General features: G+C 44.6%; 1 protein-coding gene across 3 annotated transcripts; it reads right to left on the bottom strand.

Moving 5' to 3' along the window:
- Positions 1-24,717: 24,717 nt before the first annotated feature.
- Positions 24,718-37,385, bottom strand: LOC123061247 (uncharacterized). 3 transcript variants are annotated; one of them, XM_044484251.1, is made up of 7 exons: positions 37,116-37,385; positions 27,018-27,066; positions 26,627-26,935; positions 25,927-25,975; positions 25,748-25,842; positions 25,530-25,657; positions 24,718-25,089 (listed from the first exon to the last, which is right to left on the bottom strand). In XM_044484251.1, exons 1-7 carry the CDS (start codon positions 37,268-37,270, stop codon positions 25,032-25,034), a joined length of 843 nt encoding a protein of 280 aa, XP_044340186.1. In that variant the 5' UTR covers positions 37,271-37,385; the 3' UTR covers positions 24,718-25,031. The 3 variants fall into 3 exon arrangements, with proteins under 3 accessions (XP_044340186.1, XP_044340187.1, XP_044340188.1); XM_044484252.1 differs by having other exon boundaries at positions 25,530-25,654; XM_044484253.1 differs by lacking the exon at positions 25,530-25,657.
- Between the last annotated feature and the right edge of the window lie 34,704 nt (positions 37,386-72,089).

Genomic DNA, 72,089 nt, shown 5'->3' with positions numbered 1-72,089 from the left:
GTATCTCTTACTGCATCCGGCAATATTTTTATATATCATTTTTCCCACTATGTCAATTCTGTTTTGATGTGAACTTTGTTTTTTCTTTCCTCTAATTTACTTGTAGGTCATGTTCCCCATGTTCCAGGAGCTTGCACCACACAACCCAAATGACAAGTGTGGTTACCACTGCGCAATTTGCCTTGACCTGAAGAACCAACGATTTGAGGTGCTTGATCCAATCCGTTCAGAAGATGATGAAGACCTTACTACACATGCTGAATTCTTTATCAACAACCTGAAAGAGACATGGAACCATCACTACGAAAACTCAAAGGTCCAGATCAGTCATTTTCCAATCGAGTATGTCACAACTTCAAAGCAAGGAAACGGGTAATTACTATATTTTTCATGTGTCCTCCACATCAATCATAAACCTTGTCACCTTTGCATTGAAGTTTATCATTTTTTCTATTGTCATGAGTTCACCTAATTCTTTTCCTTATAGGCGTGATTGTGGCTTTCACATGTTGGAATACCTTGCAAATTGGGAAGGTCGATGGGTCCCTACGATCACAGCTACAATGGTCGTCGAGCTCCGCAAAATATACACATGGAACTGGTTGATGAATAAAGATTTCAACATGCGGGCTAATGCACGAGAGTTCATAGAGGGAGCTATCAAAACCGCCAATAAGAAGTACAAGTGATCACGTGATGCTCCATGCCGCATGCCTACCTTACATTCTGTGGCTGAGGAATGTAAGGTATCACCTTGTTCTTTAAAACTATGTCCGTGTGCTATGTTATGACTGCATCCCCCGTAGTCTAGTATATAGTGGTGGTGTGTGAGTGCCATTGAATATTTGTAATATATGTGTGGATCTGAACCTGCTTAGATGTGACAACAACTATGTTTATGTTCACCACTATTATGTGTTTGTGATTGTGATTGTGAGTACGAGTTGGGTGTTTGAATGCGTCTATGATGCCTGAAACATGGCAAATATAGTTGATCAGGCACGGTTAGTGAAAGCAATCATTCCATTTTTTGTTTTTGGGTTTTTTGCATTGATAACTGTATCAGTTAGCATGATAGTTCATAAGCAACCATTCTCTCATGTTTTTGCACGTGATCGTCTCAACTAGTTCGTTTAGAGTATGTATACAATACAATATGTGTGAAAAAAATGCATGGACTGGAAACGAAAATCTACGCGACGGCAGATCCAGTAGCAATTACATGGCAGATTTGGAAGCTGCATAGCAGATTTAGTAGCACCTACATGGCAATTTTAGTCATGCATACATGGCATTTTCTTCAAATTTTGTTATCCACCAATAGTCATTCTCGCATTTTTAAAATCTTGCCCATCTGCTTTACAAAATTGTCACCAACACCTAAGTTACAATCCTCCACAGTTGCTTATGGATTGCCCGTCCCTTTCTTTGTTTTCTTATGCTTTGCTTGAATTCCCAACCCCGATTTGTATCTCACCTCTTTTGGACGCCATTTTGTGATGGAACAGGGCGGGTTCCTGACCTGGGTTTGCGTGCTTGCTGTTCCAGACCCTACCTCCGAATTTTCAGATGATGGACCCGTGGACGAAGGCACACTTGAGGTGCGGGGGGACCTGTGTAAGGCTTCTTCAGCCTTCCTCTTTTTGATCTCATCAAGCTCTCTTTTTCATGGCCTTCCTATATTTTTCTGCCACCCTCGCTGTCTCATCACTCTTGCATGCTTCATCTATTAGTTTAGCATAGGTCTTGGTCAACACAACGTGCCTCACGGCGTCCATGGTTGCCTCTGATATGTCATCATGCACAGCCAAAACACATCATTAGCGTCCCAAGTCCATCGCCGTCCCATGAAATGACAGGGCAATCGCGTGACTGTGTGCATGTCTATTATTTTGAGTATGTGGCACACAATCCCGTCCCGTTCAAATTTGCAGCATTGGCAGTAGTATTCGCCTTCGTTTATCGAGGCCTTGACAAAGTAGTTTCTTCCCTTGTCCGGGTCTTCAGGTTCTGAATCGTACATGCCCATTAGTGATGGGGACATCAATACCATTGTTACACCCACAGCCCCTTCTGTTATACATACTGGACCAATTACTAGAGCTCGTGCACGCCAATTGAATTATCAGGTACTTCCGTTTCTTGGTAACGATTCTAATGTTCATAAGAATATGATGCTGCCTAAATTGGATGCATTTGTTTTGCTTACAAATGAAGGGCCTAGCTTGGACAAGAAAGATGAACCTTGGACCAAGTTCAATCATGGAGATGATGGCATGCGCAAGGGGAACAAGAACGGAGTTACAAGTGATGATTCCGGGACTTTGAAGCTACCATAATGAGTGCATGAAGCCTTGGACAAAATATACAAGATGCCACTTCATAAATTTCGTCCATAGGCTATTCTAGGTGCTGCGTCACCTTATTATTGGGCCAGGCCCATGTATTTTTGAAGTACTTAAGTATAGGTTGTTTTTAGAGTCTGTACGTGTGGGGAAACAAGAGTTAGGGTTGGTTTCGGACCCCTCCACCAAAGGCCACGAAATTCCCCCTCTCTCCTCCATATATACAACCCTTAGGGCATCGTTTAGACTTTGGGTTTTGTTTAGATTAAAAGTTCGCCATAGCTGCAACTTCGCGTACTTCGTTTGTGTCCAACGACCAGACCAAGACATCACAGAACCCCACCTTGATCAATAAAGCTTTCATCTTATATTCGCAATATCCAGATTGCAATCTCAGTTTCTTGCTTGTTTTTCGTTTGCTCGCAGGAAACAAACCCTCGTGGTCAGGTTGATCGTGCTCCGGCGTGGTCAATAACCCCTCAGAAGTTGGTTTAGCGATTGCTAAGGCGCAACGTCTCGCACATTCGTAGTCGGATCGTCAAGGTCGACTCCCACAGAAACGATAGCCACCACCTCATCGAAACATCAGGACACCTTCGCCTCTATCAAGTGGTATCAGATTTCCAGGTTGCTCGGTGAGATTTTACAGTTTTTCGTAGTTTAGATCGAGTCTGTTCTTCATACCTACAATCCACGAAAAGAAAAGCCAAAAAATTAGGGTTAGTTCATCCTATCCGAACCAATCTGAGCCTTTGCATAATTGTTTCCATATTTGCTGTGTTGAATTTGCGGTTGCATTGTCGTGTATGGTTGCTGGTCTTAGTGTCTAGTCCTTTAGAGTTTCGAGTTCTGTTCACAAGTAGTCACGCCGCCGCCGCATCATCATCAGCACCGCTTATCCGCCATCGATCCGTCTCCATATACCATCACCAATCAGTATCCATATACCACCACCAACCCATCTCTATATACCATCACCAATCCGTATCCATATACGACCACCAATCCATATCCATATACCACCACCAATCCATATCCATATACCACCACCGCTGCCATATCCTACCATCATATATCCACCACCAATCCGAGTTCCTTTCATATTACGTTTGTTTTCGAGGTCCGTCTAATTTCTGATTCGTGTTTCCTTGCCTGAGTAGGTTTCGAAAAAAAAATCACAGGCCCCCGGGCAGTTTTTAGGCCAAAATTTTCACACGCAAAAATTTTTTAGGCCAAAATTTTTAGGCCAAATTAGGGTTTGTTTTCTGGATACCCCGGGCAGTTTTTAGGCCAAAATTTTCACAGGCAATTTTTTTCCCTATCCTATTTTTAGGCTTTTCTGAGTCTTTTGAGCCACGTGCCATCATAGTGATTTTTTGTCGCACTTTTTCGTCGTCGTTGCCCTGATTTCGGAAAAAAAAAGTCTCCACCAAGGGCCACGAAATTCCCCCTCTCTCCTCCATATATACAGCCCTTAGGGCATCGTTTAGACTTTGGGTTTTGTTTAGATTAAAAGTTCGCCATGGCTGCAACTTCGCGTACTTCGTTTGTGTCCAACGACCAGACCAAGACGTCACAGAACCCCACCTTGATCAATAAAGCTTTCATCTTATATTCGTAATATCCAGATTGCAATCTCAGTTTCTTGCTTGTTCTTTGTTTGCTCGCAGGAAACAAACCCTCATGGTCAGGTTGATCGTGCTCCGACGTGGTCAATAACCCCTCGGAAGTTGGTCAATAACCCCTCGGAAGTTGGTTTAGCGATTGCTAAGGCGCAACGTCTCGCACGTTCGTAGTCGGATCATCAAGGTCGACTCCCACAGAAACGATAGCCACCATCTCATCAAAACATCGGGACACCTTTGCCTCTATCAAGTGGTATTAGAGCGAATAGTTTTGAGACACTCGCCATTATAGTGATTTTTTGCAAAAAAAAGAGGAGCGCAAAAAAAGAGGAGTGCCAAAAAAAGAGCGAAAAAAAAGTTCCAGAGTGTGCTTTTCCCTTGTTTACGTGCAACACCGTGATTTTTGTTAGTGTTCTAGGCTCGCGTCTCTAGCACGGTCTAGCCTAGGACCAGCACAGTACCGTCGTTGAGCGTTTATTCAACGTTGCATCTCTGAATTGATTATTGCTGACCCTTTTTGCTACCATATTATAAGCCATCCAGCTCCACATACATCTATGTCGTGCGTTTGACTCTCCCTGGTAATTGCTCTATCCAAGCTTTGAGAATTTTGACTACGATGGTTGTCGATCACCGCCTGCTGCTGGGTAAGAACTGGTAAGAATTTGAGATTTGCTTGACGGATTTGTGACATCCACCACCACCTCTTGTTAGTAGTATGTAGGATCATATTCTTGTGTGTTCCTATTGCTGCTAACCATGGCAGGATCACAAGCCGACGAGACTGACTGGGAGAACATGACGAATAAGGAGTTGCATGATAAATTTCAGCAAATGATGAGTGGACAGGTGCAAGATGTGCTAAACAGATTTGAAGAGGCCATGGAGAAGATAGATGGCATGGAGAAGACGTTCGAAACAAAGCTCGATAACAAGTTTAATGAATTTCTCGCGCGTCTTCCACCACCACCACCGGCTGCCCCTAACACACCTCTACAACAACAACAACAACAACAACAACAACAACAACAACAACAACAACAACAACAACAACAACAACAACAACAACAACAACAACAACAACAACAACAACAACAACAACAACAACAACAACAACAATAACGTCGCTTTCCAAACCACGTGGGACGAGCACAGTGCATTCCCATTGACCCTGGGAAAAATTCTGGTGCCGCTGTTGATACTTCTGCCGCTCCTGCTGCTACTGCAGAGGTGGAGGACCATTACGAGGATGAGGTTGACCAAAATCAGAACTACGTGCAACCACCAGCACCACCACCAGGTCATCCTCATGCATATCATCGCAACGGTAGGGCTGCACCACCACCTGAGGTACATGACCATCTTCCTAAACAAAAATTGAATATTCCACCATTTGAGGGTAGATATGTTCCTAATATATATCTTACTTGGGAGTTAGAAACTGAACAATGATTTACATGTTTACAATATCCTGAGGAGAGACGTGTTCCCGCTGCTGTTTGTGCTTTCACTAGCTTTGCATGTGTTTGGTGGTCTGAACATTGTAGATTATATCCTATTCCAGCTACTTGGGCTGCTTTAAAAACTGCTATGCGTACTCGTTGGGTTCCACCATATTATCAGCGTGAATTACTTCAAAAATTGCAGCGTTTAAGACAAGGAAAAAATTCTGTAGAAGAATATTATCAGGAATTACAAACTGGCATGATTAGATGTGGTATTGTTGAGGAGACTGAAGCTATGCTTGCACGTTTTATGGGTGGATTAAATAGAGAGATTCAGACCATTCTAGAGTATAAGGAGTATATTAATATCACTCGTTTATTCCATCTTGCTTGTAAAGTTGAATGTGAAGTGCAGGATCGACATGCATTGGCGCGAACTAACTTTTCTGTAGGTCGATCTTCATCATGGACACCATGTGCATCCTCTACTTCCACTCCACCAGCACCTCCATCAGGTACCACCTCCAGCCGTGATACAAGAAAGCAGGCACAACCACCACTATCTTCCAAGAGCACACCTGTCGGACCTGCGCAGAGCTCTTCTTCTTCCATGGCATCAACAGGGCACACAAGTGATATTATTTGTCGTCGTTGTAAGGGAAGAGGACATTTTGCGAGAGAATGCCAATCTCAGCGTGTGATGATTACTACTAAGGATGGTGGGTATGAGTCCGCTAGTGACTATGATGAGGAGACTTTGGCTCTTATTACACATGAAGAACACGGCAGAGAGGATTCTGATCATGAGACACAATACATGGTTGCTGAACATGCTAACAAGTATGAATATTTAGCTGTTCAACGTGTTTTGAGTGTGCAGGTTATACAAGCTGAGCAAAATCAGCGGCATAATCTGTTCCATAAAAGGGAGTTGTGAAGGAACATTCTGTTCGCATCATCATAGATGGAGGGAGCTGCAATAACTTGGCTAGCATGGAGATGGTGGAGAAGCTATCTCTCACCACAAGACCACATCCACATCCTTACTACATCCAATGGTTCAACAACAACGGCAAGATTAAGGTAACACATACTGTTCGTGTGCATTTTAGTATCTCTACATATGCTGATTATGTTGATTGTGATGTGGTACCTATGCAAGCATGTTCCTTATTACTTGGTAGACCATGGCAATTTGATAAAATTCTGTACACCATGGTAGAAACAATCAGTATACTCTTGTTCATAAGGATAAAAATATTACTTTGCTTCCTATGACTCCTGATTCCATTTTGAAAGATGATATTGATAGAGCTAATAAAGAAAAATAGGAGAAAAATAAAAGTGAAAATTAGATTGTGGCAAAAGAATTTGAGCAACAAATGCAGCCTAATAATAAACCATCTAGTGTTGCTTCTGAAATTAAATTGAAAAGTGCATGTTTACTTGCCACCAAATCTGATATTGATGATTTAGATTTTTAGCAAATATGTTTGCTACGCTTTTGTGTGCAAAGAGGCATTATTTTCATTCGAGGACGTGCCTTCCTCTTTGCCTCCTGCTGTCACTAACATTTCGCAGGAGTTCGCTGACGTCTTTCCACAAGACGTGCAACCGGGATTACCACCTATTCGAGGGATTGAGCATCAAATTGACTTAATTCCCGGTGCATCATTACCCAACCGTGCACCATACCGTACCAATCCAGAGGAGACGAAGGAGATTATGCGTCAAGTACAAGAACTGCTCGACAAACGTTATATACGCGAATCCCGTAGTCCTTGTGTTGTTCCTATCATTTTAGTGCCGAAAAAGGATGGTACATCGCGTATGTGCGTTGATTGTAGAGGCATTAATAATATTACTATTTGTTATCGTCATCCTATTCCTAGGCTAGATGATATGCTTGATGAATTGAGTGGCTCTACAATATTCTCCAAAGTTGATTTGCGTAGTGGATACCATCAAATTCCTATGAAATTGGGAGATGAATGGAAAACAGCATTTAAAATTAAGTTTGGATTATACGAGTGGTTAGTCATGCCTTTTGGGTTAACTAATGCACCTAGTACTTTCATGAGGTTAATGAACGAAGTTTTACGTGCTTTCATTGGACGATTTGTGGCAGTTTACTTTGATGACATATTGATTTATAACAATCTTTGGAGGAAAATTTGGAACATTTACGTGTTGTTTTTATTGCTCTACGTGATGCACGTTTGTTTGGTAACCTTGGAAAGTGCACCTTTTACGCCGACCGAGTATCTTTTATTGGCTATGTTGTTACTCCACAGGGAATTGAAGTTGATAAAGCCAAGATTAAAGCTATTGAGAGTTGGTCGCAGCCCAAAACAGTCACACAAGTGAGGAGTTTCCTTGGCCATGCTGGTTTCTATAGGCGTTTTGTGAGAGATTTCAGCACCATTGCTGCACCTCTCAATGAGCTTACAAAGAAGGATGTGCCTTTTGTTTGGGGTACCGCATAGGAAGAAGCCTTCACGGTATTGAAAGATAAGTTGACACATTCTCCTTTACTCCAACTTCTTGATTTTAATAAGATTTTTGAGCTTGAATGTGATGCTAGTGGAATTGGATTAGGAGGTGTGTTATTACAAGATGTCAAACCTGTTGCATACTTTTCTGAAAAATTGAGTGGGCCTAGTCTGAACTATTCTACTTACGATAAAGAATTATATGCTCCTGTTCGGACCTTAGAAACATGGCAACATTATTTATGGCCAAAGGAATTTGTTATACATTCTGATCATGAATCTTTGAAACGCATTAAAAGTCAAGCAAAACTGAACCGTAGACATGCTAAATGGGTTAAATTCATTGAGACTTTCCCTTATGTCATTAAACACAAGAAGGGTAAAGAAAATGTTATTGTTGATGCATTGTCTCGTCGTTATACTATGCTTTCACAACTTGACTTTAAAATATTTGGTTTGGAGACCATCAAAGATCAATATGTGCATGATACTAAATTTAAAGATGTATTGCAGAATTGTAAGGAAGGGAGAACTTGGAACAAGTTCGTCCTTAACGATGGATTTGTGTTTCGTGCTAACAAGCTATGCTTTCCAGCTAGCTCCGTTTGTCTTTTGTTGTTGCAGGAGGCGCATGGAGGAGGATTAATGGGACACTTTGGCATCAAGAAGACAGAGGATATACTTGCTACACATTTCTTTTGGCCAAAGATGAGACGGGATGTTGAGCGTTTTGTTGCTCACTGCACTACATGTCAAAAAGCTAAGTCACGACTCAATCCTCATGGTTTATATATGCCTTTGCCTATACCTAGTGTTCCTTGGGAGGATATATCTATGGACTTTGTTTTAGGTTTACCTCGAACAAAGAAGGGGAGGGAAAGCATATTTGTTGTCGTGGATAGGTTCTCGAAAATGGCACACATTATACCATGTCATAAAAGCGATGATGTTGTTAATGTTGTTGATTTGTTCTTTCGTGAAATTATTCGCTTGCATGGTGTGCCAAATACTATTGTTTCAGATCGTGATACTAGATTTCTTAGCCACTTTTGGAGATGTTTATGGGCTAAGTTGGGGACTAAACTGCTTTTTAGTACTACTTGTCACCCCCAAACCAATGGACACACTGAAGTAGTCAATAGAACATTGTCTACTATGCTTAGGGCTGTTTTGAAGAATAATAAGAAAATGTGGGAAGAATGCTTGCCTCATATTGAATTTGCTTATAATCATTCTTTGCATTCTACTACTAAGATGTGCCCTTTTGAAATTGTGTATGGTTTCCTACCTCGTGCACCTATTGATTTGTTGCCTCTTCCATCTTCGGAGAAGGTTAATTTTGATGCTAAAGAACGTGTTGAATTGATTTTAAAAATGCATGAGTTAACTAAGGAAAACATTGAGCGTATGAATGCTAAATATAAACTTGCTGGAGATAAGGGTAGAAAACATGTTGTGTTTGCACCTGGAGATCTTGTTTGGTTACATTTGTGTAAGGATAGATTTCCTAATTTTCGCAAATCAAAGCTAATGCCACGTGCTGATGGTCCTTTTAAGGTGTTAGAGAAAATAAATGATAATGCATATAAACTTGAGCTGCCTGCAGATTTTGGGGTTACTCCCACTTTTAACATTGCAGATTTGAAGCCTTATTTGGGTGAGCAAGATGAGCTGTCGTCGAGGACGACTTCATTTCAAGAAGGGGAGGATGATGAGGACATCAATACCATTGTTACACCAATAGCCCCTGCTGTTATACATACTGAACCAATTACTAGAGCTCGCGCACGCCAATTGAATTATCAGGTACTTTCGTTTCTTGGTAACGATTCTAATGTTCATAAGAATATGATGCTGCCTAAATTGGATACATTTGTTTTGCTTACAAATGAAGGGCCTAGCTTGGACAAGAAAGATGAGCCTTGGAGCAAGTTCAAGCATGGAGATGATGGCATGCGCAAGGGGAACAAGAACGGAGTTACAAGTGATGATTCCGGGACTTTGAAGCCACCATAATGAGTGCATGAAGGCTTGGACAAAATATACAAGATGCCACTTCATAAATTTTGTCTAGAGCCTATTCTAGGTGCTGCGTCACCTTATTATTGGGCCAGGCCCATGTATTTTCGAAGTACTTAAGTATAGGCTGTTTTTAGAGTCCGTATGTGTGGGGAAATAAGAGTTAGGGTTGGTTTCGGACCCCTCCACCAAGGGCCACGAAATTCCCCCTCTATCCTCCATATATACAGCCCTTAGGGCATCGTTAGACTTTGGGTTTTGTTTAGATTAAAAGTTCGCCATAGCTGCAACTTCGCGTACTTCGTTTGTGTCCAACGACCAGACCAAGACGTCACAAAACCCCACCTTGATCAATAAAGCTTTCATCTTATATTCGCAATATCCAGATTGCAATCTCAGTTTCTTGCTTGTTCTTCGTTTGCTCGTAGGAAACAGACCCTCGTGGCCAGGTTGATCGTGCTCCGGCGTGGTCAATAACCCCTCGGAAGTTGGTTTAGCGATTGCTAAGGCGCGGCGTCTCGCACGTTCGTAGTCGGGTCGTCAAGGTCGACTCCTACAGAAACGATAGCCACCATCTCATCGAAACATCAGGACACCTTCGCCTCTATCAATTAGAGAACACACCTTGAACATATGTTCGTCAACCTGGTAAGCTGTGTACATGCTGGCACGCTTTATTTCTTCCTGGAATCTTCATGTTTTTGTGCTCGTTAAACTCTTATATGATGTTTTTGCACCTTATGTTGAGGTAGGTCACAACATAGCAAACATATTTACAATCAATGATGACATGGAAAGCCTTCTTTTTCCCACATTTTTTTGGATTGTTTGTTTCCATAGGGCAACTGCATGATATTTAACATGGCAACTGCATAACATTTAACATGGCAATTGCGGTTTAATTAACATGGGAAATGTAGTTCATATAACATAGCAAATGCAGTTTATTTAACATGGCAACTGCAGTTTATTTAACATGGCACCTGTAGTTCATTACACATGGCAACTACAGATCAATACACATGGCAACTATAGTTTATGCTTGTAATGTAATCAGTGGCTATTTTCAATAGATCAGCATGTCAAAAAGTTGGCAACTACATTGCATTCTACATGGCAACTACTATCTTCATGGTAGTGCAAATAAGATGATAAGATAATCCACTTGTTAAAAATCTTGTTGGTGTATATCTTGCTCGTCTGCCTCTCCATCGGTAAATATGTTAGCAATTTAGGCTGCTTGAGCGCGGTGTTTGCTTCTTGCTGTAGCTCAGATCCTAGTATTTTCTGTTGCAAAGCTGTGTATTGCTTGGCAAACTGCAGCAATGAGTTGCCAGGGCTGATGTATCACTTTGAAACAGCATTGAACCCCTCGATGCGCTGAGTAGTCTGCAGAAATGGAAAGAAGCATTGCATGAAGTAGGCCGGCACCTAGTACATTCGCTTCTCCCACAGGCTAGTAAGTGTCTCGTTGTCTTGGACTTGGTATGTTTCAATCATAGCCATCCAGCTCCGTTCAAACTCCTCCACCATCAAGTTGTGGTCCACGCACAACTCGAATGCCTTGTGTAGCTCTGGACGGTTAGCAAAGAATGGTCCTAGCGTCTCCTCGGCCTTCTTAATAATATGCCACCTGAAGTGCCTATGCACTGCCAACGGAAAGACCTCCTCTATGCCTACACGCATGCTAAAATCCTGGTTTGTTATTATGTTCATCGGAGCAAGTCCACCCATGCACTCCAGGAAGGTTTTGAACAGCCAAGTGTAACCATCTGTATCTTCGTTCTGAACGAGTCCGCAACCGAACTGCAATGACTGATTGTGGCTATTTATTCCTATGAATGGAGCGCAAGGCATCTTGTACATATTAGTGAGATATGTCGCGTCGAACGAAATGCAATCACGGAAATGTTTGTAGGCTCTTCTTGCAGCACCATCCACCCAATACATGTTTCTGACACGGTCCTCATCGTCCAATCTTATCATGTAGAAGAAATCAACATCTGCTTTTGCTTTCTCTTCGAAGTAGGCTATTGTGTCTTCTATGTCAGCCAACCTGCTCTCTCTACGGTACTTTGCCTTTAGGTTTGTGACGTCTGCTAGTATGTAGGGCATGCTACTCAGACTACCATCTCCGTTGTGGATCAGGAACAGTATTTGGACCATTCTCGATGGACCGATGTTACAATCATGTAGCAACTTTATGAATTTCTTCTCGAGGGGGTTGAATCCTCTGTGGGCGCTTAGAAATTTTACCAGGTCAAACTTCTTTATGAGTTCGTGGTTATGTTCATCGAAATATTCGGTGACCACCCACCGTGCTCCATCTGCGTTTAGCTTCAACCGGACAGGGCATTCCATCTTGATAATGATATCTCTCTTTCGTTCTGGTACGACAGGCACAACACCTTTACCCTTCTTGTTCCTTCGTGCCTTGTAGCACCTTATCTCACCTCTGTTGTACTCGTTAGTTTTTTATTTTTCTATGGTATTCGGTGTTCACCACAAACCCTTGAAACATTGCATATCTCTGGTAGAATTCCTTGGCATCTTCAAAAGAACCAAATCTCTGCCCAACATATGGGGGTTGAGGTACCATGATTATCAATTTCCCATCTTCTTCTTCCCCTTGCGCTTTGTCATCAGTTTCATCATTCACTGCAGTATTTGCGGTTGTTTCATCTGCCTGAGTGTTGCTTGTGCTGGTGTGCACAGGTGTGCTTGTCGTCATTGCTGCAACGATTGCTAGTTCCGACACTGATTCTGCATTGTTTGTGGCAGCATTGGTGACTTGCTCATGAAAGCTACTTCCGTGTGTTCCGAGGTTCCAGCGGTAGATGTCCCTGCGCCGCTGTTGGTTGTAGTTGAAGCTCCTGCGAAAAAATAAAAAAAAGGTATGTGTGTAAGCAGTATTGCTGGAATGGCAGGTTTATCATAATGGAATATAGCAACTACATCTGATTTGGCATGATATCATTCATACAGAAAGCCATGGCATCTGCATCTGGCCATGCATGGCAACTGCATTTTTTTAGCCATGACAGCTACAGTTCAAAAAACATGGCAGCTACTGTTGCCAGGACATGACAACCAGCATCTTTAACATCAAAACCTGCATTCTAAGTACGAGCCCACTAGGAAAATGAAGTTAATCACGAATGGCATACACACGCAGTCAGTAATTGACAAATCCTGAAGACCATAGACGATCATTGCACATATCCACTTGGCAGCAGTTTGTTGTTTGCCGTCACCACCGTGACAAATCCACTTTCCCCCATGCTTTTCCACAAAAGCAAATGCACTATTGTTTTGTTGGTTCACATATTTTACCTTGTTCTGGCGCATGTGCTAATCGAAGCTGGTATGTCACTTCAATTTGTTGTGCTCTATCTGCAATAGCGATGGCCTGCAGCGGTGAAGCTTGCCACGATACCTCTGCGGTTGTTATTCCACCATAACAACCTGCGATCATGAGCAGTTGGTCAATGCATGCAACCGTAGTTTCTACAACATGGCACATGTAGTGGTTCAAACATGGCAAGCATATGTGTTCACACTTGGCATCCAGAGTTGTTTAGACATGGCAACCACAGTTGATTAGACATGGCAACTACAGTTGTCCAGACATGGCAACTGTGATAGAGGCGAGGGTCCCGATGTTTCGATGAGATGGTGGCTATCGTTTTCTGTGGGAGTCGACTTTGACGATCCGACTACGATCGTGCGAGACGTCGCGCCTTAGCAATCGCTAAACCAACTTCCGAGGGTTATTGACCACGCCGGAGCACGATCAACCTGACCACGAGGGTTTGTTTCCTGCGAGCAAACGAAGAACAAGCAAGAAACGGAGATTGCAATCTGGATATTGCGAATATAAGATGAAAACTTTATTGATCAAGGTGGGGTTCTGTGACGTCTTGGTCTGGTCGTTGGACACAAACGAAGTACGCGAAGTTGCAGCTATAGCGAACTTTTGATCTAAACAAAACCCAAAGTCTAAACGACGCCCTAAGGGCTGTATATATGGAGGAAGAGGGGGGAATTTCGTGGCCCTTGAGGGTGGGGTCCGAAACCAACCCTAACTCTTGTTTCCCCACACATACGGACTCTAAAAATAGCCTATACTTAAGTATTTTGAAATTACATGGGCCTGGCCCATTAATAAGGTGACGCAGCACCTAGAATAGCCTATGGACGAATATTATGAAGTGGCATCTTGTATATTTCGTCCAAGGCTTCATGCACTCCTTATGGCGGCTTTAAAGTCCTGAAATCATCACTTGTAACTCCGTTCTTGATCCCCTTGCGCATGCCATCAACTCCATGTGTGTTCTTGCTCCAATGTTCATCCTTCTCCAAGCTAGGCCCTTCATTTGTAAGCAAAACAAATGTATCCAATTTAGGCAGCATCATAATCTCATGAACATTAGAATCATTACCAAGAAACGAAAGTACCTGGTAATTTAATTGGCGTGCGCGAGCTCTAGTAATTGGTCCAGTATATGTAACAGTAGGGGCTGTGGGTGTAACAATGGTATTGATGTCCTCATCATCCTCCCCTTCTTGAAATGAAGTCGTCCTCGACGGAAGCGCATCTTCCTCACCCAAATAAGGCTTCAAATCTGCAATGTTAAAAGTGGGACTAACCCCAAAATCTACAGGTAGCTCAAGTTTATATGCATTATCATTTATTTTCTCTAACACCTTAAAAGGACCATCAGCACGTGGCATTAGCTTTGATTTGCGCAGATTAGGAAATCTATCTTTACGCAAATGTAACCAAACAAGATCTCCAGGTGCAAACACAACATGTTTTCTACCCTTATCTCCAGCAAGTTTATATTTAGCATTCATACGCTCAATGTTTTCCTTAGTTAACTCATGCATTTTTAAAATCAATTCAGAACGTTCTTTAGCATCAAAATTAACCTTCTCTGAAGATGGAAGAGGCAACAAATCAATAGGTGCACGAGGTAGGAAACCATACACAATTTCAAAAGGGCACATCTTAGTAGTAGAATGCAATGAACGATTATAAGCAAATTCAATATGAGGCAAGCATTCTTCCCACATTTTCTTGTTATTCTTCAAAACAGCCCTAAGCATAGTAGACAATGTTCTATTGACTACTTCAGTTTGTCCATCAGTTTGGGGGTGACAAGTAGTACTAAAAAGCAGCTTAGTCCCCAACTTAGCCCATAAACATCTCCAAAAGTGGCTAAGAAATTTAGTATCACGATCTGAAACAATAGTATTTGGCACACCATGTAAGCGAATAATTTCACGAAAGAACAAATCAGCAACATTAACAGCATCATCGCTTTTATGACATGGTATAAAGTGTGCCATTTTCGAGAACCTATCCACGACAACAAATATGCTATCCCTCCCCTTCTTTGTTCGAGGTAAACCTAAAACAAAGTCCATAGATATATCCTCCCAAGGAACACTAGGTACAGGCAAAGGCATATATAAACCATGAGGATTGAGTCGTGACTTAGCTCTTTGACATGTAGTGCAGCGAGCAACAAAACGCTCAACATCCCGTCTCATCTTTGGCCAAAAGAAATGTGTAGCAAGTATATCCTCCGTCTTCTTGACGCCAAAGTGTCCCATTAATCCTCCTCCATGCGCCTCCTGCAACAACAAAAGACGAACGGAGCTAGCTGGAATGCATAGCTTGTTAGCACGAAACACAAATCCATCGTTAAGAACGAACTTGTTCCAAGTTCTCCCTTCCTTACAATTCTGCAATACATCTTTAAATTCAGCATCATGAACATATTGATCTTTGATGGTCTCCAAACCAAATATTTTAAAGTCAAGTTGTGAAAGCATAGTATAACGACGAGACAAGGCATCAGCAATAACATTTTCTTTACCCTTCTTGTGTTTAATGACATAAGGGAAAGTCTCAATGAATTCAACCCATTTAGCATGTCTACGGTTCAGTTTTGCTTGACTTTTAATGTGTTTCAAAGATTCATGATCAGAATGTATAACAAATTCCTTGGGCCATAAATAATGTTGCCATGTTTCTAAGGTCCGAACAAGAGCATATAATTCTTTATCATAAGTAGAATAGTTCAGACTAGGCCCACTCAATTTTTCAGAAAAGTATGCAACAGGTTTTCCATCTTGTAATAACACACCTCCTAATCCAATTCCACTAGCATCACATTCAAGCTCAAAAGTCTTATTGAAATTAGGAAGTTGGAGTAAAGGAGCATGTGTCAACTTATCTTTCAATACCGTGAAGGCTTCTTCCTGTGCGGTACCCCAAACAAAAGGCACATCCTTCTTTGTAAGCTCGTTGAGAGGTGCAGCAATGGTGCTGAAATCTCTCACAAAACGCCTATAGAAACCAGCGAGGCCAAGGAAACTCCTCACTTGTGTGACCGTTTTGGGCTGCGGCCAACTCTCAATAGCTTCAATCTTGGCTTTATCAACTTCAATTCCCTGTGGAGTAACAACATAGCCAAGAAAAGATACTCGGTCGGTGCAAAAGGTGCACTTTCCAAGGTTTCCAAACAAACGTGCATCACGTAGAGCAATAAAAACAGCACGTAAATGTTCCAAATGTTCCTCCAAAGATTTGCTATAAATCAATATGTCATCAAAGTAAACTACCACAAATCGTCCAATGAAAGCACGTAAAACTTCGTTCATTAACCTCATGAAAGTACTAGGTGCATTAGTTAACCCAAAAGGCATGACTAACCACTCATATAATCCAAACTTAGTTTTAAATGCTGTTTTCCATTCATCTCCCAATTTCATACGAATTTGATGGTATCCACTACGCAAATCAACTTTGGAGAATATTGTAGAGCCACTCAATTCATCAAGCATATCATCTAGCCTAGGAATAGGATGACGATAACGAATAGTAATATTATTATGCCTCTACAATCAACGCACATACGCGACGTACCATCCTTTTTCGGCACTAAAATGATAGGAACAGCACAAGGACTAAGGGATTCGCGTATATAACCTTTGTCGAGCAGTTCTTGTACTTGACGCATAATCTCCTTCGTCTCCTCTGGATTGGTACGGTATGGTGCACGGTTGGGTAGCGAAGCACCGGGAATTAAGTCAATTTGATGCTCAATCCCTCGAATAGGTGGTAATCCCGGTGGCACGTCTTGTGGAAAGACGTCAGCGAACTCCTGCAAAATGTTAGTGACAGCAGGGGGCAAAGAGGAAGGCACGTCCTCGAATGAAAATAATGCCTCTTTGCACACAAAGCATAGCAAACAGATTTGCTGAAATCTAGCTCATCAATATCAGATTTGGTGGCAAGTAAACATGCACTTTTCAATTTAATTTCAGAAACAACAGTAGATGGTTTATTATTAGGCTTCATTTGGTGCTCAAATTCTTTTGCCACAATCTGATTTTCACTCTTATTTGTCTCCTGTTTTGCTTTATTAGCTCTATTAATATCATCTTTCAAAATGGAATCAGGAGTCATAGGAAGCAAAGTAATATTTTTATCGTTATGAACAAGAGTATACTGATTGTTTCTACCATGGTGTACAGAATTTTTATCAAATTGCCATGGTCTACCAAGTAATAAGGAACATGCTTGCATAGGTACCACATCACAATCAACATAATCAGCATATGTAGAGATACTAAAATGCACACGAACAGTACGTGTTACCTTAACCTTGCCGCTGTTGTTGAACCATTGGATGTAGTAAGGATGTGGATGTGGTCTTGTGGTGAGAGATAGCTTCTCCACCATCTCCATGCTAGCCAAGTTATTGCAGCTCCCTCCATCTATGATCACGCGAACAGAACGTTCCTTCACAACTCCCTTTGTATGGAACAAATTATGCCTCTGATTTTGCTCAGCTTGTGTAACCTGCACACTCAAAACACGTTGAGCAACTAAACATTCATACCTGTCAGCATCTTCAGGAGCCATGTATTGCGTCTCATGATCAGAATCGTCTCCACCGTGTTCGTCACGTGTAATAAGAGCCAAAGTCTCCTCATCATAGTCACTAGCAGACTCATACCCACCATCCTCAGTAACAATCATCACACGCTTAGATGGGCATTCTCTCGCATAATGACCTCCACCCTTGCAACGTCGACAAATAATATCATGTGTTTGCCCTGTTGATGCCATGGATGAAGAAGAGCTCTTTGCAGGCCCAGAAGGTGTGCTCTTGGCAGATAGTGGTGATTGTGCCTGCTTTATTGTATCACGGTTGGAGGTGGCAGCCGACGGAGGCGCCGGTGTAGCAGAACGTGTGGAAGTAGATGATGCACGTGGTGTCCATGATGAAGGTCGACCTGCAGAAAAGTTAGTCCGCGCCAATGCCTGTCGATCCTGCACTTCACGTTCAGCTTTACAAGCAAGATGGAATAAACGAGTGATATTAGTATACTCCTTATACTCTAGAATCGTCTGAATCTCCTATTTAATCCACCCATAAAACGTGCAAGCATAGCTTCATTCTCCTCAACAATACCACATCTAATCATGCCAGTTTGTAATTCCTGATAATATTCTTCTACAGAATTTTTTCCCTGTCTTAAGCGCTGCAATTTTTGAAGTAATTCACGTTGATAATATGGTGGAACCCAACGAGTACGCATAGCAGTTTTCAAAGCAGCCCAAGTAGCCGGAATAGGAAATAATCTACAATGCTCAGACCACCAAACACATGCAAAACTAGTGAATGCACAAACAGCAGCAGGAACACGTCTCTCCTCGGGATATTGTAAACATGTAAATCGTTGTTCAGTTTCTAACTCCCAAGTAAGATATATATCAGGAACATATCTACCCTCAAATGGTGGAATATTCAATTTTAGTTTAGGGAGATGGTCATGATCTCGTACCTGAGGGTGAGCCCTACCATTGCCATTATTTGCATGTGGACGACCTGGTGGTTGCTGTGCTGGTGGTGGCACGTAGTTCTGATTTTGATCAACCTCATCCTCATAATCTCCCACATAATCATCCTCCTCCACATCAGCAGTAGGAGCCACAGAAGTATCAACAGCAGCACCAGCAGTTTGGCCCGACTGAAGAGGGACACGGCTCGCTCGGCGGAGGGCTGTTTCCCGACGTGGAGGTAGTCGGTGTTGTTGCTGTTGTTGCAGAGGTGCGGCAGGAGCAGCCGGTGGTGGTGGTGGAAAACGCGAAAGCAATTCAGCAAACTTGTTATCGAGCTTTGTTTCAAACGTCTTCTCCATGCCATCTATCTTCTCCATGGCCTCTTCAAATCTGTTTATCACATCTTGCACCTGTCCACTCATCATTTGCTAAAACGTATCATGAAGCTCCTTGTTTGTCAAGTTCTCCCAGTCAGTCTCGTCGGATTGTGATCCTGGCATGGTTAGCAGCAATAGAAACACACAAGAATATGATCCTACAGACTACTAACAAGTGGTGGTGGTGGCGGGTGTCACAAATCCGTCAAGCAAATCTCAAATTCTTACCAGTTCTTACCCAGCAGTAGGCGGTGATCGGCAACCGTTATAGTCAAAACTCTCAAAAGCTTGGATAGAGCGATTGCCAGGGAGAGTCAAACGCACGACGTAGATGTATGTGGAGCTGGGAAGGCTTATAGTATGGTAGCAAAAAGGGTCAGCAATAATCAATTCAGAGATGCAAAGTTGAATAAACGCTCAACGACGGTACTGTGCTGGTCCTAGGCTAGACCGTGCTAGAGACGCGAGCCTAGAACACTAACAAAATCACGGCGCTGCACGTAAATAAGGGAAAAGCACACTCTGGAACGATTTTTTTTCGCTCTTTTTTTTTGCGCTCCTTTTTTTTTGCGCTCCTCTTTTTTTTTGCGAAAAATCACTATAATGGCGAGTGTCTCAAAACTCTTCCCTCGTCAAACTGATAGGATGGGCACGAAAAAAAATTCACTTTTTTTTCAGAAATCAGGGCAGCGACAACGAAAAAGTGCGACAAAAAATCACTATGATGGCACGTGGCTCAAAAGACTCAGAAAAGCCTAACAATAGGATAGAGAAAAAAAAATTGCCCGTGAAAATTTTGGCCTAAAAACTGCCCGGGGGTCTCCAGACTCTTTTTTTTTTTTTTTTCTGAGACCTCCGCAGGCAAGGAAACACGAATCGGAATTTAGATTGATCTCAAGAACAAACCTAATATGAGAAGAACTCGGATTGGTGGTGGATATATGGTTGTGGTATATGGCAGCGGTGGTGGTATATGGTAGCGGTGGTGGTATATGGATACAGATTGGTGGTGGTATATGGATACGGATTGGTGGTGGTATATGGATATGGATTCAGAGCGGTGGCGGATAAGCAAAAGTGGTAGATGGGCGATGATGATGGTGCGGCGGCGGCGTGACAACTTATGACCAGAACTCGAAACTCTAAAAGACTAGACTCTAAGACCAGCAACTTGACACGACGATGCAACCGCAAATTCAACAAAGCAAAAACCCTAAAAAGATTATGCAAAGGCTCAGATTGGTTCGGATATGATGAACTAACCCTAAAATTTTTTTGTGGCTTTTTCGTGGACTGTAGGTATGAAGAACAGACTCGATCTAATCTACAAACAACTGTAAAATCTCACCGAGCAACCTGGAAATCTGATACCACTTGATAGAGGCGAGGGTCCCGATGTTTTGATGAGATGGTGGCTATCGTTTTCTATGGGAGTCGACTTTGACGATCCGACTACGATCGTGCGAGACGCCGCGCCTTAGCAATCGCTAAACCAACTTCCGAGGGTTATTGACCACGCCGGAGCACGATCAACCTGACCACGAGGGTCTGTTTCCTACGAGCAAACAAAGAACAAGCAAGAAACTGAGATTGCAATCTGGATATTGCGAATATAAGATGAAAGCTTTATTGATCAAGGTGGGGTTCTGTGACGTCTTGGTCTGGTCGTTGGACACAAACGAAGTACGCGAAGTTGCAGCTATGGCGAACTTTTGATCTAAATAAAACCCAAAGTCTAAACGACGCCCTAAGGGCTGTATATATGGAGGAAGAGGGGGGAATTTCGTGGCCCTTGAGGGTGGGGTCCGAAACCAACCCTAACTCTTGTTTCCCCATACATACGGACTCTAAAAATAGCCTATACTTAAGTATTTCGAAATTACATGGGCCTGGCCCATTAATAAGGTGACGCAGCACCTAGAATAGCCTATGGATGAATATTATGAAGTGGCATCTTGTATATTTCGTCCAAGGCTTCATGCACTCCTTATGGCGGCTTTAAAGTCCTGAAATCATCACTTGTAACTCTGTTCTTAATCCCCTTGCGCATGCCATCAACTCCATGTGTGTTCTTGCTCCAATGTTCATCCTTCTCCAAGCTAGGCCCTTCATTTGTAAGCAAAACAAATGTATCCAATTTAGGCAGCATCATAATCTCATGAACATTAGAATCATTACCAAGAAATGAAAGTACCTGGTAATTTAATTGGCGTGCGCGAGCTCTAGTAATTGGTCCAGTATATGTAACAATAGGGGCTGTGGGTGTAACAATGGTATTGATGTCCTCATCAAACTGTGTTTTGTCTTGACACCGCGTAAACACCAATGTCACATGTGTTCCTTTTTGTGATTCACTATCCACAAAATCACTTCATACGACTCACCTGTGTACGACGTTGATGGCAAGTACCCGGTTGCCGCCTGTTGCCACGTGCTGCATGATGGTCCTGCGTTTTTTCAAAAAACTCGTAAGTCCTTGCCATCCTTGCAAGTTTTCTTTCTTGGCCACATCAGTATGCTTTTTTCATATGTGTTACCTTGATTTGCCACATTGGCTACTATAAGTTGGTCTCCCGTACATCTATCAGCGTTAGCGCCCTGTGTTGGAACTTGCCGTGGTATCCATGTGTGTGCGGTTGTGTTATAAGAACCTGCGAACAAGGGCATTGTAGCACATAAGTAGAATGCCATTTTTCCTCCCTACAAACATGTCAACTGCTCCTTTTTTGATCATGCATCGTACTGATGTTCGCATACTACTCTAGTAGTGGCAGCAACGGCCCTGCAAAAATGAGTTGATTGTACTCTGCTGCATCCCAAGGGGGCGCTTGTGGCCTTTGAGAAAACCAAGGATCAGTGTCGTCTTGATGATTCATTTTTTCCGCTTTTCTCCCACTGTGTTTTCAGTCACTGCATGAACAAGAACGCATGAATATTCGAAATGCATTCTTGTTGTTTGCACATAAAAGAAAACACGGCAATCTTATCAGATTTCTTGCATAAACAACCAATACATCATGGCAAGTAGGACATGCACATTTCATTCTCTTTTCTAAAATCTAGATGCCAACTATCATTTTGAACCGATGGCAACAACCAACATAATATGATGGCAAGTAACAACATAACATGGTGGCAGCTAACGGCAAAGATAGGTGGCAACTAACGACAAATATAGGTGGCAATTAATTTTCTCCCTCCCTATGTACCACCCAAATTCCTTCTTTCTTCACCTGATTTTTAGTGAATCCTACACACCCTTCTTGAGCAACTACTCGCAACAACCCAACCTAGAAGCTTAGTTCAAATCTAGGATAGAATATGGCAAATCTTGCGTATGTTGGTGGGCAAAGGGGAATAAACACAAATCCATGGTGTGTTTGCCATGACAGTGTGGATCTAGTCGCCATCTTAGTGGGCAATCTGGAAGTGCAATTATTTGGAACAGAAGAAGGAGCGGAAAGAGGAGGAGATCGGAGATCGACCTGTTAGCTCATCGTCGCATTTTCCATCGATCGGGAGGGGGGTGGGGTGGTGCTAGAGATCTGGTCTAGTTGCCATGGCAACTAGAGAAGTAAGACGATAGAGGTAGGGGATCGAGATGTAGGAGACGACGGCGGCAGGTCGCACTAGGGTTCGAAGGCAGGTAGGGATGACGGGCACGTTAGGTTGTGCGGGCAGCGGGGTCCTTCGCCCGGACGTGTGGGCGATTGTGCCACACACCGGACGTGCGAGCTGTGGCTGGGTGCGCCTGGATGCCGTCGTGCGTGTGGGGTTATCTTCGTGCCACACAGGGTGTGCAGCACAACCCCTTAGGGTGTGTTTGGTTCAGGAACGAAGTATAATGGAATGTCATGGTTCCGTTCCACTAGAATGGGTCGGTTTTGCCCTTATGTTTGGTAGCGTCAATTTGAAGGAATGAAATGGTTACATTCTAGTGTTCAATTAGAGATATGTGGAATGGAATGGATTTATTCATCTCACCATAAATTGGATTGAATTTCAGTCAAACAAAAGCAGATAAATATTGTTGTTCAATCGAAGGCTTGAGCACGCTCTGTCAAAAACAAATTGTAGAGAAACAGAAAGAATAAGAATCGGACTGAAACACAAGATCAACAACGGGTCAACAGCCACCCAAATACCAAAGTCTGAATCTGAACTAATTGCTACAAGAAAAAATTGCAGCTTGCGATTCTAGGCTTGCTCGTAGACTTGCTCCTCCGATCACAATATCTACAGCAGCCACCCAAATACCAAAATCTGGATCAACAATAGCCACCCAAATTCAGCCATGCTCCTTCGGTTCTTTTTTAGCCATGTAGTCGACGGCGGGCTGAAGTGCACTTGCTCCTCCAGTTCTCTTTCCGGCACCGATGTCGTCCAGCCACTCGAGCTCGGCACCACGTATGCACATAGTGCTCGCCTCCTTCCACCAGATCCTTGGGTTCGAGGAGGGGAGAAAAGGGGCAGGAAACGCCGACGAGGCTGCAGTTTCGACAGGGACAGAAGATGGTGCCGCTGAGGGGAAGGTGCTACGGCCGCCCGCAGCCGGTATGGCCATCGAGGGAGAGAGGAGAGCAGAGGCCGTGGGTGGTTGGGGCACGGGGTGAGTGAGTCGTGGAGGAAGGGGAGAGAGTCGCCAGTGAGGCGTTCCGCGTGGTCCGTGAGGCGTTCCGCGTGGTCCGGCTGATTTGGAGGAACGCCTAGATTCAGTATAATCAGGGAATATGTCGTTCCCTAGAATCGGTAGGTTCCGATTCCTTCGGCGATCTAAACACAAAAACGGGATCTAGGAATGGAACCAAACCATGCCATTTCGATGCGTGACAGAAACCAAATACACCCTTAAATGTCACATATGTGGCAATTATCGTCGTCCAATATTTATACAGACAAATGCATTTAAGAGGCATCCGTTCAGGAGGAACCGACGCAACAGTTGCCTTGGCAACTACCTCCGGTTGGTACAAGGGGAGATTCCCTTCATAATTAACACATGTTAATTAAGCTTTAACAATTTGCACTCAATATTCAAGCAATAAAATTACAACGTCGGAGATTAATCATCTGACACAACAAATATAAAATGCATCTCATGTCGATGGCATCGCCTCCACACACACACACTCATCCAGACACATATACACGCAAATGGACCCACGCACCGACATATGCATCCACACACACATAGATCCAGTTCACACACGTCAGCTTACATAGGCGCACAAGAAGAAGCGAACCAACCTATGATTGGATGGTTAGAGGGACTGTGGTAATGCTCGCATTTATTTCTGAATTTATTTCAGGATTTCCGACGATGCGCATTCAATGAAAGGAGACGTTCCCGTTGACAACGAGGCGCTTATGACAACTTCGTAAATCTCAAAATGATATGCTGGCTCGGTCTTTCCAAGGTGCTCATAGGGGTAGGGTGTGCGTGTGTGCGTTCATAGGAGTGAATGTATGCGCGTATATATGATCGCTGTCTGTACTGATATTCAATTAAAAAAATAGACGCACAGGAAGAAAAAAACTAACACTAAAAATGGGGGAAAACGGATTAAACGCAAGTATAAAAAGGGTAACCTGCATGATTTTTTTTAAGACAGCTCATAGATAGCCCACACGGGAAACAAAATATTTTCGTTGAGCACCAAACCATTCCAGTGCAAACGAACATAAGGGGGGAGGGGGGCGGGATATAAGATTGAAGAATGCTGATCCTTGGTGAACACTTACAGAAAAGGGGGGAAGACCAATTTAGGATTGAAGATTGCTGAGGTCAGGGTCGGTGTTCACCTCACTACAGCATTTTCCAGTTGTAACATACATGATTGTAGGATAATGAAAATGAGCTGATCATCATCCTTCTAATGACGCCTTGCATGGTAACCCTCTTATCGTGTGCTTGCACTGGAACCTATAACAGATGATACGGATTTACTCAGTTAGAAAGAATAAGTTCTGTAGATTGCAGCTCAAGCACCAATACAGGTTTCAGCACTTTGATAACAATTTAACAGCATAACAAAACAATATATACATTCAAGGTTCACTGCCCAGATGTCTGTAGTGTTTCGACTTCAAAGGATTTACCTCTGCACAAGTGCAATCACTAAGAATGCATGCAGTTTATTAACATAGCCTGAGTTGTGAGTAGCACATTATTATGCAGTAAAAGAAAGGCAATAGATAGATAGATAGATAGATAGATAGATAGATAGATAGATAGATAGATAGATAGATAGATACACTCCATACTAACTCTCACATAATTATCGGTCCCAAATATAGAAGGTGCAAAATAACAGCAGAAGCTAACGATACTGATCGATGGCAGCAGATGATCAGAAATAATACCAGATAACATCTGACGGAGAAGATTCTGAAGTACAACATGACGGATCCACGATTGATGCAACATGCTTATTATTCTTTTGGTAGTATGCTGTATTGCATTTTATAGACATTTGCTGGGGTACAACCTGCTGGTAAAAGTTTTAGTTCATGTGTTTTATCTTCAAAATATTGGACGTTATAAAAAACAGAGTAAGTTAGCCTTCATAAAAGTACAACACCTTCTTACTGTAACGGAATTCCCGTTTTGGCGCGAAATCCAGGGGTATGTTCAATGTACAGGGACATCTAACCAGCAGAAACAGCTTGGTAGGGCCTTCCAAAACAATGGGTAAAGAAGCAGTAAGCTAAAAGTTGAATGCATCGTCAGCCAAGTCTAGTAAAACAGAATAACTAATACCTGTGTAAGATAAACTCCCTGCACCACATGATATAAGAGCTCGGACGGCCTAGAAAAATATATGTGCAAGTCAGTATTCCAAGAGCACAATGTTTCCACCATATGAGGATATAAGGCAATAACTTGTGATAAATGAAGAGAATAAAACAATATTCCATCATAAACTACTCAGTCATCTTCAATATCTAAACAGCTAGCTCCCCACTAACTCATTTCTCTCAGCATGCACACATGCCACCTCATAAGGCAAACATGCATGGAAAAAACCCACCTCAACATGCAAACATGCAGGGGAAAATGCCCACCTCAACATGCAAACATGCATGGGAAAATGCCCACCTCAATAATTACATACAATAAATTAATGTATTTTTAGTTTTCGTTCTCATATTATTGATCCAAATAATCAAATATCATTAAGAAAAATGTTGCAACCAATTCACAGCACAATGTGTCGGGAATCATCTAGTATGACAAACGGCAGAGCAATAATCCAACGTTCTGGTATATGACAAACAGTTGTGAGTAGCAATTATTCATTTTGACCATCTGATGTACAAAGTAATGATGTACATACAAAGAAACGTCAAATCTTTATCTTAATTAAATGCTGCTTTCAAAAAACTAAGACATATACTAGTAATTGTCCTAGCCTCTACGCAAATGATAATCATGTAGTATTTAAAAAAGGGAAGCTCACCTTTCGAGAAACAGACTGAGCTAACTTTGTTGTACCATGCCCTTTGGCACTTCCAGAATCAAATCTACCATGAGTAACTGTAATGTCATAGACAAACAAAGGTCGCACAAGACTCCCTCCCAGGATCAGGGCAACTCCTTCAATGGTAGAAACTTTATCAAGTGCTTGCTGAAAAGCAGAAAGTACCGTAGAGATGCCTTTCATTAACTTTTCCTGCTTCTTGATTCTGCATCTAACCTCCCTTTTTCGTGTGTTGTACTTTCTCTGATCAGAAGGTTTCAGTTCTGCCAATGGTGCTGTCATTTTTGACTAGAGATACCCATAAATTAATAAAAGGGTCATTGAGAAAATAGATGACAACATAAACATGCTTACTGCATACTGAACATACCATTTCCTCCTTTAAACCTGCAAATTCAGTTTCAAGACTCTGCAATACCCTGAAAGTAGGAAAAAATAAAATAAACTTGAAACAATCTGACAATTATATAGAAACAATGTAAATAACTGTGCTGCCTAGTATGCTCTGCTAAATGGATATACTCTGTAAGCCAGACTACATGTTGTCTTCTAGTTTATTCATGATTCCAACACAAAATTTAAACAGCACATTACCATCAGATTTGTTCAAGGTTCAATCGCCATTGATGCGTGCATTTTCGGGGTGCATAACATTATGACCTTCGCTGCGGACATAGTTGTCCCAGCAAAATAGGACTCTGGGATGCACAATTTAGTACTCCCTCCATCCCAAAATAAGTGTCTCAACCTTAGTACAACTTTGTATTAAACTTAGTACAAAGTTGAGACACTTATTTTGGGACGGAGGGAGTAATATATTGGCAACTTGTCAAAATGCTGGTATCCAATTCACCCTTGAAACAAGAACCGTTAGTGACTGATGTACGAGTATCATATTTTTTTTAAACCAGGCCGGTGACCAAACCAGTCAGGCTGCTGCTACATTGATTAACTGGTCTGGCCAAGTGGCCAATCTTTCTGGACACTTCCGAATTTTTGGTCAAAATTTCATGTCACTAACTTCGCATGACATGAAGGGGATGAGCAGCATCTTCTAGATTGCTTGACAAAGGGATTGGGAATAAAGGACTGTAACTTGGCATGTGACAAGACGGGGATGATCGATATTTACCACCCTTCTTGAGGGGGAGTGTTGAACCGGTATGGGCCTGGCCCATCACCACTCTGGCCCATAGACCCCAAGCCCATGTGGTGGCTGACCTAGAACTAGAAGAGGGAAGGCAAGACACTGTCTGGTGAGGTGCGCCGCAATACACAAGCCTGAGTTACATCAAGGTGAGGACTCGCAACTCAACACTCGGTCATGGCCGCTACCAATGAACATGTCACCAAGATCGACTACACCTTTATCCCCATCACGAAGCACCTACACGACGTCTGGACTGCATCTCCAATGATCTACACAACACCAGCCAGCAAGTTTGTGCCTGCAATCTGGCCATCAGCAGAGAACAGCATGCAGCCAGAATCCAACACCCACGCTGATGACAAGGGGCACAGCAGGCTACTTTCCCCACCTACAACCAACCCCAAGGCAATGGATGACCATCCCACACGCTTCTATAAGATGGAGTTCCCACCTATGATGGGGAAGTTGACCTGTTGGTCTGGCTGAGCCGGTGCAACCAATTCTTCAAGACGTAGCGCACGGCCTTCACAGAGAAGGTGAGCATCGTCTTCTTCCACCCAAGGTCATCCCCATGGACCTACCATCGTCTCATGAAGTGCCTAGTGGACCCATGACTCGATCACGTGCAAGAGCTCTTGAAACCGAGGTGACATCTCTCCTCTCACAATTCCACTTCGATGAACATGAAGCATGGCTACTACCTCATATGGACACTTTGTGCATACTCAGGCACCATGGCGAAGCTAAGGAGTAAGGACAAAAAGAAGAGGAAGATGGACGAGAATACGGAGAAGGAGGGCTGAAGGAAAAGTCCAAGCCACCGGACGACCGACCGGGACCGGACGTCCGGCGCCTGAAGCCTCAGCCGAACCCCAGCGAGCGGACGTCCGGCCTAGACCGGCCTAGACCGGACGACCGGTGCCCCTGCACCCGAAGCAAACGAGCGGACGGCGCACCAGCACCCGAGCCAACATCAGCGGAAGTCCGGAGCTACCGGACGTTCGGCACCCCCATCACAGAGCAGAACCAGCGGACGACCGGAGAACACCGGATGTCCGGCAGCTCCTGAGACACCGGACGTCCGGTACCTGGCTGCGTCCAGATTCGGGCCCGAGGCCCATGTACCCCTACTTTCGCCCCCATTTGCACTTAGACTATAAATAGACCTCTCCCACCTTCTTTCTAGGGTTAGCATTGGTTTAGCTCATTTGAGAGATAGAGCATTGCTCATCCATATCGGATCTACTCCACGTGAGAGACCGCGGCCCCTCTTCGGAGAAGATCCACCTTGGATTCAAGACCCCTTTATAAGGGAAGATCCCCTTGTGGATTCAAGACCTCCTCACGGAGAAGAACCGGTTACCGTGTATCGTCCCTAGTTGTCCGTGGATTCGTGTATCGTTCTATGTACTCGAGGATCTAGCCCATGTGTGACTTATTCGTGTCGGTTTAGTGATTTCCTCTTGTGTTTTCCTTCCGTTCATCCTCGTGTTCTTCGTGTTTTCCCCGGGATCCGCTCCTTTCGTGAAAGATCGGGCGATTAGGGTCTCTACCCTACATCATCTTGGTATCAGAGCAAGGTTTATCACGATTTCGGAGCCCTCCTCTTCGTTTTCTAGCTTGATTTTGTTGTTTTTTGTCCTAATCCGAAAATCCCCACAAAAATAGCCCCAATTTTTTTTGTGTTTTGTGAGTTTTGATAATGTTTTGTTGGTTTTGATCCGTGAATTTGTTGTGTTGCAAGTAGATCTAGCCTTCCCCCACCATCTCCACCTCGAAATCCCTCCTAAATTCACCATATTCCGCCCAAAACCGTCTCTCGGATCTGAAATCTCGCGTTGACCCCGACCACCGGACGACCGTCACTTCATCGGACGTCCGGCGACCCAGGAAGCACCGGACGTCCGACCCGACCGGACGACCGGCGACCGGACATCCGTCCACTACCGGACGACCGCTACTTCCACCACTTCATCCGCTACACCATCGACTTTCCGCAATCTTTGCCAATATCCCAACCCACACCACCACCTAACCGCTACCTACTCCGACGATTTTGGTCGCTTTTGGTTTTGAGAATTTGAGTTGCGGTACCGTATCCTTTTGTGTTTCGGCTATCTAGGTACGGTTCAACATCGACATCACCGCCGCTCATTTTCGCCACGGACGCGTCATCAACACCGGTCATCAACAACGACCACCTCGACTACGACTTGGTATTCGTGCCATCATTTTGACACCATACCGAAAGCAAGACCGGTAACCTCATCTTGGTATTGGACATATTACTCTTGCCATTACATTGATAGCCATCATAGCCTTACTCCTTTGCGTTGCTTACCATCGAGACTAGTCATTGAATATTGCCGGCAATGAGACTTGTGCACATTAGTGATCATACTCCCCATAGCATACATACATACATCATTGTTGCCTATATTGGTATCATCTCTTGTGTCACAAAGTTGTCATCGCATACTCACTTGCTATCTTGGTTCGTCAAGTATCGCATAAGAAAAGAGCTCAAACATCAAAGAGCCAACCAAGCTTTTAAGCAAAAAGGAAAGATAAGCAAAGAGCTTTTAAGCAAGAACCATAGCATCATACAACATTAAGATTGTCATACTCGATCATCTTGGATCATATCATAGCAACACCTTGCATAAAACATATTTGGGATAGAAGTCGTTGCATTTTTGCTAAGTAGGTTGTGCACAAGTTCTTGTATCCGCCTATCGTGCAATCATGCTAGCGTCTCTCTAGTGTTGTGCAACAAGAGCATTTTTGTGGATTCCACATTTTGGCTCACCCTTGGTTCCACAACCCCACTTATCTCTTTGCGCGTGTGTTTCCGTGTACCGTATATGCTTGGTCTACTTGTTACATTGCATCTTGCGAATCTTCTCCAACATTATTGAATCTTGCTTACATTCACATTAAAAATTGTGCCACCATCCTAACCAAGCTCCACCATAAGCTTTTATTTATGTAGGTGTGAGAAACCGACGAGAATTCGTACCAATTGGGCTATTTCCTTGTCCTACATTGGAGTGATCATCGATTCACTTTCAACTTCGGTCAAGGTACATTTGGTATTCGTTCTTCTCTTTCTACCACTCACATTTGTCTTGGAATGATGGATAGGCCAAGTACTTCTACCAACCCACTCTTCATGGAGCAAGACGACGACATGAACTCCTTCGTCACCAAGAGTCACCTCTTTGGTGCACAACGTGCTTTGCATCAAGAGCAACAAGCTATGAGTGAACGCATCGACAACCTTGCCCCCGACTTGCGACTTTCCGAGAAACGTACAAGGGACTACTTCGACCACAAGCTCGACGATCACAAGCAAGAGAATGACGCAAGGATGGACGAGATTCGCGCTTTGTTGCTCAACCGCTCTTCTTCCACTTCAAGAAGGGGTCGTTCAAGTCGCCATTCCGACTTTACCCCCTCCGGCTCAAGTACACCGACATCGAACACTTTTCGTCGAGCCGCGCGCACCGACCGTCAAGCAAACATCAATCCACTTCGGGACACCGACTCTCAAGAGCGCCGACGACGTCAAGCCGAAGAAGCCTTTGCGCTAGCTCGTGAACGACAACAACAACGCCAACATGAAGAGGAAGAACGCGCGCGTCTACACCAAAATGCACAAAATGCCGAGGCTCAACGTCAAGAACAACAACTCCGTGACGCTCAAGCACTTGAGGCGCAACAAGCTCTACGCGATGCGAGTCAAGCCATTGCCGACCGAAGCCGTCAAGCCCGTGAAGAGGAAGCACGTCGCGAAGAAATTCACGAACGACGATTTCAAGCTCGCATGCATCGTATAGTTCCTCCTTGAGTTCGACGCGCTCCTCCACAAGCTCGCCAAGACCATCAAGTTCATCAAGAGCATGGAAACATTGGGAATCCTCCACGACAAGAGCAACACGAGGTTGACAACCCTCCGCGTCAAGAACACCACGAGTTGGACAATCATCTACAACATGGGTGTCATCATCCCCGACCCCAACACAATGAAGAACAACGCTATGGCAAGCTCAAGTTCACCATGCCCAAGTTCAACGGAAGCAACGATCCCAAAGAATACCTTTCATGGGCATTGAAAGTTGACAAGATCTTCCGTTTGCACAATTATGATGAAGAGAAGAAGATCACGATGGCATCCCTTAAGTTCCAAGACTATGTCTTCATTTGGTGGGAACAAATCATAGAGCGCCGCGAGGCAAGAGGTGAACCACCCATCACTACTTGGGCACAAATGAAGGATGTCATGAGAGCACGCTTCGTACCTACCTACTACAACCGCAACCTCTTCAAGAAACTCCAACAACTCAAGCAAGGAACCAAGAGCGTTGAAGAATACTACAAGAAGATGGAGATTGCAATGATAAGAGCCAATGTCACGGAAGACGATGAACAAACAATGGCACGCTTCTTGAATGGCCTCAACCATCCCATCAAGAAGATCGCCGACTTCCAACCATACTCAAACCTCATCGAGCTAGTACACCAAGCCATCAAAGCGGAACGCCAAGTGCAAGATGATTTCAAGTATGCCAAGTTCTCGTCCAAGACCTACGGCTCCTCTTATCAAGCTCCCGCGACTTCGGCAACTCCTACCTCAACTAGAGAATCACCAAGTATCGGCGACAAGTCAAGTTCCAAGAAAGCTTCGTCAACTACAAGCCATCCTCCTACGAGCAACTTCAAGCCGAGAGCTTCTTCATCATCTACCCCGACCGATGAGACCGTCAAGACGAGTTCCTTCGAGTGTTTCACTTGCGGAGGCCGAGGCCACAAGTCCTACGAGTGCACCAACAAGCGAACCATGGTCTTCAACGACGATGGCACTTATGACTCCATGAGCAAAGGCGAAATGGAAGCCCTCGAGCAAGTCGCCATGCACCGCCAAGTGAACAATAAAGAAGAACAAGTCTTTTGTGATGAAGACTCAAGTCCCGCACTTGTTGTCTCCAAAGTCTTGACCCTCCAACATCACCAAGAAGAAGACCAAAGATGCAACATATTCCACACCAAGGCCGGCATCAATGGACGATCCGTCAAGGTCATCATCGATGGAGAAAGTTGTCATAATCTCGCAAGTGAAGAACTTTGCTCAAAGCTCCAATTGCCAAAGATGAAGCATCCACATCCATACAAAGTGCAATGGCTTAGCGACTCCGGCACTATCCAAGTCGAGCACCGAGTACAAGTCTCCTTCAAGATCGGCGCCTACGAAAACACCTTGGAGTGTGACGTCGTTCCAATGACCGTTTGTCATTTTCTCCTTGGACGGCCATGGCAATTCGATAGAGGAGTCGTACACAACGGCCTCACGAACCACTACATCTTCAAGATAAAGGGCAAGGAGTATGTCCTCCGTCCAATGTCGCAAAGTCAAGTGATCGCCGACAAGCACGCCACCCATCGTGGAGATCATAGTGAGAGCGAGCCACCAAAAAGAGAGTGAGCGCCACAAGCCAAAATCAAGTGCCTCCACGATGAGCGAAAACAAGAACCTAGTTCTATTTGCCACCAAACGTGAGATGAGAGAAGTGTGTGAGAACCCATCTAGTGTCCTACACTACGTCCTCGTGTGCAAGGACAATGCACCACAAACTAACACTTCTTACACTCTTCCTCTAGTGTTGTCTTCTCTTTTGCAGGAATTCCAAGATGTTTTCCACGACGAGCTACCTCCGGGACTACCTCCACTACGAGGCATTGAGCACCGCATCGACATCATCCCCGGAGCACCGCTTCCGAACAACACTCCCTACCGCGTCAAGTTCTTGAGTTACTTTTGGAAGACCTTATGCGCCAAACTCGGAATCAAGTTACTCTTCTCCACGGCGTACCACCCTCAAACCGACGGCCAAACGAAGGTGACGAACCGTACACTCTCCACTCTACTACGAGTCTTAATCAAGCAGAACATCAAGGAGAGGGAGGAGTGCTTACCCATCGCCGAGTACGTCTACAACCGCGCAAGCCACTCAACAACCGGCAAGTCTCCTTTCGAGGTCGTTTACGGATTCAACCCATTGTCACCATTGGACATTCTTCCTCTCCCACTCCAAAAGCACATCAATTTGGACGCAAGTGCGCGTGTGACACATCTCAAGACGGTGCATGAAGATACAAGAAACACCATCGAGCACCAAGTTAAAAGCCTTGCGACCAAGCTCAACTTCAACAAGCAACCTATGTTCTTCAACATTGGTGATCGACTGTGGCTACACCTTTGCAAGGACCGCTTCCCACAAGAACGCAAATCCAAGCTTCGACCACGAGCGGATGGACCCTTCAAGGTGCTTGCACGCTACAATGACAACGCTTACAAGATCGACCTCCCGCGCGACAAGTACAACATGAGCGACATCTTCAACGTCAAAGATCTCTCTCCCTTCCATGGTGATGAAGAATTTGATCCGAGGACGGATCTTCCCCAAGGGAGGGGAGATGATGCGGAGCATCCCAAGGTCATCCCCATGGACCTACCATCGTCTCATGAAGTGCCTAGTGGACCCATGACTCGATCACGTGCAAGAGCTCTTGAAACCGAGGTGACATCTCTCCTCTCACAATTCCACTTCGATGAACATGAAGCATGGCTACTACCTCATATGGACACTTTGTGCATACTCAGGCACCATGGAGAAGCTAAGGAGCAAGGACAAGAAGAAGAGGAAGATGGACGAGAAGACGGAGAAGGAGGATTGAAGGAAAAGTCCAAGCCACCGGACGACTGGCCGGGACCGGACGTCCGGCGCCTGAAGCCTCAGTCGAACCCCAGCGAGCGGACGTCCGGCCCAGACCGGACGACCGGTGCCCCTGCACCCGAAGCAAACGAGCGGACGTCCGGTCCGGACCGGACGACCGACGCACCAGCACCCGAGCCAACATCAGCGGAAGTCCGGAGCTACCGGACGTCCGACACCCCCATCACAGAGCGGAACCAGCGGATGACCGAAGGACACCGGACGTCCGGCGGCTCCTGAGACACCGAACGATCGGTCCGCAGCGGACGTCCGGTACCTGGCTGCGTCCAGATTCAAGCCCGAGGCCCATGTACCCCTACTTTCACCCCCATTTGCACTTAGACTATAAATAGACCTCTCCCACCTCCTTTCTAGGGTTAGCATTGGTTTAGCTCATTTGAGAGATAGGGCATTGCTCATCCATATCGGATCTACTCCACGTGAGAGACCGCGGCCCCTCTTCGAAGAAGATCCACCTTGGATTCAAGACCCCTTTCTAAGGGAAGATCCCCTTGTGGATTCAAGACCTCCTCACGGAGAAGAACCGATTACCGTGTATCGTCCCTAGTTGTCCGTGGATTCGTGTATCGCTCTATGTACTCGGGGATCTAGCCCATGTGTGACTTATTCGTGTCGGTTTAGTGATTTCCTCTTGTGTTTTCCTTCCGTTCATCCTCGTGTTCTTCGTATTTTCCCCGGGATCCGCTCCTTTCGTGAAAGATCGGGCGATTAGGGTCTCTACCCTACATCAGGACCACCATCCCACACTGGTATCAGGGGCCAAGGAGCTATCCCAGTAGCTGCACCACTAGGGGAAGCGGCTGTTTCAGTGGCACCATCAGGACGCGCATACCACACCCTCGCTCCAGCGGAGGTGGCCATACGTCGCCAACAGGGCCTCGGCTACATTTGCAAGGAGCTATTTGTTCCTGGCCACCACTGCAAGAAGTTTGTCCTGGAGGTTGATCCGTTTGTCGGCAACGACGAGGAAGACCCTGAGGCCCCGACTAGATCGTCATTTCTCCGCAAAGTACACCGGTAAAACACACACCCATAAAAAAACGTGTGTGTTCCAAACGCGGGATTGTCTCGGTAAAATTTACACCCGTTCTTCAGATTACACTGTTATTCAGCCCTTATCGAAAACTCTCCTCGACCAGTCACTTTTCCCAGTATACCTCCCTCTCTCTAAATCAATCTAGGCAAGCACAACGCACGCGTCGCTGAAGGCACAGAGGACAGGGCGAGGCACCAAGGACTGCAAGGGAGGTGAGGCACCGGCCATCTCCGTCGCCGCGAGCCCAAGCATGCCGTCGTCTCAACCAGCACGAAAGAGAGGCGAGGCGGCGGCTGCGACTGGGAGCAGGTGTGCTATGCTGCAGCAGCGGCGGCGACTGCGGAGCGTGCTCCGAGGCAGCGGCAAGAGCCTGCCCAATAGGACCAGGTTGAACGACTAAGGGCCGGAGCGAGTTTGTCATGGCAAGAGGCATTGGTGCAGCCTCCAGCGCTACGCCTCATTTGATTCACCCAAACAAAAGTTTACAACCGGAAACGAGTGTATCTTTTACAGGAGTATTTCATCGGTGGCTAGTAAAATACCTCTGTAAAATGTTTACAGGAGTATATTTTCCAGAGCTCCCAAACGGGCCTGACTCTGAAGATATGGAGGTAATGGCAATATCATTGTCGGACATCAAATGCGTTCAGCCATGCACAGGGCAGACCTTGTGCCTCCCGGTCGATATCGATGGCAAAACATGGATGGCCCTGCTCCGCTGCTCGATCCGGCATCTACGCAAAACTTCCTCACTGAACTTGTCGTGGCCATAATACATACTGTAATACTAACTTGAGCTCATATGCCCATTATTTATCTGTAAATGATCGAACAAATGGGAAGCGTTGAAACCTCTCGTGCCGCCTTGCATATTAATATAGAGCCATCAACCCGCTAGGGTTTAAGAAGGGTTGTTGCATGACTTGGAATACAAGATTACAAGGGATAATAACCGTACAATATTAGGAAGGAAAATGCATATCCTATACATTGTAGGTACAACAATCGTATCAATCTAACACCATCCACATATCAGACGTTAACACAAGAGAATGACCCCGCAAAAAGAAAAAAGAGAATGACAAGCAGCATTAGGCTAACAGCTAAGAGCACATATGAAAACAAAACGAGTTGACTGATAAGGAATCAAGTAATCTCATATCTAAACCTCACTTATATCATCGCCCTGTACAATTCAATGGTCGAATCCAGTAAAACCATTCGATCCAAATCCTTGACTTCTCACACACCACAAACGGGGAGTTCAAATTGACGGATTTGCAGGATTTACCAAATCCACTCGAATCGTACCCAAACTAGGTCCACAAGCACGAAGTTGTAGTTCAAACTCAGCTATTATTAAGAATTGGACCAAACCAAACCAAATTCGAAGGCCATATATCATCTAAAATGCAGTAAAGATGAGATTTCAACCCCAGGCAATTGCTCGAAAGAACTATTGAAGCTGATTGGGAGGCTGAGAGTTACGAGGGGATCTGGTGGTGCATGTAGAGAACGAAGCCGAGCAGTTCCTTCACGACGTGGAACACCTCCGACCGCTGAAGCGCCGCCGCAGCCACCTGCACCTCCACCGATCCTGGCCCCCGCCTCTCGTCGGCTCCTAAAGAACTCGTCATCTCCATCCTGCGCTAGGTGGCCGCTTGCGTCCGCAGATTGAGCGAGTGCCGCTTGCGTCCGCAGATTGAGCGAGTTTACAACAAACGGGGTGTGTGGGTGGGTGGGGGTCACGAGAATAACGGACTGGGCGTTGGGGATAAACAGAAAATTAGGTTTTCAAAAATATTCGGTTAATTAAAAAGAAACCCACGTATTTGTGCTCAAAAACTAAAAGACGAGAATTTGAATAATAAGTGTTGGATGTTGATATTACCGAAAAAGGTTTTCGCCCCGCTTTATAAATAAAAAGCAAACCGTCAAAAGCACACATACACGGACTAGTACAGAACACACACCCAAGTCACACAACAAGCAATACAAAGATTTTGCTGAGGGCACAACTCAACAAGCCCAAAATCATAAAAAAAAAAGAAGCAGGCGAAGCCGAAGAACATGTCGGGCGTCTAATCTGGCTCCGGAGGTAGCGGAGGGGGCGGCAGTGACAGACGGACGGCCATCGAGCGAAGGTCGGCGATGCAGACGGAGATGGCGTCCCGATCCTGTGGGCGGCTAAGCGGCCGCCAAAGCTGCAAGTAACCAAACAGTTTGAAGAGAGCGTCAGTAGCCCGTCAAAGATGAATGCGCTGAATCACAAGCTTATTGCGGATCGTCCAGAGGGTCCACGCGAGTGCCCCAATCTCAAGCCACCTAATGTGATGAGAGGGCAGGGGGAGTTCTAGAGTTTGGCGAAGAGGTCGGGGAAGTTGGCGTGGCACCAGTCACCTCCCACCACCTCTCTAAAGGGTTGTTTGGATAAAAAATATTAGCGATGGGTTTATATAAAACAAGTTTTTAGCAGTTTTTTAGCAAAACCCATTTTACCAACTGTTTTGTGAAAAATCAGTTTATAAAAAATCTTGTTTGGGTTAGAAAACGATGAAACTAGTATGTCTTGTTTCCTGCTTGTGTAATGATTCAGCCTTATTCTCTTGTGAACTACAACCATGAACTTTTACCCAGATTGAGCACCGACGGAGTTTCTCAAGCTGCAGTTCCTGATATTTGACACTTCCTACTGCCATCTCGAGCGTCCCTGGACGCCGCTTCCTCTTCCACTTCTCTTTGCGTACAGCGGCAAGGCCACACAGATGCATGCCTTCTTCTACTGCACCGTGCTGCTCTGCCTCCACGAGCGCCTCGACGGCAAGTAAGCAGGCTACTTTGTCCACACTGGTGCGCAGGGCATCAGCGAGCATGATGTTCGTGGCCATCACGTACACATCCAGAGAGCGCAAGTTCAGGGCAGCGACCAGCAATAGGAAGCCGCTGAGGTGGCCAGGGAGGACGGCGTGGGAACAGCTGAAGAAGCATCGGACGTACACCCGCCGTCCCTCGACGCCTGTGGTCCAGACTACAAACAGAGTGGATGTACGTCCAGGCTGCAAATAGACCGCCGAGGAGCTGGCCTCGGTGGAGACTCGACCATGGCGAACAACGTAATCACCGCAGGACCACGACCGACAGCCCTGCAAAGATGGACGGTGTGGAGGAAGAGACGATGGGCGACCATGGCGGACAGTGCAACCATGACGGACGGCATGGAGGAGGAGGAGGCGGGACCATGGCGGGCGGCATGAAGGAGAAGGCATCGTGACCATCACGGACGACACCGGCACGACTGCCCGCGCGGACAGACGGCGTGGAGTAGGAGATGACGAGACTGGGTATATGCAGTTTTTAGAAAAACGACTCATAGTCGTTTTTCTATAAACGCAGAATTCCAGGTTTTAGAAAACCAAGTTTCCTATATCCAGGGATTAGTTGAAGTAGCCAAACGGGGTTTTATTCGGTTAGGCTGTTTTCCAGGTTTATAGAGAATGGATTCTATATATTCCATTTATCCAAACAACCTCTAAAGCAGCTCCACACGAATTGAGCAGATACACAGGAGAAGAAGATGTGATTCGAATCTTCGGGGATACCACACAGCGGGTAGAGGTCGGACCAGGGCCATTGCGTTTGCGAACCTCCACCCCAGATGGGATCCATCTGCGGATCCATTGCCACATGAATATCTAGATTCTTAGTGGCAGGCGAATGGGCCATACAACCGGAAAGGAGGGGGAGCGGGGGAGGGGGCGATGGCCATGTAGAGGGACTTGGTGGAGAATTGGCCCGAAGGCTCAAGACGCCACCGCACCTCATCCGGGTCAGCATCCACTACCGGCTCCTGGAGAGCGACGCAATCAAGCAGCTCCTGCCAGGCGGCGGCTTCCGGAGGCCCAAATGGCCTCCTGAAAGCGAGGTGCCCTAAGTCAATAAGGCCCCTCTCTACTAAGATCGAGGGGGCGACGGCGATGGCGAAGAGGTCGGGGAAGCGGGTCGCGAAGGGGGTGTCTCCCGCCCAAGGGTCAAACCAGAACAAAGTCGCAGCACCCGATCCAACTGAGATGGAAGTCCGAATACGGAGGACGGGTAGCAGTTGGATGACCGACTGCCAAAACTGGGAACCACCGGACCTTTGACAGAAGGCCAGGGGTTGTCCACGCAGGTGCTTGTTCCGGATGATGTCTAACCAAAGGCTGTCGTGCCCTTGCGAAATGCACCAGAGCTAGCGGGAGAGGAGGGCAATATTCATGCGCTTAGAGCACATGATACCAAGGCCTCCTTGATCTCGGGGCTTGCAGATGTCTGGCCAGCTAACCATATGGTATTTCTACTTATTGCTATCGCCAGCCCAATAGAAGCGAGATTGGACTTTGGCGATCTCATGGTGAAGGGTCTCATGAAGGCTATATAAGCTCATGAGGAACAAGAGGAGGCTGGAGAGGGAGGAGTTGATGAGAATCGCCCGAACCACCTTCCACAGCCACCTACCCTGCCATGGCTCAATGCGCGTTTGCAGCTTGGCCACCATTGGACGCAAGTCCGCAATGGTAAGCCGAGAGTCACTAATGGGCGTTCCCAAGTAAGTCGTGGGGAAGGAGCCTAGGAGGCAGTTGAGGCGGTTGGCAATGTCGAGGGCCTCCGTCGGAGAGTAGTCCATTACCATCACATCACCATTGTCGAAGTTGATCTTGAGGCCAGACATTTGTTGGAAGCAGAGGAGGAGGAACTTAAGGTTAGTGATGTCCGCGTCCGAGCCTTCGACCATGATGATGGTGTCGTCGGCGTACTGGAGCAGCATGGAGATCCCAAAGCCATCGGCCAGATGAGGAGTGATCCCACGAATATGGCCCGCAGCCTTGGCCTTGTCCAGGATGGTGGCAAGTGCGTCCACCACCATATTGAACAAGAATGGGGAGAAAGGATCGCCTTGTCTAACCCCACAAAGGGTGCGGGAGTAAGGGCCAATCTCCCCACTGATGTTCACGGTAGTGCGACCGCGGGAGACCATCTGCATCACTCTGGTGATCCATCGCTCGTCGAAGCCTTTCCGGAACAAAACTTCCCGAAGGAAGGGCCAGCTAATAGTGTCATATGCCTTATGGAAATCGATCTTCAGGAAGACTGCCCTGAGGTGTTTTGATCGGACCTCATGCAGAACTTCGTGAAGGACTAGCACCCCATCCAGGTATACCGGCCTTGAATGAAGGCGGATTGGTTGGGGTGGTGATGAGGTCGGCAAGAAGGGTCACCCTATTGGCGTACCATTTTGCCAGAATCCGGAAGATCACATTAATCACCGTGATCGGACAAAATTGGCGGATTCCGGATGCCCCAGGCACCTTTGGGATGAGTGAAATGATCCCATAGTTGAGGCGCCCGAGGTCGATGGACCCAATGTAGAACTCGTCGAAGATGGACATGATCTCAGGCTTGATCACATTCCAGAAGGTCTGGAAGAATTTAACCGGGAGGCCATCCGGACCCGGGGCCGAGGTAGGGTTCATATTTGTTGCATGTTTTTTGTTTCGTGAAATATCCATATCAAACGAAGTCCAAATGCAATAAAAATTTACGAAGTTTTATTTTGGAATATATGTGATTTTTGGAAGAAAAAAATCAACGCAAGACGATGCCCGAGCGGCCCACAAGCCCAAGGGGCGCGCCCCCTACCCAGGACGCGCTTGGCAGGTTTGTGGCGCCCCTGTAAGGCAGTTGGTGCCCTTTTCGGCCGCAGGAAAGCTAATATCCGAAAAAATGGTGTTAAAATTTCAGCCCAATCGGAATTACGGATTGTCGACAATTTGAGAAACGATTTTCGGCCAGAAAACAGGAACGTGAAGCAGAAGAGAACAGAGAGAGAGAGAGAGAGAGAGAGAGAGAGAGAGAGAGAGATCCAATCTCAGAGGGGCTCCTGCCCTCCGGGAGCCATGGAGACCAAGGACTAAAGGGGGAATCCTACTCCATCTTGGGGGAGGGCAAGGAAGAAGAAGAAGGAGGGGGCTCTCTCCCCCTCTCTCCCGATGGCGCCGGAACGCCGCCAGGGCAATCATCGTATGACGACGATCTACACCAACAACTCTGTCATCTTCATGAACACCTTCATCACCTTCCCTCATCTATATTCAGCGGTCCACTCTCCCGCAACCTGATGTACCCCCTACTTGAACATGATGCTTTATGCTTCATATTATTATCTAATGATGTGTTACCATCCTATGATGTTTGAGTAGATTTTTGTTGTCCTTTGGGGTAATTGGTGAATTGCTATGATTGTTTTCATTTGCTTATGTTTATGTTGTTGTCCTTTGGTGCCCATCATATGAGCACGCGTGTAACACCCACAATGCAGCTATATCTCCCACGTGTCGGGGCCTGACTTAGAGGCATAGCCACATGGTAGGTTTGTCGCAAGAGGTTTCACACAATCCCATGTACTGAATAAGAAATGGATAAAGAGTTGGCTTACAATCGCCACTTCACACGAATACAAGTTAAACATACATCATCCAGAATACAATCAAGGTCTGACTACGGAACCAAAATAAAAGAAGACAACCCCAAATTCTAGATCCCCGATCGTCCCAACTAGGCTCCACTACTGATCAACAGGAAATGAAACAAAACAACGATCAAGGTCTTCATCGAGCTCCCACTTTGAGCTGGGTTGCGTCACCTGCACTGGTATCATCGGCACCTGCAACTGTTTGAAAGTATATGCGAGTCACGAGGACTCAGCAATCTCACACCCGCGAGATCAAGACTATTTAAGCTTATGGGTAGGAAAGGGTAGTGAGGTGGAGCTGCAGCAAACACTAGCATATATGGTGGCTAACTTACGCAAAAGAGAGCGAGAAGAGAAGCAAAGCACCGTCGAGAAGCTAATAAGTGATTAAGAAGTGATCCTGAAGCTACTTACTTCAAGCATAACACAAGAACCGTGTACACTTCCCGAACGCCGCCGAGAAGAGACCATCACGGCTACACACGTGGTTGATGCATTTTAATTAAGTTAAGTGTCAAGTTCTCTACAACCGAACATTAACAAATTCCCATCTTCCCATAACCACGGGCACGGCTTTCGAAAGTTCAAAACCCTGCAGGGGTGTCCCAACTTAGCCCATCACAAGATCTCACGGGCAACGAAGGATATTCCTTCTCCCGGGAAGACCCGATTAGTCTCGGAATCCCGGTTACAAGACATTTCGACAATGGTAAGACAAGACCAGCAAAGCCGCCCGGATGTGGGACAAATCCCGATAGGAGCCGCACATATCTCGTTCTCAGGGCACAGCTGATGGGCCAGACGTCGGGTTGGCATAGACCCTGTTTGCCCAGGGGGCGCCGGACATCGCTCAGGTTGGACCAACACTTAGAGAAGCACTGGCCCGGGGGTTTAAAATAAAGATGACCCTTGAGTCTGTAGAACCCAAGGGAAAAAGGCTTAGGTGGCAAATGTTAAAACCAAGGTTGGGCCTTGCTGGAGGAGTTTTATTCAAAGCAAACTGTCAAGGGGTTCCCATAACACCCAACCGCGTAAGGAATGCAAAATCAAGGAACATAACACCGGTATGACGGAAACTAGGGCGGCAAGAGTGGAACAAAACACCAGGCATAAGGCTGAGCCTTCCACCATTTACCAAGTATATATATGCATTAATTAAAATAATAGTTATTGTGATATCCCAACATATCCATGTTCCAACATGGAACCAACTTCATCTTCATTTGCAACTAGTAACGCTATAAGAGGGGCTGAGCAAAAGCGGTAACATAGCCAAACAACGGTTTGCTGGGAAAGGTGGGTTAGAGGCTTGACATGGCAATATGGGAGGCATGATATAGCAAGTGGTAGGTAGCGCGGCATAGCAAAAGAGCGAGCAACTAGCAAGCAAAGATAGAAGTGATTTCGAGGGTATGGTCATCTTGCCTGAAATCCCGCAAGGAAGAAGAACGAGTCCATGAAGGAGACAAATGGACGTAGCCGAACGGATCCTTACAACTCCGGAACGAAACCTAAGCTAACGAGAGAGGCAACCTGGAAAGAAGCAAGCAACACAGTAAACAACCATCACATAAACATGGCATGATGCATAACCAAGTATGATGCATGTCCATTTTAAAGAGGCATGGCATGGCAAAGTGCACAACCAACACTACAAATTAAGTGGAGCACGAAACACCACATCAATTATTTAGATCTCTCTCGTTTATGCACCCAACAATATTAAATGTTCTTAACATGGCAAGAGGTGAAACATAACAAAACTATACTATCTGGACAATTTAAATGGGGCCGGATATAACAAACAACAAATCCGGTAAATCCCCATATGAATTTAGCAATTTAATGCAAACAACAATTTTAAACATTTTAAATGTTATTATCATGGTGCGGATGACATATGCAAGTTTATGCAAGTTTTATGAAAATATTGATAAGAGCATTATGAAGCATTTGTCATCGTGGCGGAAATGAAAGGGGTGCCACGACAACGATAACAAAACGGTGCCACGGCAATGTTCCAGTTCTGACAACTCATTGAGACGTCGATGCAAAAGAAAGTGTGGCGGGAGCGTGCAAAAGATGGTGGGGTGATCCCGGTTACCGGGTTCCCACGGGTCGACGACGGTACCAAGCGACGGAAACAACTAACGTTCACGGGAGGATACAACATCCAAACATGCAACTCATACAACACATGCATTCGTTCACGGGCGGTCGTCTCGGGGTTATACCTTCGAAGCGTGTAAACGGGACGGTTCTCGTCCGGTGCAAAGTAGATGAAGTAGACGTCTCAGGACGTTCGTAGTGAAAGTAGTCATTCTCGCTTCGATAGTAGAAGTAGTGGAACTATCAGTCCTCGACGGTAGTGGTACACGTTTTCCTGTAGATGTTCGGATCAACGAGGGGGTACTTGTCGCAACATAGGTCTCCGGGTTCATTGGGTACACGTTCACAAAGTAGTCGTACACGTCAACGATAGTGGTTCGCTCAACGGCCTTCAGCGATGGTAGTGGTACATGGCGAGGAACTTGACGTCCATGGTGCCTTCGGGGGTCGACGTTAGAGGTACTTGTTGCCTCGCCGGGCGTAGTCGCACACTTGGTGTATCCATGTGTAGGGGTACTTGACGTCGTGGTACTTGGCGATCCGGTTCTTGGCGTATCCAAAACGGTCGTCGGTGGCGGAACTTGGCGCCGTTGTGGTGGTCGTTCGGGTGCCGTACGTTGTGGTACTTGGTGAAAGAAAACACGGAGGCGGTCCTGGTCCGATGGTCTTGGCAACATCAAAACTGCCAGCGCATGCCACAGCCAAGGTAGTGCGACAAGGCACCAATGAAATGGGAGAACGGGCGCCGGGCGACTGTGGCGGCGGCTTGCCAGTGGAGTTCATGGGTGCTGGTCGCGGGGAAGGAGAGGCCAACACAGAGCTCCTGTGAAGAACTTGAGGTAGATCCACCGGGAATGCGCGCGGGGCAGCGGAACCTGGACGATGAGGCGACCGGTGGTGGAGCTTGGGCGGGCGGCAGGCAACGGTACTTGGCTGGTGCGGAGCAGAGCAGCAGCGAGGAGGAGAAGGGAGCAGGGGCACGCCGGAGGTGGAGTGGCGCCTGGTCGGGAGCGCGCCATGGCGAGGCGAGCAGGAGGCGGGCGCAGGCTTGCTGGAGAAGGAGGTACTGGGCAACGTGCGGCCACGGAGGAGAGGGAGGACGCGACAACCAGAGGAGTTGATGGCGACGGGCGGTGGTCCACTCCTCCTAGTGCTCCTTTGGCGAGGAGAGTTGGCAGCGGGGCCGTGGGCGCAGGGCGACGCACTGGATAGAAGCGATGAGGGGAGGAAGGGAGAGGCCAGCGTTGAGGAGGTCCGGGAGCAGGGGCGGATGAGGTGCACGGCGCGAGGGCCCTGCTCCTATGTGTGTGGCAGCGGAGCAGGCTCCTGGTGCTGGGAGGATGGCGATGTCGAGGAGGACGAGGGAGTGAGGGAGGAGTGGGGGTCGGGCAGAGGCCGCGGTTCGGGAGGAGAACGAGGGGGATCGAGGAGATGTGGATCGTGTGCGGTGCTGCGGGAGGGAACGAGAGAACGAGGGGAGTGGGGTTCGGTCGATGTTAGGGTTAGCAAGGGAGAAGGCCGGGCTGACCTTCGGTGCAGATGGGCCTTAGAGGTCGGCGGCTGGGCCTTAGGCCACTTAGGTGGGGATAGGGAAAAGGCCAGGAGGCCTGCTGGCTGTTGGGCTCCTTCTCTCTCTCTTACTCTTTTCAAAATAGAAAAAGAATAAAGAGAAAGAAAAAGGGAAGAAAAGAAAGGTTAGAGAAAGAGTTTGGGCACGGGGATAATTTTCTCGGACTCGCAAAAATGTGCACGGTCCACAAAAAATAGGAGAGGAAAGATGAAAGATGTAATTCAAACTCATTTGAATTTAATTCAAATGGGTTTGAACTAGGACTTGGTTTTTAGAAGTGTCCAAAAATGTTCGGATTTTTGGTGGAGCTCCGGAATATGATGAAAGGATATATGGAAAAGTTAGAGACCAAGAGTTGTGATAACAAAGGCATTGGGATTTTTGCAAGTGTGTTAAGGTGAATTCCAAAATAGTGGAATATTTATTATAGCTCCCTAATATTGGGGGTATATGTTGTAAAGAGAATCACCACATGAATTCCCTCGATTTAAATGGACCGACGATCCATACGATTTATTTAATTGAGCTAGAAAATTAAAGACATGATGACATGATGCAATGCATTGATGCAAGGATGAATGCAACGAACCAAACAAATAAATAACACAGCTAACACGCAAGACATGGAAGGCATCTGAAGCTCCGGTCTTGGGGCGTTACAACACTCCACCACTACGAGAGGATCTCGTCCCGAGATCTAGGATGGCACTGGAGAGAAAAGAAAGAGGAAGAGAAGAGGTACAACTAAGTTGCTTCTTTGACAAACGAGTGAAACCACAAACCTTGGGAGGTTGAACAAATTGAAAGAAAGAATACAATGAAGATGAACAAAGTTGAAAACAATCCGTTAGAAAAGAGGAACAAGGAACATTACGAGAACCTTGTAGGTTGAAAGACATAAGAAAAATGTTACAATGGATAAGAAGTACATGCAAGCACTCCGATAGAAATGAAATGTACAAGGAAGGATAAGATCAATTACGACAACACTCCGGTTAAATGGATAAGCTAGAAAGGAATATGATCTCGGCAAAAATGAGTTGATGGGACGAAGAGAGCAACAACACAATGCCTCCGGAAGGAAGAATAGAAGATATATCATTGGAATAACAAAATGGAGAAGAAAATGACAAGTTCTGCCACAAATGAGCTTGGAAAACACTCTTCGAAGAAGGTTAAAACGAAGTTGTTGGAGAACCAACAACGAAACGAAAAAGCTTGTAGTGGGCTTATGGAAAACATCTCAAAACTGAGGTGAAATTCTGCCACCGAAAGCAATGATTGGTCGGGAACAAAGAAGAGATGAAAAACTTCTTCCACCAAGATGATAGAGAGATAACTTGGATCATTGATAAGCACCACAATAGCAACATTCCTTAGGGAAGGCTTTAGGTGAAACATGACACAAGATAACTCCAACGAAGAGATTGATTGGTTGAAAAGATGTCTTGAACGAAGAGAAAATGATGGATTTAGATATGTCACTCTTGAAAACTTGTGAATCATGAAACACGAAGGTAAATTATCAACAATGACATAACACCACCTCAAAAGATAAGATAGAAAGAATTGCACTTCGGAATGCAAGATCAAGAATACTTGAAGTATAGCTTGGCAGGTCATGACTCCGAGAGAGATCTTGAAGAACAATTGAAGAATGAATAGAATCCTTGACGAGCCACCGTGAAGAAACTCTCGAAGAACTCCAGATAGATATAAAGAAGGTCGCAAGGAAAAGAAGCTTGAAAAGAATAAGATGAATCCTTGCATTGATTAAATGGAGCTTCGCGATGATATAACCGAGAAAAACTTGGAACTCCAGAAAGAAGGATGAACAAACGAAATCAAGAATTTTGATGAACCTCCGGAATAAGGAATTGAATTTACTCGATGAAACAAGAATAAGAATTACATTATGCTTATCCTTCATCAATTAAATTGATGACAAGCAACGGATTTGGCATACTACTCATTCTCATTAGAAATGATAAAGGAGAGATAAAGCGTAAACTTGGGAAGGTCTTGATGGAACCATTGGTGGGATTTGGAAACAACGAATAAATTAATAAGATACCCAGAGAAGAGTAATCTTGAATGGACCACCGTAAGAATTGAAAATGGAAGTAGCAAGGGCACAATTCACCGGGAAGAATTGGAAAATGAATGATGATACTTGAGGGAACTTAGATACATGAGAACGAAGAGATCACGAGCTGATTAGAGAATACTTGAATGATGCACCGGTAAGATTTAGAGAACGGGTGCTGAAAGCTGAGAATGAATAAACCCGAAATGATGGCCTCCGTAGAATCAGACTGAAAAGACTCATGAACTGCTCCAGATGGGTGAAAAGAATTCTCACAATCGAAAACAATTATGAGAGGATGGCATCAAGCTTGAACTACGCATCCCTGAGAGAACGGATAAGATTGAAGAGAAACTCTTCTTCGGTCTTCAAATGTTGAGAATGACGATGAGATATGCTACCATGAATTGTTGAGGCACTCCGAAATGAAAATTAGAAAGGTTGAACCAACGATGAGAAGAATTAGAAAGATCTTAGAGAAGGACATTTGACTAATGATAAATCATTCTTACGTCAAACTTTGAAAGAATTTGAGAAGCTCCGGGAAAATAGAAGAGTCAGGTAAGATCCTGGGAAAAGACCTGTGGGTTAGGGCCCACTCAAAGAAAACACCATTGAAATTATTTGAAGAGAAATTGCAGCGGTTGAATTAAATAGCCATTATGAGATAAAATCCTTGAAATAGCTTGAACGGATTAGGAGTGAAAACACAAATCTTCTGAGATATCTTCGGCACTCCGAAACAAATGAATAGTGAGAGGTGAATGATAAAGAGGTGCACCGGCATGAGAAAACATTTGAAACGAGGAAAATGATATGAACAACAAAGCTTGAATTTAATCCACCGAAGAAGAAAAGAGAACGAAGAATAATAAACTTGAAGCCCCGTTAGTATCTTCCTGAGAATCACCGGATAAGAATATTGACGGAAAGAATGAAGAAACTTCACATCCATAAGATGGATACTTGATTTAGAAATCCGAGTCCTTGAAGGAAAAGGGTGGGAGGGTGGGAAAAAATCAAGGACAACTTAGGACGGATGAAACAAACACTGATGAGAATACTTAGAGTTGAACTTGCAGATGTTGAAAATGACCGGATCCACTTGAAGAGAAACACGCCAGTTGAAAAGGATTGACATGACATTCTCGATGATCATGAAGGATTAGTACTCACATAGAAATATGAGAACACCGCTTAGAAAAGGTATGGAAACACATTTGAAATTGAAGCAACTCGAATACCACAATCAAAACAAAAACAAAGGATTGGCTTACAAAATAAGCCGGAAACAAACATATGATAGAACCCACATCGTATCATGTGTCTGTTGGAAAGATATCCTACGTGATACTTGAATTCCCACTTATAAACTCCCGAAACTTTCTGGTTATGCAATCAGGTGTTGGGGATACAGGGGAAGCATAATATCTCACCCAAAACTAGCAAATCCTACATCCAGCTGTATACATCCTTCAACACATAACCAAGAAACCTTCGAAAATCATTTACATCAACCTTCGAAAAGCATCCATTATACGAGTTATGGCAATACTCCCGAACTCCCGCTCCAGTACTGGGTGGCGTCGAGGTTATCTCACCAACAACTGCATATAAGAGATTTTCGATGTCGGCGAAACTCAGGTATTCCAGAACTGCAGCGATAAAATTGTGACGACAACACCTTGGAGGTCAACTCCCCGGGACACTGCCACAACCCCTAAATGTCAGGAGGCACCAAGAACAATGTTCTCGTCACAAAACCATCGGAACGATTCCAAGATACCCGCGTGATCCTAATTTTTTTCATGAAATTTGAGGAGAGAAGAGTCAAAACTCTACGTCAGGAGGCCTCACCAGAGTGACGAAGGGACTGAGGAGTAAAAAGAATCCTACTCTCCGATATATATATATATAATCCTAAGACTCAAAACATTTTCTTCTAGACTCAACAACGTCAGCGATTCGATCAAGCAGGGGGCTCCTAAGTCGGGGAAGGCTTTGATTACCAACTTGTAACACACCCACAATGCGGCTATATCTCCCACGTGTCGGGGCACAACTTAGAGGCATAGCCGCATGGTAGGTTTGTTGCAAGAGGGGTAATCTTCACACAATCCCATGTACTGAATAAGAAAGGGATAAAGAGTTGGCTTACAATCGCCACTTCACACAAATACAAGTTAAACATACATCATCCAGAATACAATCAAGGTCCGACTAAGGAACCAAAATAAAAGAAGACAACCCCAAATGCTAGATCCCCGATCATCCCAACTGGGCTCCACTACTGATCAACAGGAATGAAACAAAACAACAATCAAGGTCTTCATCGAGCTCCCACTTTGAGCTGGGTTGCGTCACCTACACTGGTATCATCGGCACCTGCAACTGTTTGAAAGTATATGTGAGTCAAGAGGACTCAACAATCCCACACCCGCGAGATCAAGTCTATTTAAGCTTGTGGGTAGGAAAGGGTAGTGAGGTGGAGCTGCAACAAACACTAGCATATATGGTGGCTAACTTACGCAAAAGAGTGCGAGAAGAGAAGCAAAGCACGGTCGAGAAGCTAATAAGTGATCATGATGAGGACATCAATACCATTGTTACACCCACAACCCCTGCTGCTATACATACTGGACCAATTACTAGATCTCGCGCACGCCAATTGAATTATCAGGTACTTTCGTTTCTTGGTAATGATTCTAATGTTCATGAGAACACGATGCTGCCTAAATTGGATACATTTGTTTTGCTTACAAATGAAGGGCCTAGATTGGACAAGAAAGATGAACCTTGGGGCAAGTTCAAGCATGGAGATGATGGCATGTGCAAGGGGAACAAGAACGGAGTTACAAGTGATGATTCCAGGACTCTGAAGCCACCATAATGAGTGCATGAAGCATGGGACGAAATATACAAGATGCCACTTCATAAATTTCGTCCATAGGCTATTCTAGGTGTTGCGTCACCTTATTATTGGCCAGGCCCATGTATTTTCGAAGTAGTTAAGTATAGGCTGTTTTTAGAGTCCGTATGTGTGGGGAAACAAGAGTTAGGGTTGGTTTCAGACCCCTCCACCAAGGGCCACGAAATTCCCCCTCTCTCCTCCATATATACAGGCCTTAGGGCATCGTTTAGACTTTGGGTTTTGTTTAGATTAAAAGTTCGCCATAGCTGCAACTTCGCATACTTCGTTTGTGTCCAACGACCAGACCAAGACGTCACAGAACCCCACCTTGATCAATAAAGCTTTCATCTTATATTCGCAATATCCAGATTGCAATCTCAGTTTCTTGCTTGTTCTTCGTTTGCTCGCAGGAAACAAACCATCGTGGTCAGGTTGATCGTGCTCCAGCGTGGTCAATAACCCCTCGGAAGTTGGTCAATAACCCCTTGGAAGTTGGTTTAGCGATTGCTAAGGCGCGACGTCTCGCACATTCGTAGTCGGATTGTCAAGGTCGACTCCCACAGAAACGATAGCCACCATCTCATCGAAACATCGGGACATCTTTGCCTCTATCAAGTGGTATCAGAGCAAAGAATTTTGAGACACTCGCCATTATAGTGATTTTTCGCAAAAAAAGAGGAGCGCAAAAAAAAGAGGAGCGCCAAAAAAAAGAGCAAAAAAAAGTTCCAGAGTGTGCTTTTCCCTTGTTTACGTGCAGCGCCATGATTTTTGTTAGTGTTCTAGGCTCACGTCTCTAGTACGGTCTAGCCTAGGACCAGCACAGTACCGTCGTTAAGCGTTTATTCAACTTTGCATCTCTGAATTGATTATTGCTGACCCTTTTTGCTACCATATTATAAGCCTTCCTAGCTCCACATACATCTACGTCATGCATTTGACTCTCCCTGGTACTTCCTGTATCCAAGCTTTGAGAGTTTTGACTATGAAGGTTGCCGATCACCGCCTGCTGCTGGGTAAGAACTGGTAAGAATTTGAGATTTGCTTGACGGATTTGTGACACTCCACCACCGCCATTTTCTAGTAGTCTGTAGGATCATATTCTTGTGTGTTTCTATTGCTGCTAACCATGGCAGGATCACAACCTGACGCGATTGACTGGGAGAACATGACGAACAAAGAGTTACATGATAAGTTTCAGCAAATGATGAGTGGACAGGTGGAAGATGTGCTAAACACATTTGAAGAGGCCATGGAGAAGATAGATGGCATTGAGAAGGCGTTCGAAACAAAGCTTCATAACAAGTTTAATGAATTTCTCGCGCGTCTTCCACCGCCCGTTGCACCTGTCGCACCTCTACAGCAACAACAACAACATCGTCTTCCAAACCAAGTGGGACGAGCACAACGCGTTCCCATTGAGCCTGGTCAAACTACTGGTGCTGCTGTACATACTGTTGGTGCTTCTGTCGCTCCTGCTGCTACTGCAGAGGTGGAGGACCATTACGAGGATGAGGTTGATCAAAATCAGAACTACATGCAACCACCAACACCACCACCACCAGGTCGTCCTCATGCATATCATCGCAACGGTAGGTGATACGGGGTTGCCCAATCTTCACGGAGGATCGGCTCTATGTTGCGAATCAACGCCACCTGAAGGGTACGAAGGAAACCCTCGATCCCAACCAACAACGATGTCGGGTAAAGGATAACTAGTGCAACCTGACGAGACCGAAGCTAACTATTACAAATGCAACAACCAACGACAAGTATTCGCCCAACCACACTCTTAGTTCCAATCCACGCAACCACGCACGAAGTTGGAAGCACGAACTGGTCGCCACCTCAACGGCTGCTGTTATAAAATCACAAAGTGAGTTTACCCTCTCACAAGGCAAGATTACAAGAGCTAAGGAGGAAGTGAACTCTCAAACAATATTCTGGTTGCACCTAGCTAACCTATGCTGAAATCAAATTGCCAAAGAGTTGTGGCTGAACTGAGGGAAGGAGTATTTATACTAGGAACAATCGTCCTAGTTTAGGTGTGAAACCAGGCCAAAAGAGGGGCTCAAATTCGTGCTAACCAGCTGGTCAAGGGAGAAAACTCATGGAGCCTCGGGCAGCAATTAATGCCCTGGACAGCTTGCATTGGAACTCTCATATCCTTTGACTCAGGACTCCAAATGATGCACCGTTTGATATTCTTGAAAGTAGACTTCATATGCTCTCCATTTTGTACTCCCACACATGCTGGATGCTCATATATTTGCGTTGCATGATTCAGCAAGTTCTGGGACAAATTCTGGAACTTCACATGCAACAATAGAGTGTTGAGATGGCTTGCTATTCTTCCTTGCGGTTTAACTAGTTGTCCTTGTCACCAAAACAAGGCTTTCATCAGAGTTGAAACTTGTTCTCTTTAAACTTGTTGAATGGGATCCAAAACTTGGTTCTTCATGTGTTGAATGTTGTTGGTTGTCCTCGACATTGTACCTAAGTAAAATCAGCACACGAGATTTAGGCAGTATAAAGTTCTCATGGTCATTTGAATTATGATAAGCTAGGAGCGCGTTCACCTCTTGCGCTATTTGTTTGGCATGGCTCCTTGTCATGGGAAATAGATCTTCTTTGTAGAAGCTTCACTTGATGGCTGAGATTTATCATCAGGAGAAGATGATAAACTAGGTGACCCTAGGATGTCCTCATCATCCCCCCCCCCTCTTCAAAAGGAGTCGTCCTCGACTCTTGACCCTCTTGATCGAAGCATGGAGACAAATCAGCAATGTTGAAAGTTGGACTCACATCATAGTCTTCAGGAAGCTCGATTTTGTAAGCATTGTCATTGATCTTGGCCAAGACTTTGAATGGTCCATCTCCACGAGGTATTAGCTTGGATTTGCGCTTCTCTGGGAACCGATCTTTGCGCAAATGTACCCAAACCAGATCTCCGGGCTCAAAAGTTACCTTCTTGCGATTTTTTTGCCTGAGTAGCATAGTACTTGGACTTCCTTTCTATCTCTTCTCTGGTCTTCTCATGAATCTTCTTCACATATGTAGCACGCTTGGAAGCCTCCATGTTACATCTCTCTTGCAATGGAAGTGGCAGCAAGTCAATTGGTGCAAGTGGTTTGAATCCATATACCACCTCAAACGGGCACATGTTTGTGGTAGAGTGAACTGCCCGATTGTAAGCAAACTCCACGTGCGGCAAACACTCTTCCCACTCCTTCAAATTCTTCTTGATCATTGTACGCAGCAAGGCTGAGAGTGTGCGGTTCACTACCTCTGTTTGCCCATCAGTTTGAGGGTGACACGTTGTTGAAAATAGCAACTTGGTTCCTAATTTTGCCCACAATGTTTTCCAAAAGTAGCTCATGAACTTCACATCTCGATCTGAAACAATAGTCCTTGGCATTCCATGCAAGCGAACAACTTCCCTGAAAAACAAATCAGCAACATGTGAAGCATCGTCGTTCTTGTGGCACGGAATGAAGTGTGACATTTTTGAGAACCTATCAACCACAACAAAAACTGAATCCCTCCCCCTCTTAGTCCTAGGCAGTCCTAAAACAAAATCCATGCTAATATCTTCCCAAGGAGCATTTGGAACAGGTATGGGAGTATATAAACCATGGGAGTCCAGTTTAGTCTTAGCTTTGTGGCATATGATGCATCGCTGCACAAATCTCTCAACGTCCTTCCTCATCTTTGGCCAATAATAGTGATCGGCCAACAACTCATAAGTTTTCTCATGACCAAAGTGTCCCATTAGTCCTCCTGCATGTGATTCCTGCAACAACAAAGGCCTAACCGACGAATCTGGAACACACAACTTGTTAGCCCTAAAAAGGAACCCATCATGCACATGGTATTTATCCCAACCTTTCCCATCTTTACATTTTGCATATGGTTCTGAAAATATATGATCAGTGCAATGCAGTTCTTTTAAGCTCTCAAGTCCTGGTACCTTCACTTCTAATTGTGTCAAAAGAACATGCCTACGGGACAAAGCATCAGCAACCATGTTTTCCCTTCCTTTCTTATACTTCACAACATATGGGAAAGTTTCAATGAATTCTACCCATTTAGCATGCCTACGATTCAGTTTAGCTTGGCCTTTCAAATGTTTCAAGGCCTCATGATCAGAATGTACAATAAACTCTTTAGGCCATAGGTAGTGTTGCCAAGTTTCAAGCACTCTAACCAAGGCATACAACTCCTTATCATAAATAGAATAATTCAGTTGTGCACCACTCAGCTTCTCACTAAAATATGCTATTGGTTTTCGTTCTTGCATTAACACACCTCCAACACCTATTCCACTAGCATCACATTCTATCTCAAAAGTTTTAGTGAAATCAGGTAGAGTCAGCAAAGGTGCTTCAGTTAATTGTTTCTTAAGCTCAAGAAATGCTTCTTCTTGTGGTGCACCCCATTTAAAGGGAATTCCTTTCTTTGTCAATTCATCCAAAGGTGCAGCAATTGTACTAAAATCTTTCACAAACCTCCGGTAGAAACCAGCAAGGCCATGAAAACTTCTCAGCTGGCTTACATTCATTGGAGTTGGCCAATTCTTGATTGCTTCCACCTTAGATTCATCCACTTCGATTCCCTATCTTGAAACGATATAGCCAAGAAAAACAACCTTGTTTGTGCAAAAGGAGCACTTCTCAACGTTAACATATAGTTTTCTGTCCTTAGCACATTCAACACTTGTTTTAGATGTTCAATATGTTCCTCAATGGATCTGCTATAGATTAGAATGTCATCAAAGTACACAACAACAAATTTTCCAATGTAAGCTCTCAAAACATGGTTCATCAATCTCATGAATGTACTTGGTGCATTAGTTAATCCAAAAGGCATGACTAACCACTCATACAACCCAAATTTTGTTTTGAAAGCAGTTTTCCATTCATCTCCTTCTTTCATCCTAATCTGATGGTATCCACTCCTCAAATCAATTTTAGAGAAAACAGCAGAGCCACTCAATTCATCAAGCATATCATCTAACCTAGGAATAGGATGACGATACCTAATAGTTATAATATTGATAGGTCTACAATCCATTACCAATCGCCATGTGTCATCTTTCTTGGGCACCAAAATCATAGGTACAACACAAGGACTTAAGCTTTCACGCACATAACCTCTATCTAAAAGTTCTTGTACCTGCCTTTGTATCTCCTTTGTTGCTTCAGGATTGGTGCGGTAGGGAGGTCGATTCGGAAGTGATGCTCCTGGAATGAGGTCAATCTGATGTTCTATGCCACGCAAGGGAGGTAGACCAGCGGGTACTTCCTCCGGAAAAATATCCTCGAATTCTTGCAAGACATCACAAACAGCACTAGGGAGACATGTTAAGTCATTAGCTGAAAGCAAAGCATCTTTGTACACAAGTACAACGACCACTTGATTTCATCTCTCAGTTCTGATTTGGTGGCTAACATTACTAAGTTCTCTCCCTCTCTTTTATTCTTCTCTCTCAGATTTGGCTTGTGGCGCTCACTCACTGATTTGTGGATTTCTCTCTCGCTCTTTTTCTCTCCCTCTTTCTTACTCACTATTTTTACTTCAGAAACTTTCTGCAAGTGCTCAGCCATGATTTGTTGGGGTGTCATGGGTCTAAGCACCAAGTCTTTTCCTCTCCACTTGATGGTGTATTGATTGGTTCTGCCACAATGTTGAGCTGAATGATCATATTGCCACGGTCTGCCCAACAGCAAGTGACACACCTTCATTGGCACCACATCACACTCAACGGTGTCATTATAATCTCCCATCTTGAATTGCACCTGTACCATGTGTGTGATCTTAATCTCTCCACATTCACTCAACCATTGTATATGATATGGATGAGGGTGTTGTAGCAGCTTCAGCCCAAGCTTATCACACATTTCTTTGCTTGCAAGATTGTGACAACTCCCACCATCAACAATTACCTTGCATACCTTGTCTTGCATTTTGGCTCTTGTTTGAAACAGATTGTGTCGTTGTCCATTCTCAGCTTCTTTGATCTGCACACTCAAACCTTTAGTGACAACAAGAGAGGCACCTTGCTCATAATCACAATAGGTTTGCTCATCACCATCTGAACCATCACCATCTTCAGTTTCTTCTTCAGGTTCACTACAAGACTCATATTCTCCATTCTCGATGATCAGCATGGTACGCTTGTTGGGACAATCCTTCTTCATGTGGCCATGTCCCTTACATGTAAAGCACTCTATCTCACTAGTTTTCCCCGTGGAGCCAATGGAGGATGAACTAGGAGCTGCAAATTTGCTCTTCTCCTTCGAATTTGATGCATCATTTCTGCTCGTGGCTGCACGTGCATGGGGCTGATTTCCACCACCAGAACTAGTCATAATACCTCGACCAACGTTGAATTGAGGTATAAACTTACTCCCACTTGATGTAGCTCGAGCTGTGAAGGACGTAGTTCTGTTTTGCTTCGAGTCTTCTTGCAATTGACGTTCAGCCTTAGAAGCAAGATGTACCAGCTCTACTACATTACGATATGGCTGCAAATCAACCACTCGTTTAACATTAGGATTCAGCCGTAGAGGAACCTTGCCATGGACTGCTCCTCATCTTCATGTATGTTGGCTCTTATCATTGCCTTCTCCATCTCCTTATGATACTCCTCAACTGATAACTTCCCTTGCCTCAAATTCTGGAGCTTATCAAAGATGTCACATCTATAATGCCTTGGGACAAATCTTGCCCTCATCTCTCTTTTCATTTCTGTCCATGTAGCAACAACAGGCTCTCCTTCTTCTTCTCGCTGAATCTGAACTTGCTCCCACCAAATTAGAGCATAGTCTTCAAACTCAAGTGAGGCCATTGCTAATTTCTTCTCTTCAGAGTAGTTGTGCATGCGGAAAATCTTGTCAACCTTCAATTCCCATGTGAGATAACTTTCTGGATCAGATCCACCATCAAACTTGGGCATGGTAAATTTCAGCTTTCCAAACCTCTCCTCCTCCTGCCGTCCACGATCATAGTTTCTATGATGATGAAATCTGTCATTCTGGTGCATGCCTTCTTCATCTTCATCAAACTCATCTCCACTACCTTCATGGTGCAGATTTTCTCTTCGGTGGCCTCCTCTAAGACCACGACTAGCAGCAGCTTCATGATGACCACGTCCATTACCATGATCATTTCCACGTCCGGGACCGGGAGGTCTCATGGCATGGGGAGCATGAGCACGGTTTCTTCTAGCTTGTGCATTGGAGGCATCACCTTCCCCATCAGTTACATTTTGTTCTTCACCATGAACACTTGCATCTTCTCGGTTCTGACGAAGCTCTCGCACAATATCAGCAACAATACCAGTCCTCATGGCTGCCATGTTCTGAGTGAGTTGCTCTTCAACATTACCCATAAGTTGCTGTAAATCTCTCGACAACTTGTCTTGCTTCTCTTCAATTGGGTCAAGGCTGTTTCTGAACTCTCGGCGTAGATGATCACGTAATGCGTTGAAGTGAAACCGGTGTGACGGGCTGATTGAGATGCCCATTTCCTTTAACATCATACTCGTTTTCTTCACCTGCCATGGTTAGTTCTCCAAAAGCCCTATAGTACTAGAAGCATATATGTGGATAACAACTCAAGCGAATACAAGTAACTTCCAAATGAGAGCAGAATCATGCTCAACCGTGGTGTCGGTGGTTGGTATACAAAGAGTGATAATCAAGCGAATACAAGTCTAGGGTTGCACATGCGGGGCTGTTTGGTGGAGTTTGGGTGGGGTATATATATAGCAAAAGGTGCACTAATCTGCAATCTAGATATTGTTGAACCAAGTAATCATCCACACAAGATTCTAATGCATTTAGTTGCTGAATGAGATATACGTGAGGTACATGCAACTCTCGCCAAGGAATCAGATTTGCTGCAAGCAAGGATTGAATACTTTGCACACTTGACACGTTTCAACTCACAACACAAACATGGATTTCTCAAGATATAAGTGAAGAACAGTCCCAAGTTTTCTCTCCTTTGCTTCTTGCACACACTTTCTTTCTTTGGGCAGACCTCTTTTTTTTGCCTCTTATTTTTGACAAACTTTCGGGAATCACGAAAATCACAATAGATGAAGTCAACCAACAAGAACATGTAGCTGAAACTTTGGTAGCAAACACACACGAACTGATCTGATTTTACTAGCTGGAAAACACGATGAGAATCAGATCTAACAAGGATGAATGGAGAGCACACAGTGTGGGCTTTTCAAAATGCACAAAAACACTCAAAATGGACTCCGGATGACAAACATATGCATGATTTGGTGGAGGATGCAGATCTAAAATCTATGCACAAAAATGAACACAAACACACAAGATTGGATGGGGGGAAACTCAGCAACTAAAAACAAAGATCTAGTGGACAAGAACTTGATAAAACTCACCAAATAACAGATTAAAGGCTGCAAAGGGCTAGGTAAAGGGATTTTTTGTGGGGCTATTTTCTGGACTTTTAGGATGAACAAGAACACGAACTAAACTAGGGATACAAGATCCTACCATGTCAACCGAAGCTCTAATACCAAGATGATACGGGGTTGCCCAATCTTCACGGAGGATCGGCTCTATGTTGCAAATCAATGCCACCTGAAGGGTACGAAGGAAACCCTCGACCCCAACCAACAACGATGTCGGGTAAAGGATAACTAGTGCAACCTAATGAGACCGAAGCTAACTATTACAAATGCAACAACCAGCGACAAGTATTCGCCCAACCACACTCTTAGTTCCAATCCACGCAACCACGCACGAAGTTGGAAGCACGAACTGGTCGCCGCCTCAACGGCTGCTGTTATAAAATTACAAAGTGAGTTTACCCTCTCACAAGGCAAGATTACAAGAGCTAAGGAGGAAGTGAACTCTCAAACAATATTCTGGTTGCACTTAGCTAACCTATGCTGAAATCAAATTGCCAAAGAGTTGTGGCTGAAGTGGGGGAAGGGGTATTTATACTAGGAACAACCCTCCTAGTATAGGTGTGAAACCAGGCCAAAAGAGGGGCTCAAATTCGTGCTAACCAGCTGGTCAAGGGGGCAAACTCATGGAGCCTCGCGCAGCAATTAATGCTCTGGACAACTTGCATTGGAACTCTCATATCCTTTGACTCAGGACTCCAAATGATGCACCGTTTGATTTTCCTGAAAGTAGACTTCATATGCTCTCCATTTTGTACTCCCACACGTGCTGGATGCTCATATATTTGGTGATTCAGCAAGTTCTGGGACGAATTCTGGAACTACACATGCAACAATAGAGTGTTGAGATGGCTTGCTATTCTTCCTTGCGGTGTAACTAGTTGTCCTTGTCACCAAAACAAGGCTTTCATCAGAGTTGAAACTTGTTCTCTTTAAACTTGTTGAATGGGCTCCAAAACTTGGTTCTTCATGTGCTGAATGTTGTTGGTTGTCTCGACATTGTACCTAAGTAAAATCAGCACACGAGATTTAGGCAGTATAAAGTTCTCATGGTCATTTAAATTATGATAAGCTAGGAGCGCGTTCACCTCTTGTGCTATTTGTTTGGCACGGCTCCTTGTCATGGGACCCAAATAGATCTTCTTTGTAGAAGCTTCACTTGATGGCTGAGACTTATCATCAGGAGAAGATGATAAACGAGGTGAACCTGGGATGTCCTCATCAGTAGGGCTGCACCACCACCTGAGGTACATGACCATCTTCCTAAACTAAAATTGAATATTCCACCATTTGAGGGTAGATATGTTCCTGATATATATCTTACTTGGGAGTTAGAAACTGAACAACGATTTACATGTTTACAATATCCTGAGGAGAGACGTGTTCCTGCTGCTGTTTGTGCTTTCACTAGCTTTGCATGTGTTTGGTGGTCTGAACATTGTAGATTATATCCTATTCCAGCTACTTGGACTGCTTTGAAAACTACTATGCGTACTCATTGGGTTCCAGCATATTATCAACGTGAATTACTTCAAAAATTGCAGCGCTTAAGACAAGGAAACACTTCTGTAGAAGAATATTATCAGGAATTACAAACTGGCATGATTAGATGTGGTATTGTTGAGGAGAACGAAGCTATGCTTGCACGTTTTATGGGTGGATTAAATAGAGAGATTCAGACCATTCTAGAGTATAAGGAGTATACTAATATCACTCGTTTATTCCATCTTGCTTGTAAAGCTGAACGTGAAGTGCAGGATCGACAGGCATTGGCGCGAACTAACTTTTCTACCGGTCGATCTTCATCATGGACACCACGTGCATCCTCTACTTTGTAACACCCCGGATGTAACTTTCCCAATTTGTACTCCAACTCTTGCCATTTCCGGCGTTAAGTTAATTTATTTTCTCGGGTTCGGGTCTTTGTCTCCGTGTGTTGTTATCGTTGTCATGCATCTCATATCATGTCATCATGTGCATTGCATTTTCATACGTGTTCGTCTCATGCATTCGAGCATTTTCCCCGTTGTCCGTTTTGCATTCCGGCGCTTCGTTCTCCTCCGGTGGCCATTTCTAGCTTTCTTTCATGTGTGGGCATTAAACATTTCTGGATTGGACCGAGACTTGCCAAGCGGCCTTGGTTTACTACCGGTAGACCGCCTGTCAAGTTTCGTACCATTTGGACTTCGTTTGATACTCCAACGGTTAACCGAGGGACTGAAAAGACCTCGTGTGTGTTGCAGCCCAACACCCCTCCAATTTGGCCCAAAACCCCACCTAACCCTGCTCCATCATCTAGAGCGTTCGATCACGATCGCGTGGCTGAAAACCGCACCTCATTTGGACTCTCCTAGCTCCCTCTATGCCTATTTAAACACCCCCAATTTTCGGATCTCCTTCCTTCCCGAAACCCTATAAATCGTCCCCATGCCACGCCGGACAAAAATCATGCCGACGGACATGTCCGGGCGCTCCGCCGCCCCCGCCCCGGGCCAATAGGCGCCCGCCACGTGGCCTCCCGCCGCCGTCCACCGCGCCGGCCCGCTCGGGCCCAGATCCGGCCCCCGAGCCCGGCCGCCGCCTTCCCCGCGCCGCCCCGCTCTTCCTTCGTCGCGCCGCCATCGCCCGCCACTCCGGCGCCGCGCCGCTGCCTGTTCCGCCCCGCCGCCGGCGAACACCGCTGCTGCCGCCCGGTCGCCGCTCCTCCCCGCCTCGCGACGCGCCGCCGCGCAAGCCGCCGCCGCCGCCGACGCCGCCGTCCGGCCGCCGCCTCGCCTCCTCTCTGCCGCCCGGCCTCTTCCTCTCGCTCCGGCCGCCGCACCGGCCATCGACGCCGGCGAGCTTGGATCCGGCCTCGGGCCGCGTGCCATCGGAACCCTAGATCTCGGGGTTGTTTTTTTCTAAGTCCTTGATAATTTCAGTCGAAGTGCCCCTGTTCATAGCTCCGTAACTTTGCATCCGTAGCTCTGATTCATGCATATAGCATATCAAAATGTTCATCTCAGAGAGTACATCATTTCATTCCATTGCATCATTTTCATTTGAGCTCATCTTGATGCCCGAAATGCTGTTAGAAGAGGGCTACTTGAGTTAATTATCAGATCTGCTACTCCATTTAGCTTTTTGTCATTTTTGCCATGATTAATGTGTGCATGTTATGCCCGTGAGTTCTACATATGTTTTGTTAAGGGTTTTGTCATCTTTCCAGAGGTGCAACCCATGTATTTTTGTGATGTGTGTGGTGTCTTGTGCAAGCTTGCAAAGTGGTGCACTTGCTAATTCTGTTTTCAGGGACTTAGTAATTTCAGTGTCCTGGAATTGTTTATCTCATGATGCCATATGTTCATGTTGTTTCCTAGTGATCCGTGCCTCTTTTGAGGATGATCAGTAAGGATGTTTTGTTAATATTGTAGTGCTGTATCCATCCATTTCTTTTTTTGCAATTATGGAGCACCCTAGCTTGAGTCAATCGAGCTCTACTTTTGCTACTTTGTGAATCTGGGCAGATTGTCAACTTGTTTGCAATTTTGCCGATGATGTTGAAGTTGATCCGTGCATGCTATGCTATTGTTCTTGCCATGTCTAGCTTGCATTTTGTGCTTTCTTCATGGGTGTATGCTTGTATTGCCATGACTTGCACCGTAGTGAGTGCATCGAGCTCGTAAACATGCCCACTTGAGTTATATTTCAGCATGTGTCAGTTTTTACTAAGTCTGAGAACTGATTATATTTTTGCCATGTTCACATGCTTGCAATTGTATTTTCCGATCCCTTTTGGCTCAAGGTCACTAAGGGACTTTTGTTAAGCTCTTTGAGTAGCTCCATGCCATGCTTTACTTTGCCATGTTCAGATCCTGTAGCATGTAGTTTTATTGCTCCGAAGAGGGCTACCTGATCTGAAATTCCAGACAAGTGTTAATTTCACTAAGTCTGAAATCTGTTTGTCATATGCATTTTTGCCATGCTTGTTTGAACCTGTTAATGGATGAATTGGCCGTAGCTCAGTGCTAGAATTTTGTGAAGCATCTTGTGTGCATCCCTACCATGTATTTTGTTGTCATGTTTGAGTGCTGTAGCATGTTCATCTCATTGCATTTAGATGGCTACTTGCTGTAAATCGCAGACCGGAGTCATTTTTGTATCGCTTGCCATTTCCAAACCGTAACTCCGATTCCGGTGTTCTTTATATCGTTTTCAAGCGGTTTCATCTCATCTTTCCAGTGGCACACTTGGATTTCCAAGTTGAGGCCAGGTTCATGCATTTCCTGTCATATCTTGCTTTTTGCATCCCGCATCGTATCCCGCATAGCTTATTATCATTGCATCATATTGCTTGATCCTTGCACGTGGTTGATTGTATCCTTGTTGCTTGTTTGTCTTGTTTGGGTAGAGCCAGGAGACGAGTTCGCTAACGAGGAGCCCGTTGAGATTGCTTTCGAGGATCCAGTCAACTCTGACAACTGTACAGGCAAGATGATCATACCCTCAAAATCACTACTATCTTTGCTATGCTAGTTTGCTCGCTCTTTTGCTATGCCAATGCTACGATGCCTACCATTTGCTTTCAAGCCTCCCAAATTGCCATGTCAAACCTCTAACCCACCATTGTCCTAGCAAACCATTGATTGGCTATGTTACCGCTTTTCTCAACCCCTCTTATAGCGTTGCTAGTTGCAAGTGAAGATTGGAGGCCGTTCCTTGTTGGAACATCTTTTATTTACTTGTTGGGATATCATTATATTATCTTGTTATCTTAATGCATCTATATACTTGGTAAAGGGTGGAAGGCTCGGCCTCTCGCCTAGTGTTTTGTTCCACTCTTGCCGCCCTAGTTTCCGTCATATCGGTGTTATGCTCCCGGATTTTGCATTCCTTACGCGGTTGGGTTATAATGGGAACCCCTTGATAGTTTGCCTTGATTAAAGCTTTTCCAGCAATGCCCAACCTTGGTTTTACCTTTTGCCACCTAGCCTTTTCTTTCCCTTGGGTTCTGCAGACTCAAGGGTCATCATTATTTTAACCCCCCAGGGCCAGTGCTCCTCTGAGTGTTGGTCCAAACTGTCAGCCGCCGGTGGCTACCAGGGGCAACTCTGGGCTGGCCTACCGGAAGTTTAGACAATCTGAGTGTGCCCTGAGAAAGAGATATGTGCAGCTCCTATCGGGATTTGTCGGCACATTCGGGCGGTGTTGCTGGTCTTGTTTTAACCTGTCGAAGTGTCTTGAATTACCGAGATACCGAGTCTGATCGGAACGTCTTGGGAGGAGGTCTATTCCTTCGTTGACCGTGAGAGCTTGTCATGGGCTAAGTTGGGACTCCCCTGCAGGGATTTGAACTTTCGAAAGCCGTGCCCGCGGTTATGGGCAGATGGGAATTTGTTAATGTCCGGTTGTAGATAACTTGAACCTTAACTTAATTAAAATGAATCAACTGAGTGTGTTACCGTGATGGCCTCTTCTCGGCGGAGTCCGGGAAGTGGACACGGTGTTGGAGTAATGTTTGCGCAGGTTGTTCTCTAGATTCTCGCTTGCGCTTTGCCTCCTCTTCTCGCTCTCTTTTGCGAATAAGTTAGCCACCATTTTGCTAGTCGCCTGCTGCAGCTCCACTCATATTTTACCTTACCTTACCTATAAGCTTAAATAGTCTTGATCGCGAGGGTGTGAGATTGCCGAGTCCCTGTGGCTCACAGATTACTATTACACCAGATGCAGGGCCTGATGATTCCGCTCCAGGAGACGCGTATGAGCTCAAGTGGCAGTTCGACGAGGACTCTCAACGTTACTATGTTTCCTTTCCCGATGATCAGTAGTGGTGCCCAGTTGGGGGTGATTGGGACCGTGTCGCATGTTGGGTTCTCTTTTATTTTGGCGCCGTAGTCGGGCCATGAGTGTTTGGATGATGTAATGTTATTTATGTACTTGATTGACATGGCGAGTGTAAGCCAACTATGTTATATCCCCTTTCATTATTATATTACATGGGATGTTGTGAAGATTGCCTAACTTGCGACATATGCCTTCAATGCGATTATGCCTCTAAGTCGTGCCTCAACACGTGGGAGATATAGTCGCATCGAGGGTGTTACATACTTCCCCTCCACCAGCACCTCCATCAGGTGCCAACTCCAGTCGTGATTCAAGAAAGCAGGCACAACCACCACTATCTGCCAAGAGCACACCTACCGGGCCTGCGCAGAGCTCTTCTTCTTCCATGGCATCAACAGGGCACACAAGTGATATTATTTGTCGTTATTGTAAGGGAAGAGGACATTTTGCGAGAGAATGCCAATCTCAGCGTGTGATGATCGCTACTGAGGATGGTGGGTATGAGTCTGCTAGTGACTATGATGAGGAGACTTTGGCTCTTATTACACATGAAGAACACGGTGGAGATGATTCTGATCATGAGACGCAATACATGGCTGCTGAAGATGCTGACAGGTATGAATGTTTAGTTGCTCAACGTGTTTTGAGTGTGCAAGTTACACAAGCTGAGCAAAATCAGAGGCACAATTTGTTCCATACAAAGGGAGTTGTGAAGGAACGTTCTGTTCGCGTCATCATAGATGGAGGGAGCTGCAATAACTTGGCTAGCATGGAGATGGTGGAGAAGCTATCTCTCACCACAAGAACAAATCCACATCCTTACTACATCTAATGGTTCAACAACAGCGGCACGGTTAAGGTAACACGTACTGTTCATGTGCATTTTAGTATCTCTACATATGCTGATTATGTTGATTGTGATGTGGTACCTATGCAAGCATGTTCTTTATTACTTGGTAGACCATGGCAATTTGATAAAAATTCTGTACACCATGGTAGAAACAATCAGTACACTCTCGTTCATAAGGATAAAAATATTACTTTGCTTCCTATGACTCCTGATTCCATTTTGAAAGATGATATTAATAGAGCTAATAAAGCAAAACAGGAGAAAAAAGTGAAAATTAGATTGTGGCAACAGAATTTGAGCAACAAATGCAGCCTAATAATAAACCATCTAGTGTTGCTTCTGAAATTAAATTGAGAAGTGCATGTTTACTTGCCACCAAATATGATATTGATGATTTAGATTTTAGCAAATCTGTTTGCTATGCTTTTGTGTGCAAAGAGGCATTATTTTCATTCGAGGACGTGCCTTCCTCTTTGCCTCCTGCTGTCACTAACATTTTGCAGGAGTTCGCTGACGTCTTTCCACAAGACGTGCCACCGGGATTACCACCTATTCGAGGGATTGAGCATCAAATTGACTTAATTCCCAGTGCATCATTACCCAACCGTGCACCATACCGTACCAATCCAGAGGAGACGAAGGAGATTATGCGTCAAGTACAAGAACTGCTCAACAAAGGTTATATACACGAATCCCTTAGTCCTTGTGCTGTTCCTATGATTTTAGTGCCGAAAAAGGATGGTACGTCGCGTATGTGCGTTGATTGTAGAGGCATTATTAATATTACTATTTTTTATCGTCATCCTATTCCTAGGCTAGATGATATGGTTGATGAATTGAGTGGCTCTACAATATTCTCCAAAGTTGATTTGCGTAGTGGATACCATCAAATTCGTATGAAATTGGGAGATGAATGGAAAACAACATTTAAAACTAAGTTTGGATTATATGAGTGGTTAGTCATGCCTTTTGGGTTAACTAATGCACCTAGTACTTTCATGAGGTTAATGAACGAAGTTTTACGTGCTTTCATTGGACGATTTGTGGTAGTTTACTTTGATGACATATTGATTTATAGCAAATCTTTTGAGGAACATTTATGTGTTGTTTTTATTTCTCTACGTGATGCACGTTTGTTTAGTAACCTTGGAAAGTGCACCTTTTGCACCGACCGAGTATCTTTTCTTGGCTATGTTGTTACTCCACAGGGAATTGAAGTTGATAAAGCCAAGATTGAAGCTATTGAGAGTTGGCCGCAGCCCAAAACGGTCACACAAGTGAGGAGTTTCCTTGGCCTCGCTGGTTTCTATAGGCGTTTTGTGAGAGATTTCAGCACCATTGTTGCACCTCTCAACGAGCTTACAAAGAAGGATGTGCCTTTTGTTTGGGGTACCGCACAGGAAGAAGCCTTCACGGTATTGAAAGATAAGTTGACACATGCTCCTTTACTCCAACTTCCTAATTTTAATAAGACTTTTGAGCTTGAGTGTGATGCTAGTGGAATTGGATTAGGAGGTGTGTTATTACAAGATGGCAAACCTGTTGCATACTTTTCTGAAAAATTGAGTGGGCCTAGTCTGAACTATTCTACTTATGATAAAGAATTATATGCTCTTGTTCGGACCTTAGAAACATGGGAACATTATTTATGGCCCAAGGAATTTGTTATACATTCTGATCATGAATCTTTGAAACACATTGAAAGTCAAGCAAAACTGAACCGTAGACATGCTAAATGGGTTGAATTCATTGAGACTTTCCCTTATGTCATTAAACACAAGAAGGGTAAAGAAAATGTTATTGCTGATGCATTGTCTCGTCGTTATACTATGCTTTCACAACTTGACTTTAAAATATTTGGTTTGGAGACCATCAAAGATCAATATGTGCATGATGCTGAATTTAAAGATGTATTGCTAAATTGCAAGGAAGGGAGAACTTGGAACAAGTTCGTTCTTAATGATGGATTTGTGTTTCGTGCTAACAAGCTATGCATTCCAGCTAGCTCCGTTCCTCTTTTGTTGTTGCAGGAGGCGCATGGAGGAGGATTAATGGGACACTTTGGCGTCAAGAAGATGGAGGATATACTTGCTACACATTTCTTTTGGCCAAAGATGAGACGGGATGTTGAGCGTTTTGTTGCTCGCTGCACTACATGTCAAAAAGCTAAGTCACGACTCAATCCTCATGGTTTATATATGCCTTTGCCTGTACCTAGTGTTCCTTGGGAGGATATATCTATGGACTTTGTTTTAGGTTTACCTTGAACAAAGAAGGGGAGGGATAACATATTTGTTGTCGTGGATAGGTTCTCAAAAATGGCACACTTTATACCATGTCATAAAAGCGACGATGCTGTTAATGTTGCTGATTTGTTCTTTCGTGAAATTATTCGCTTGCATGGTGGGCCAAATACTATTGTTTCAGATCGTGATACTAAATTTCTTAGCCACTTTTGGAGATGTTTATGGGCTAAGTTGGGGACTAAGCTGCTTTTTAGTACTACTTATCACCCCCAAACTGATGGACAAACTGAAGTAGTCAATAGAACATTGTCTACTATGCTTAGGGCTGTTTTGAAGAATAATAAGAAAATGTGGGAAGAATGCTTGCCTCATATTGAATTTGCTTATAATCGTTCATTGCATTCTACTACTAAGATGTGCCCTTTCGAAATTGTGTATGGTTTCCTACCTCGTGCACCTATTGATTTGTTGCCTCTTCCATCTTCGGAGAAGGTTAATTTTGATGCTAAAGAACATGCTGAATTGATTTTAAAAATGCATGAGTTAACTAAGGAAAACATTGAGCGTATGAATGCTAAATATAAACTTGCTGGAGATAAGGGTAGAAAACATGTTCTGTTTGCACGTGGAGATCTTGTTTGGTTACATTTGCGTAAGGATAGATTTCCTATTTTGCGCAAATCAAAGCTAATGCCACGTGCTGATGGTCCTTTTAAGGTGTTAGAGAAAATAAATGATAATGCATATAAACTTGAGCTGCCTACAGATTTTGGGGTTAGTCCCACTTTTAACATTGCAGATTTGAAGCCTTATTTGGGTGAGGACGATGAACTTTCGTCGAGGACGACTTCATTTCAAGAAGGGGAGGATGATGAGGACATCAATACCATTGTTACACCCACAGCCCGTGTTGCTATACATACTGGACCAATCACTAGAGCTCGCGCACGCCAATTGAATTATCAGGTACTTTCGTTTCTTGGTAACGATTGATAGAGGCTAAGGTGTCCCGATGTTTCGATGAGATGGTGGCTATCGTTTTCTGTGGGAGTCGACCTTGACGATCCGACTACGAACGTGCGAGACGTCGCACCTTAGCAATCGCTAAACCAACTTCCGAGGGTTATTGACCACGCCGGAGCATGATCAACCTGACCACGAGGGTCTGTTTCCTGCGAGCAAACGAAGAACAAGCAAGAAACTGAGATTGCAATCGGGATATTGCGAATATAAGATGAAAGCTTTATTGATCAAGGTGAGGTTCTGTGATGTCTTGGTCTGGTCGTTGGACACAAACGAAGTACGTGAAGTTGCAGCTATGGCGAACTTTTAGTCTAAACAAAACCCAAAGTCTAAACGACGCCCTAAGGGCTGTATATATGGAGGAAGAGGGGGGAATTTCGTGGCCCTTAAGGGTGGGGTCCGAAAGCAACCCTAACTCTTGTTTCCCCACACATACGGACTCTAAAAATAGCCTATACTTAAGTATTTCGAAATTACATGGGCCTGGCCCATTAATAAGGTGACGCAGCACCTAGAATAGCCTATGGACGAATATTATGAAGTGGCATCTTGTATATTTCGTCCAAGGCTTCATGCACTCCTTATGGCGGCTTCAAAGTCCTGAAATCATCACTTGTAACTCCGTTCTTGATCCCCTTGCGCATGCCATCAACTCCATGCGTGTTCTTGCTCCAATGTTCATCCTTCTCCAAGCTAGGCCCTTCATTTGTAAGCAAAACAAATGTATCCAATTTAGGCAGCATCATAATCTCATGAACATTAGAATCATTACCAAGAAACGAAAGTACCTGGTAATTTAATTGGCGTGCGCGAGCTCTAGTAATTGGTCCAGTATATGTAACAGTAGGGGCTGTGGGTGTAACAATGGTATTGATGTCCTCATCATCCTCCCCTTCTTGAAATGAAGTCGTCCTCGACGGAAGCGCATCTTCCTCACCCAAATAAGGCTTCAAATCTGCAATGTTAAAAGTGGGACTAACCCCAAAATCTACAGGTAGCTCAAGTTTATATGCATTATCATTTATTTTCTCTAACACCTTAAAAGGACCATCAGCACGTGGCATTAGCTTTGATTTGCGCAGATTAGGAAATCTATCTTTACGCAAATGTAACCAAACAAGATCTCCAGGCGCAAACACAACATGTTTTCTACCCTTATCTCCAGCAAGTTTATATTTAGCATTCATACGCTCAATGTTTTCCTTAGTTAACTAATGCATTTTTAAAATCAATTCAGAACATTCTTTAGCATCAAAATTAACCTTCTCTGAAGATGGAAGAGGCAACAAATCAATAGGTGCACAAGGTAGGAAACCATACACAATTTCAAAAGGGCACATCTTAGTAGTAGAATGCAATGAACGATTATAAGCAAATTCAATATGAGGCAAGCATTCTTCCCACATTTTCTTGTTATTCTTCAAAACAACCCTAAGCATAGTAGACAATGTTCTATTGACTACTTCAGTTTGTCCCCAACTTAGCCCATAAACATCTCCAAAAGTGGCTAAGAAATCTAGTATCACGATCTAAAACAATAGTATTTGGCACACCATGTAAGCGAATAATTTCACGAAAGAACAAATCAGCAACATTAACAGCATCATCGCTTTTATGACATGGTATAAAGTGTGCCATTTTCGAGAACCTATCCACGACAACAAATATGCTATCCCTCCCCTTCTTTGTTCGAGGTAAACCTAAAACAAAGTCAATAGATATATCCTCCCAAGGAACACTAGGTACAGGCAAAGGCATATATAAACCATGAGGGTTGAGTCGGGACTTAGCTCTTTGACATGTAGTGCAGCGAGCAACAAAACGCTCAACATCCCGTCTCATCTTTGGCCAAAAGAAATGTGTAGCAAGTATATCCTCCGTCTTCTTGATGCCAAAGTGTCCCATTAATCCTCCTCCATGCGCCTCCTGCAACAACAAAAGACGAACGGAGCTAGCTGGAATGCATAGCTTGTTAGCACGAAACACAAATCCATCGTTAAGAACGAACTTGTTCCAAGTTCTACCTTCCTTACAATTCTGCAATACATCTTTAAATTCAGCATCATGAACATATTGATCTTTGATGGTCTCCAAACCAAATATTTTAAAGTCAAGTTGTGAAAGCATAGTATAACGACGAGACAAGGCATCAGCAATAACATTTTCTTTACCCTTCTTGTGTTTAATGACATAAGGGAAAGTCTCAATGAATTCAACCCATTTAGCATGTCTACGGTTCAATTTTGCTTGACTTTTAATGTGTTTCAAAGATTCATGATCAGAATGTATAACAAATTCCTTGGGCCATAAATAATGTTGCCATGTTTCTAAGGTCCGAACAAGAGGATATAATTCTTTATCATAAGTAGAATAGTTCAGACTAGGCCCACTCAATTTTTCAGAAAAGTATGCAACAGGTTTTCCATCTTGTAATAACACACCTCCTAATCCAATTCCACTAGCATCACATTCAAGCTCAAAAGTCTTATTGAAATTAGGAAGTTGGAGTAAAGGAGCATGTGTCAACTTATCTTTCAATACCGTGAAGGCTTCTTCTTGTGCGGTACCCCAAACAAAAGGCACATCCTTCTTTGTAAGCTCGTTGAGAGGTGCAGCAATGGTGCTGAAATCTCTCACAAAACGCCTATAGAAACCAGCGAGGCCAAGGAACTCCTCACTTGTGTGACCGTTTTGGGCTGCTGCCAACTCTCAATAGCTTCAATCTTGGCTTTATCAACTTCAATTCCCTATGGAGTAACAACATAGCCAAGAAAAGATACTCGGTCGGTGCAAAAGGTGCACTTTCCAAGGTTTCCAAACAAACGTGCATCACGTAGAGCAATAAAAACAACACGTAAATGTTCCAAATATTCCTCCAAAGATTTGCTAT

The sequence above is a fragment of the Triticum aestivum genome, chromosome 3A (genome assembly GCF_018294505.1).
Source record: "Triticum aestivum cultivar Chinese Spring chromosome 3A, IWGSC CS RefSeq v2.1, whole genome shotgun sequence".
Taxonomy (NCBI): domain Eukaryota; kingdom Viridiplantae; phylum Streptophyta; class Magnoliopsida; order Poales; family Poaceae; genus Triticum; species Triticum aestivum.
The sequence above is the reverse complement of the archived record's forward strand: the minus strand, read 5'-3'. Positions and strand labels throughout refer to the sequence as shown.

Coding starts and splice junctions, on each gene's coding strand:
- LOC123061247 (XM_044484251.1), bottom strand. CDS start 37,270: ATGGAGATGACGAGTTCTTTAGGAGCCGACGAGAGGCGGGGGCCAGGA. Junction 25,976..26,626: donor CTCAGTCTGTTTCTCGAAAG/GTGAGCTTCCCT, acceptor ATATTTTTCTAG/GCCGTCCGAGCTCTTATATC. Junction 25,843..25,926: donor AGGGAGTTTATCTTACACAG/GTATTAGTTATT, acceptor TTGTTTTGGAAG/GCCCTACCAAGCTGTTTCTG.